General features: G+C 36.7%; 11 protein-coding genes and 4 pseudogenes across 28 annotated transcripts; 12 read left to right on the top strand and 3 right to left on the bottom strand.

The window, feature by feature from the left end:
• LOC147276133 (chloroplast envelope quinone oxidoreductase homolog) overlaps positions 1-2605 on the top strand; it is an 11282-nt pseudogene extending 8677 nt beyond the window's left edge.
• Positions 2606-6296: 3691 nt separating this feature from the next.
• LOC147276132 (chloroplast envelope quinone oxidoreductase homolog) lies at positions 6297-9237 on the top strand. 3 transcript variants are annotated; one of them, XM_086253140.1, is made up of 4 exons: positions 6297-6425; positions 6951-7092; positions 8076-8167; positions 8310-9237. In XM_086253140.1, exons 1-4 carry the CDS (start codon positions 6351-6353, stop codon positions 8997-8999), a joined length of 999 nt encoding a protein of 332 aa, XP_086109266.1. In that variant the 5' UTR covers positions 6297-6350; the 3' UTR covers positions 9000-9237. The 3 variants fall into 3 exon arrangements, with proteins under 3 accessions (XP_086109266.1, XP_086109265.1, XP_086109264.1); XM_086253139.1 differs by having other exon boundaries at positions 6315-6434; XM_086253138.1 differs by having other exon boundaries at positions 6322-6503.
• A 365-nt stretch (positions 9238-9602) lies between these two features.
• On the top strand, positions 9603-11261 carry LOC147276131 (chloroplast envelope quinone oxidoreductase homolog; annotated as a pseudogene).
• A 907-nt stretch (positions 11262-12168) lies between these two features.
• LOC147276130 (chloroplast envelope quinone oxidoreductase homolog) lies at positions 12169-15119 on the top strand. Of its 2 annotated transcripts, none has more exons than XM_086254292.1 (4): positions 12169-12330; positions 12833-12974; positions 13958-14049; positions 14192-15119. In XM_086254292.1, exons 1-4 carry the CDS (start codon positions 12265-12267, stop codon positions 14879-14881), a joined length of 990 nt encoding a protein of 329 aa, XP_086110418.1. In that variant the 5' UTR covers positions 12169-12264; the 3' UTR covers positions 14882-15119. The 2 variants fall into 2 exon arrangements, with proteins under 2 accessions (XP_086110418.1, XP_086110417.1); XM_086254291.1 differs by having other exon boundaries at positions 12169-12339.
• Positions 15120-15471: 352 nt separating this feature from the next.
• On the top strand, positions 15472-17846 carry LOC147276129 (chloroplast envelope quinone oxidoreductase homolog). Its single transcript, XM_086253241.1, has 4 exons — positions 15472-15618; positions 16068-16209; positions 16541-16632; positions 17000-17846. The coding sequence occupies exons 1-4, from the start codon at positions 15553-15555 to the stop codon at positions 17687-17689; spliced, it is 990 nt and encodes a 329-aa protein (XP_086109367.1). The 5' UTR covers positions 15472-15552; the 3' UTR covers positions 17690-17846.
• A 575-nt stretch (positions 17847-18421) lies between these two features.
• LOC147276128 (Pentatricopeptide repeat (PPR) superfamily protein) lies at positions 18422-21713 on the top strand. The gene has a single exon (XM_086254754.1). It carries the CDS (start codon positions 18742-18744, stop codon positions 21454-21456), a length of 2715 nt encoding a protein of 904 aa, XP_086110880.1. The 5' UTR covers positions 18422-18741; the 3' UTR covers positions 21457-21713.
• A 577-nt stretch (positions 21714-22290) lies between these two features.
• On the top strand, positions 22291-29624 carry MHK (Protein kinase superfamily protein). 9 transcript variants are annotated; one of them, XM_086253744.1, is made up of 18 exons: positions 22296-22496; positions 23299-23635; positions 23729-23807; positions 24085-24153; positions 24296-24385; positions 24550-24688; positions 24814-24916; positions 25136-25188; positions 25701-25767; positions 26040-26151; positions 26230-26295; positions 26387-26455; positions 26546-26603; positions 26711-26815; positions 27313-27347; positions 27465-27510; positions 27908-27983; positions 29167-29624. In XM_086253744.1, exons 2-18 carry the CDS (start codon positions 23628-23630, stop codon positions 29294-29296), a joined length of 1305 nt encoding a protein of 434 aa, XP_086109870.1. In that variant the 5' UTR covers positions 22296-22496; positions 23299-23627; the 3' UTR covers positions 29297-29624. The 9 variants fall into 9 exon arrangements, 8 of the variants coding, with proteins under 8 accessions (XP_086109871.1, XP_086109865.1, XP_086109866.1 ...); XM_086253745.1 differs by lacking the exon at positions 23299-23635 and having other exon boundaries at positions 22291-22430; XM_086253739.1 differs by having other exon boundaries at positions 22291-22430; positions 26040-26295.
• A 1772-nt stretch (positions 29625-31396) lies between these two features.
• LOC147276126 (uncharacterized) lies at positions 31397-37265 on the top strand. Of its 5 annotated transcripts, XM_086255377.1 has the most exons (6): positions 31397-31548; positions 31910-32178; positions 32265-32797; positions 34478-35891; positions 36233-36864; positions 37026-37265. In XM_086255377.1, exons 3-5 carry the CDS (start codon positions 32720-32722, stop codon positions 36715-36717), a joined length of 1977 nt encoding a protein of 658 aa, XP_086111503.1. In that variant the 5' UTR covers positions 31397-31548; positions 31910-32178; positions 32265-32719; the 3' UTR covers positions 36718-36864; positions 37026-37265. The 5 variants fall into 5 exon arrangements, with proteins under 5 accessions (XP_086111503.1, XP_086111505.1, XP_086111506.1 ...); XM_086255379.1 differs by lacking the exon at positions 31910-32178; XM_086255380.1 differs by having other exon boundaries at positions 31910-32797; positions 34490-35891.
• Positions 37266-38488: 1223 nt separating this feature from the next.
• LOC147276125 (uncharacterized) lies at positions 38489-43093 on the top strand (annotated as a pseudogene). The gene is made up of 9 exons (XR_015123818.1): positions 38489-38625; positions 38764-38824; positions 39118-39339; positions 39750-39931; positions 40047-40221; positions 40361-40572; positions 40719-40844; positions 40938-41029; positions 41449-43093. The product of XR_015123818.1 is annotated as an uncharacterized LOC147276125 (transcript).
• Positions 43094-44935: 1842 nt separating this feature from the next.
• On the top strand, positions 44936-48582 carry LOC147276124 (uncharacterized). Its single transcript, XM_086254113.1, has 9 exons — positions 44936-44975; positions 45119-45179; positions 45424-45642; positions 46176-46357; positions 46471-46645; positions 46791-47005; positions 47312-47437; positions 47545-47636; positions 48451-48582. Exons 1-9 carry the CDS (start codon positions 44936-44938, stop codon positions 48580-48582), a joined length of 1242 nt encoding a protein of 413 aa, XP_086110239.1.
• Positions 48583-49528: 946 nt separating this feature from the next.
• LOC147276123 (uncharacterized) lies at positions 49529-52429 on the top strand (annotated as a pseudogene). Its single transcript, XR_015123851.1, has 7 exons — positions 49529-49562; positions 49659-49726; positions 50476-50630; positions 50751-50761; positions 50877-51088; positions 51231-51550; positions 52028-52429. The product of XR_015123851.1 is annotated as an uncharacterized LOC147276123 (transcript).
• An 883-nt stretch (positions 52430-53312) lies between these two features.
• Positions 53313-56665, bottom strand: LOC147276122 (GTP cyclohydrolase I). The gene is made up of 2 exons (XM_086255320.1): positions 55859-56665; positions 53313-54823 (listed from the first exon to the last, which is right to left on the bottom strand). Exons 1-2 carry the CDS (start codon positions 56070-56072, stop codon positions 53649-53651), a joined length of 1389 nt encoding a protein of 462 aa, XP_086111446.1. The 5' UTR covers positions 56073-56665; the 3' UTR covers positions 53313-53648.
• Positions 56666-58283: 1618 nt separating this feature from the next.
• LOC147276121 (uncharacterized) lies at positions 58284-59078 on the top strand. The gene is made up of 3 exons (XM_086253504.1): positions 58284-58595; positions 58733-58854; positions 58940-59078. Exons 1-3 carry the CDS (start codon positions 58300-58302, stop codon positions 58978-58980), a joined length of 459 nt encoding a protein of 152 aa, XP_086109630.1. The 5' UTR covers positions 58284-58299; the 3' UTR covers positions 58981-59078.
• Positions 59079-59134: 56 nt separating this feature from the next.
• Positions 59135-63266, bottom strand: LOC147276120 (cyclin-C1-2-like). The gene is made up of 9 exons (XM_086253503.1): positions 63138-63266; positions 62930-63036; positions 62438-62477; positions 62294-62338; positions 61561-61679; positions 61319-61445; positions 60855-60905; positions 60195-60342; positions 59135-59483 (listed from the first exon to the last, which is right to left on the bottom strand). Exons 1-9 carry the CDS (start codon positions 63167-63169, stop codon positions 59379-59381), a joined length of 774 nt encoding a protein of 257 aa, XP_086109629.1. The 5' UTR covers positions 63170-63266; the 3' UTR covers positions 59135-59378.
• Positions 63267-63846: 580 nt separating this feature from the next.
• Positions 63847-66339, bottom strand: LOC147276119 (dimethylnonatriene synthase-like). The gene is made up of 2 exons (XM_086255343.1): positions 65301-66339; positions 63847-64707 (listed from the first exon to the last, which is right to left on the bottom strand). The coding sequence occupies exons 1-2, from the start codon at positions 66273-66275 to the stop codon at positions 64078-64080; spliced, it is 1605 nt and encodes a 534-aa protein (XP_086111469.1). The 5' UTR covers positions 66276-66339; the 3' UTR covers positions 63847-64077.
• Between the last annotated feature and the right edge of the window lie 281 nt (positions 66340-66620).

Below are 66620 nucleotides of genomic sequence, written 5' to 3'. Positions count from 1 at the left end.
ATAACATGTGTCTTTACGTCACCCAATATAATTAATCCACATGTGTGTTTGGCTCAATCAGGTCACATAAATCCAAAACCATTGGATTGACTCAGTTTATTATTATAATTAGTTATAATCAGTCATTAAAAAAGCTTCATTGTTGGAGACTCATGAGTTTCCTAGAAGATGATGAGACAACAACTGCTCCTTATAAAACTACATGGTAGACAAATTAAATTAATGGCTTCAATGGTTTTATTATATAAACTAATCCCTACATCAATTTAACATTACGTACAGGGCTCTGTTCAAGGTTCAGTCACACATATTGCTCTTCTCTCCCTCTCAAAGACTCAAACCCAACCACCAAAAATGGTTGTGTTCCTTCTCAAAGTCATCTTCTTCACAATGACTTTCATATCGAACATGGTGTCACGCTTGATCTTCTCAGCCACAGCCCACCTTCTGGTGCTACTGATCCATGGATTCAGTGTACCATGTCAAGCCTTCCATGGAGCATTGCAACAAGTTGCAGAGGTCATCAAGTCATGTTCAGAGTATTTCATGGACCTTGTAATGGAAGCAGTAATTGTTCTGATCTCTGCTTTCTTTGATTTTCTAAAAGGTGGTGTGACAGGGTCTGCTTCAGTTACAACCTTAGCAATTGGGGGTCTCATTGAGAAGACAAAGACTTCTTTTGATGGGCTGCTCACAGATTTCCCAGAGGTTTTTGAGGGGTTCTCTGAGATGGTTGCTACCATGGTGATGGATTTGTGGAACAATTATAAGGATGCTTTTGGATATGTTACAGAGAATGCTTGATTTTGGGTATGTGTCATGTTTTTGTAGAACAATTACAAGTATGCTTTAGGATGGTAACAAAAGTATAGTCAGTGATTTACTCTCTTTCTGCTGTATTGGGCCACACTGTATTTTACCAAGTTTTTAGAGTTTTTTAACACAACTTAAGCGTTCTATAATTTAGAAATGTGTCTTTTGCAAAGTACATGCAGTACAATACAATCTAGTACAAACAAGCCTAGCTTGTAAGAGACTTGTACTAGTTTGCAGCTAGGGGTTTTGGTTGCATTGTTTGGGTGCATGTGCATGTGCATGTGCATCTTTGCTTGACCAAGCCAAGCCCTACAGATATAGATGAACAAATTCAGGAGATCATATGATCACTTGAAGATGTTACAGACAAAGCCTGAGAAATGGAATTTTTTGTTTGGTCAATTGAAATGGCAGTTGAATATTGCTTTATTCTACGTGTGTTCTGGTTTCATATGTGCCTCAGAATACAATTTTCATAGACTTATTGTACTGGAAAATAGTTCAATTTTAAATTAAGAGGTATCATTATTAAAAGACTTTCTCAAAATACAACAATTATGATTCGTCATGGTTGACTGACTTCTCTCACCCGAACCAACTTTACCAGCAATTGACAAACAATACTATATAAATTTTAGGGTGGTCTTATATGTAGGAATTTTTATGTGTTGGATGCATATTGCGTTTCTTTCTTTCAGATGAATTAGATGCCATTGCGTTTGACCCCCACACATGCATGAGAGACTCACCATGTTACAACATGATTCATGTGGAAGAAGTATTAATTTGCACCAATGTTTTTTTAAAACTATGCCATGATGTGGAAGAAGACTCACCATGTCATATGAACTAATGCCGCGTAAATTAAGAAATAAAAGTTGGTATAAACTAGTTAGGACATTAAGCATTTCTCAATTTATGTTGTTCACATCTACGCCATGATGTGTGCTAGTGATTGCAAAAATTAATTTATTATGGGTATTTTTCTCGTCAACATCCTTAAGAGCACTAATAAATTGAGTAATTCTTTGTCCCACTAAATAAAGGACCTATCTATATCTCTATATCAAAGGATCTCTAATAGGAGAAAATTGGTAAACTAATCTAGTTTTGTTTTCATTAAAGACTTTTAATCATTTTTAAAAAAATTTAGAATTTTAACCATCATGTAATATTCGAGCTCCTCTTAAGAAGTGTATGAGCATTATTCAAAGGTTAAATTTCTAAATTTTTTTAAAGAAAATTAAAAGTCTTTAATTTAAATTTGGATTAATTTCAAGTTTTTCCTCTAATACATACACAATGACATGGATGGTAACTTGAATTCGAAATATAATAAAATGTAGTTAATGACCATTTAACATTTAATTTAGCGGTAACGCTCTCTTTATTTAGTGTGTGAAATTTTCATATCTCTTTATTTCCTGATGGGGCAGCTCTGAAGAGCCCCTCTGGTCGGAAATATGATTTCGTGATCCAAAGCGCAAATGGCATTCCTTGGTCCACTTTGGAGCCTAATTTAAGTGCAAAGGGGAAGGTTATAGATGTTACTCCCGCTCCAAGTTCCTTCACTACCTTTGTTCTGAAGACACTCACCTTCTCCAAGAAGCACCTGGTGCCACTGCTTATGCATCCCAAGGTTGATAACCTGGATTATCTTGTTAAGTTGGTGAAGGAAGGAAAGCTGAAGACAGTAATTGACTCAAAACATCCTCTGAGCAAGGCTGAAGATGCTTGGGGTAAGAGTATAGATGGCCATGCTACTGGGAAGATCATTGTGGAGCCTTAGCCAAAATATATTGGGATTGTAAGCTTCATGTACTTATTGGAGGATTGTAAATTTTCTGTACTTATTTTGCGGGAGGAAATTACAGATTTGGTCCACTTATTTTATATCTAGTTCAATTTTGGTCCATGATCTTTTTTAAGTTCTGTTTTAGTTCACTAATTGTTTCATTTATTCAATAAAGGTCCAGATTTGTAACTTTAAATCCTTTAGGTTGTGTTTTTCTTCAATTATAATTGAAGTATAAGTTATATTTCATCATTTCTTAGTCATAAAAACAAATTTGGAATATTATAATCTAAGAGAATTGAGATTGAGTGAAATTTGAAAAATTGGCAGTTTCGGTACTTTACTTTGGGGTCAATTATCTTGAGTTTTAGAACTCCAATTTGAATGATCTTTATATAGTTGTAAAGAAGAAATGCATAGCTTTAAAATAAGTATATGTTTACTGAATTTGGGTGAGATTTGATAGGGTAAAAGACATGCCAAATTTGAGAAAACAAATCTGGACATTTATTGAACAAGTGGAACAATTAGTGGACCAAAACATAATTTAAAAAAGATTGTAGACCAAAATTAAACTAGGTATAAAATAACTGGACTAAATCTGTAATTTCCTCTATTTTACTGTTGTAAACTTCATTTGCAATAGAACAAGGTGTTCAATAATGTGTGGTTTTAATCTCCTTTTTTGTGTTAGTTATATGATGTGTATTGCATTATGGCAACAAGAGGAACGCCATAAAATAATGGTTTATACATTCTCTATGGTTTTGGGGAAAAAAAGGAGTGTGGATGACATTTTCTTTAAAAAACAAAAAAGTGAAAATTTATTTGATTTTAGTAAGAAATGCCTTTTTTTCTTTTTAAAAGTGTAGTGTTAATATGTTATTGATACTACTACTTGTAATTTTCAAGTATGACGGTGGGAGAGAAAACTTTTATGAGATGTAAAAGATAAAAATTTTCATGGTGGTATACGTCCAATGCGTCCATATTTTAATATGTAACAAGTGAGAGCAGATTCTTTACTCAGCTTGGTAATTGTTTCATTGAAAGCCTTTCTTGTACCCTTTCTTTCTCTCTCTACTACTCTCCCAATGGCTTTGATTAAAAGTCTAGTATCAAAACGGGTACCAAGCTGGGTAGAGAACCTGCTATCATGACAAGTCACGTGATAAGAGAAAGACACATAAATAGATAGGCCGATTATGATTATTCTCAATCATGACATTGTCAGGTATTATTACTAGGAGTCCATTAATTATAAAGTACTAACAAAGCAAAATGTTAACCAAAACCACTCAATCTATTTTTATTAACTTGCGAACACTATCTACCAGCCCAAAATATAACATGCGTATACCTTCCAAAAGAAACGCATCACAACCAAATCAACTACACAAACAGCCCAAAACTGATCTTCATCTTTTCTTTGCCAAATCGATCTCTTTCTTCAACTTTACCAAATTGACAATTGTTCATCTTCACTCACAAGCATCGTTCTGCAACTGCAAGTCTGCAACTCCAAATAAACTGCAGGACTGCAGTTTCAGTTCCCTTTGCAGTTTCAGAAACTGCAGTTTCACTTGCAGTTAGTAACTGCAACTGCAACTGCAAGCCTGCAGCTCCAATAAACTGTAGTTTCACGTACAGTTAGTAACTGCAACTACAAGCTTGCAACTCAAAAAAACTGCAGTTTCAGAAACTGCAGTTTCACTTGCAGTTAGTAATTGCAACTGCAAGTCTGCAACTTCAATAAACTGCAGTTTCAGTTCACTAGGAATGTTCCAGAAATTGCAGTTTCAGAAACTGAGCTTAAAAAAAAATCAAGAACTTTCTATTGATAATAAATCAAAGTAGGAGTCTACATACCACGAGCTGTGATCATGCCCAATCGAGGAGAAGCCGGAGTGGTCAGAGTAGATCTAGAAGGCTTCGATCAAGCTTGGAGCATATCCATTGCTTTTTGGTTGACGCTGAGATTTTCAAGGCCGTTGACAGCAGCGCTGCTCGTGGTGGCCGAGAACTTCGAATGGGGGTTTTTCAATCCTGGAACAATTGAAAACTCACACGATTTATGAAGAGCAAATAGATAAAGAGAGATCTGAAGGTCGTCTTTCATGAACTCACACGATTTTTGGAGAGAGAGAGAGAGAGAGAGAGAGAGAGAGAGAGAGAGAGAGAGAGAGAGAGAAAGAAAGATCTGGAGTTTGTGAGATTTGGAAACATAGAGACTCTAAAAACAGAGCCAAACAACAAACTATACTGGAAAATAAAAAGAAAAATATTAAAAGGTCCATTGACTTTAGGTACCAAATTCTAATGTTTTTTCATTTTAACTACCAAAACATTTATGTCATTTCACTTTAGGTACTAAATTTTAGTTTAAGTACCAACTTTAAAAAACATGGTTATATCGAGCTGTGACTGTCTAACAGTCATAACTTTTTTATTAATTTGTTATTTTTTCAATATTTGCAAGGCTTAAACTTTAATGTTTAGTCTTTGGGTTATATGACTTCATCCCCAAACGGCCAAACCTAAATCAAAAGTATGAAACCCTTAAAAATTTTGATTTTTTATAAATTTTAAACAGTCACAACTGTGACTATTCGACAATTACAACTGTAACTGTTCGACAGTCACAACTGTATAACAAACTGATTTGTGACCTAATCCAAAATGTCTTACTCTAAGTTAGTACCTAAACTAAAAAAATTAGTGTCTTGCTGCTTTATTGAAAAACTATTGATATTTGGTATTTAATCCTAATTTTTTATATATTAAATACTCTATAAAAAAAATAAAAGAATGGAAAAATGGTTATTTAATGTGGGTTAGTAAAAGACAGCTGGCCCCCAAAATATGAAAAGTACCTTATTGTTAAGTTTAAACAATATGTATAGTTGAAGGTAAATATAAAAATTGTCATGTAGTATGTAGTAGGAGATAATTAATTCTATTACTAATTCACATAATATGTATATAAATAATAATACTATATCTTAAAACATAGGTAGTTAGTAACACTATAATTACGGTTTTACCATCATATCCAAAATTACCCATACTCCCCCACTTTTAAAATCCTAGCTCACAGTGGCCAAAACAAAAAATTCCCAGCTCACAAGCGATTGCGATACCAATCGGTCCACTGTTATATTGTAATCACGGGTTATTTGCGTCATTTTATTAACTTTTACGGTGCTACTTCCACAGTTCCACGTCTCTTTACTCTTTACCATAAAGAGTGCCCTTCTAATAAGGGATTCCTCATTTAGTGTTAAATGAGGGATCACCTTGTGGGGCCCACACGGGTCGTTTTGTATTAATCCGAACCGTCCATTTTTTACATCTCTATTAATAGATCATCCCTACAAAAAATCAGCCAAATCGGAAATCGTTTACCCATTCGGTTTAGCGGTCAAAGTTTAAAATAAATAAATGAATAACAAATTCCTCTATAAACACATAATTTTGACCGCTTAATTGAACGGGTAAACGATTTCCGATTTGGCTGATTTTTTGCAGGGATGATCTATCAATGAAGATATAAAAAATGGACGGTTCAGATTAATACAAAACGACCCGTGTGGGCCCCACAAGGTAATCCCTCATTTAACACTAAATGAGGAATCCCTTATTAGAAGGGCCCTCTTACCATAAAAATAGAAACCCATTCCACAAATCTAGAACTCTGCTTCTCTCTCTCTCTCTCTCTCTGTATCTGCCGACTCTGCGAATGGCAGCCATGGCGGCAAAGCTTATGCATGCGGTTCAGTACGACAGCTATGGTGGAGGAGCCGCTGGCTTGAAGGTTCTTTATGTATCTGCTACATTTCTTCTTAGCTTTCTACCAATGCTATTATGTGGATTTCTATCATCTCACTTCCTGGTTTGATTTTGCTTCTGATATTTTACGAAGTCCTTAATATTCAATGATTTCAAAAAAAGACTATCAAATTGAAAGGGAAAAGAGAGAATGAACAAGTAACTTCCACAGATGGGAAAGTTCAGCCTGTTAAGGCTTAAAATTGTGTGCATCAATCAATAATATGTTTGACACTGAAATCCTAAAGGGAAAAGAGAGAGAGAGAGAGAGAGAGAGAGAGAGAGAGAGAGAGAGAGAGAGAGAGAGAGAGAGAGAGAAAATGAAAAACCAGTGAGAAAATGATTCAAGGTTGAGTTGAAGAGATTTTGAAAAGAGTTTCTGATGATGTGAATATGTACTTGGCTTGTGCTGCTTGCTTTTAAAGAAGGGATCATAAAGCCCTTGGACACTAATACATCTGGAGCCACGCCACCTTATTAGATTGTTATATATGTTTTATCTTTGTTGCAGCATGTTGAAGTTCCAGCCCCAAGTCCCAAGAAAGGTGAAATTTTGCTGAAATTGGAAGCAGCTACTCTAAACCCAGTTGATTGGAAAATTCAGAAAGGCGTGCTGCGGCCTCTTTTGCCACGCAAATTCCCTTATATTCCCGGTAATTCTGTTTTCCCTGCAGTTTTTAGTTATAGTTTCTTTTGGGGCAGGTACTGTCTTTTATCTATGGTAAGTATTTCAGATGTTTCAGTCCTTGGCATTGTAAATAGGAATTATGCCCCAACACCAAATTCTCTTTTCTTATTTGCCATGTTGAACTTTCCCGGTGGTTTGTGCTTGTGAGTTACTGAGTTTAAGGGAATAAGTTTTCGATTGTCCGTAAACATGGTAGCAAACCAGCATCTGCTTAAACCCCACTCAATAGTAACTAGAAAAATGAACAAATTTTAAAAGCTCTGTTGGTGACTATTTGAGCAATAACAAAGTTACATGCACTTGTTTTTGGAGTCTTACAATTACAAGTTGATGTTAATAGGAACTATGGTTTTACAATGATAAGAATTCAAGACTTGAGCTTTTTTACCCCTTTCTTTTCAGATCTGTTGTTCACACCCACTTTGCAGTGCTTGTTTTTACAAAAATCTTTATCACTGTTGGTAGTGTTTGGTGATGTGAAGTTTTCTCACTTTTGTGTACCTTGATAACATTCAATTGGTGTCATAAGCTGTAACATGTCATGCAAGGTACTGATAGATAGAGTTTCCTGATTCTGATTAATTACTACATCATTGGAAACATAAAGATTGTCCTTTTTGAAGAAGCGGATATTTTGGAGCATAGTGGTTGCAGATTGATATGATGTTTTAGATATGATCTCTCATTTGCATTTGATATAACATATTTTGGAGCATAGTGGTTGCAGATTGATATGATGTTTTAGATATGATCTGTCATTTGCATTTGATATAACGGAAGTATTTGGAGAGTTGTGAGGTAGATTGTGAAATAAATTTTGCATTGACTTTTAAAATAGCATTTTTCTGTTGAAAATGAGTTGTTTTGTGATTTATACATTTGGTGTCTTTGAGTCTTAGGCTGGTAGGTTGGTTTGTTAACTTTGACTGATGACATTGTCGATAACAGCTACTGATGTGGCTGGAGAGGTTGTAGAGGTTGGACAAGGAGTCCAAAAGTTCAAAGCGGGGGACAAAGTCGTGGCATTTCTCACCCATGCTGTAAGTGCTCATTTTATTGAATTGGTTAAGCTCTCCCTTTCTCGAAGAATTACTTGTTTATGAAAAGTAATTTCACATTTAAAATTCATGTGTTTTATCTATGCCTCATCTTATGGCTGTTGTCGTATTACATATTTGATAGAATGGAGGTGGACTGGCTGAGTTTGCTGCAGCTAGTGAGACACTGACAGTTGCTAGGCCTCCTGAAGTTTCGGCAGCTGAAGGTGCAGGCTTACCTGTTGCTGGTCTCACAGCTCACCAGGCCCTCACCCAAGCTGCAGGGGTCAAGCTTGACGGAAGTGGCCAGCAGAAGAACATATTGATTACTGCTGCCTCAGGTGGTGTGGGTCAGTATGCAGTCCAACTAGCAAAGCTTGGAAACACTCATGTTACAGCCACTTGTGGAGCACGTAACATTGAACTTGTGAAGAGTTTAGGGGCAGATGAGGTTCTTGACTACAAGACCCCTGAAGGGGCAGCTCTGAATAGCCCATCTGGTCGGAAATATGATGCTGTGATCCACTGTGCAACAGGCATTCCTTGGTCGACTTTTGAGCCTAATTTGAGTGCAAATGGGAAGGTTATAGACATTACTCCTGGTCCAAGTGCCTTGGTTACTTTCGCTCTAAAGAAACTCACCTTCTCCAAGAAGCAGCTGGTGCCACTGCTCATGAGTGCCAAGGCTGAGAACCTGGATTATCTTGTTAAGTTTGTGAAGGAAGGAAAGCTGAAGACAGTGATTGATTCAAAGCATCCACTGAGCAAGGCTGAAGATGCGTGGGCTAAGAGTATCAATGGCCATGCTACTGGGAAGATCATTGTGGAGCCTTAGGTAGACAAAATATACTGGGAATGTAAACTTCATGTACTTATTAGATGGTTGTCTAAAGGGTCATGTTTGGCATGTGATACGGATGGTTATATGCTATAGAACAAGGCATTTGGTAATATTGTGTGTTTTTTTTATTTGTTGGTAATCATGGTTGGCTATTGTAAATTATAAGGTTTGGATTTGATGTTCATTTCCATTTTAATTATACTTGACAGTAACTCGGATGGTTTTCTGCAAAGCTTCATCATGTAGTATAGGAAAAAGAAAGATACAGGAAACAATGTTTCACACACGTGGTTTTGGAAAAAAGGAAAAAATGGTTCACTCGTGTATGGAACCAGTAAATATATATATATATACATCAACAAATTCAAGTTATAAATTGCTTTATTCTATGTGTTCTTGTTTTATATGAGAATTGAAATACCACTTTAATGGAATTATTGTTTTTCGATCGGGTTCAATTTTAAAATATGAGATAATCATTAATCAAACACAAATGCTCAAATACAACTATTATTCATCATGGTTGACTTCTCAGGCGCACAAAGTTTTGCAACAATTGATAATCTCAGCACGTCACAGTGTAAAATTTGGCACATGATGGTGCATTGGTATAATGTATGTGGTTCACATGATAGTGCAATATTGGCAATGTTCAGTGAATATGTACTTGTTTCTTTATAACTTTGTTCTAGCCTTTCTTAGTTTTTCTGGTTTTGTTTGTCTCTCTCTTGCTTTTTGTGTCTCTTCTATACGTTGAGGCTATATATCTTATTAACTTATATGTATTTTATGTTTGTTGCAGCATGTTGAGGTTCCAATCTCCAATCCCCAATCCGAAAAAAGATGAGGTTTTGCTGAAATTGGAAGCAGCTAGTCTAAATTCAGGTGACTGCAAAATTCAGAAACGCATGGCACAACCTTTTTTACGACGAAAACTGCATCACATACCTGGTAATTTTGTTTTGCCTGTGGCCTGTACTTACAGTTTTTTTTTTTGGTAGCCTATTTGACATTTGGAAATTGAAACCATGACACAACACCAAATACTCTTTCTTATTATCATGTTGAACTTTCTAAAGAGATTGGGAACCTAAAGCATACTCTCTATGACCCAAAGGGATTTGCCCCTATTTGAAGAAGTGACTTTTGAAAAGAGAGAATAATGGTTACCTATATGAAAGTATTGGGAGTTGAATATATTTCAAAATGGATTTACAGTCTCTCCTATGTTGAATGAATGAAGACTTGTTTTTTATTTATGCATTCACTGGCTAGTAGGTTGATTTGTTAACTTTGGGTGATGACATTATGGGGAACAGTTACTGATGTGGCTGGAGAGGTTGTAAAGGTTGGACAAGAAGTCCAAAAGTTCAAACCGGGTGACAAAGTTGTGGCACTACTCAGCTATGGAGTAAGTGCTCATTTTATTCCTTTCTTGAAGAATCACTTATGTATGGTCAGAAGTTTCACATTGAAAATTCATGTGTTTGTCACTGATATCATCTACCAATGAGTTTGTTGTCATATTACATATTTGATAGAATGGAGGTGGACTTGGCGAGTTTGTTGCAGCTAATGTGAAATTGGTAGTTGCTAGGCCACCTGAAGTTTCAGCAGCTGAAGGTGCAAGCTTACCTGTTGCTGGTCTCACAGCTCACCAGGCTCTCACTGAAGCTGCAAGGATCAAGCTTGATGGAACAGGCCATTTGAAATACATACTTATTACCGGTGCTTATGATGCGTTGGTCTTTATGCAGGCCAACTAGCAAAGCTCGGAAACACACATGTTACAGCCACTTGTGGAGCACGTAACCTTGAACTTGTCAAGAGCTTAGGGGCAGATGAGGTTCTTGACTACAAGACCCCTGAAGGGGCAGCCCTGCAGAGCTCATCTGGTTCGTGATCCACTGTGCAAGTTCAAGCATTGCTTGGTCAATTTTTAAGAGGAATTTGACTGCAAAAGGGAAGGTTATAGACCTTACCCCTGGTCCAAGTTCCTTGTTTAGTTTTGTTCCAAAGAAAATCAGCTTCTCCAAGAAGAGGCTGGTGCCCCTGATCATGAATGCCAAGGCTGAGAACCTGAGTTATCTTGTTAAGTTGGTGCAGAAAGGAAAGCTCAAGACAGTGATTGACTCATGTTATCCTTTGTGCAAGGCTCAGGATGCTTGGGCTAAGAGAACCGATGGCCATGCTACTGGGAAGATCATTGTGAAGCCCCCTCTTGGGATTGTAGACTTCATGTACTTGGAATTGTAAGCTTCATGTGCAACATAATATGGTGTTAAATTATTAACAATTGATGTGCTTGGGTTTTAATTATGATTTGATATTTATGAGAAGGTTTGTGTTGTTTTGGTCAGAAAGGTTTGTGTTTGTTTTTCATTTTCTTGTGTTAGTTATATCTGACAATTTTTCAACAATATGTGCTTCACGTCAATATAATTCACCTATATTTGGCTCAATTTGGTCAAATGTGAAGGGTTGTGTTTAGAATAATAGTGACACAGGGCTTGCATTACAATAACTACCTTCAGAAGTGGAAACATTCAGAAAATGAAGCAATACATAATTTTTGAAACCATTTGATTGACTAAATTTGTTATTATTATTATTAGTTAAGTTGGTGAAGGAAGGAAAGCTGAAGACAGTAATTGAAAACCTTTCTTGTACCTTTTCTTTCTCTCCCTACTACTCTCCCAATGACTTTGATTACTACTCTCCCAATGACTTTGATTAAAAGTCTGGTATTAAAACGGGTACCAAGCTGGGTAGGAACCTTGTCTCATGACAAGTCACGTGATAAAAAAGAGAAACACGTAAATAGATAGGCCGATTATGATTATTCTCAATCATGACACTGTCAGGTATTATTACTAATCCACATAATATGTATATAAATAATAAGACTATATCTTAAAATATAGGTTGATTAGTAACACTATAATTACGGTTTTACCATCATATCCAAAATTACCCATACTCCCCCACTTTTAAAATCCCAGCTCCCGGTGGCCAAAACAAAAAATTCCCAGCTCACAAGCGATTGCGATACCAATCGGTCCAATGTTATACTGTACTCACGGGTTATTTGCGTCATTTTATTAACTTTCACGGTGCTACTTAGTACTTCCACGTCTCTTTACTCTCTACCATAAAAATAGAAACCCATTCCACAAATCTAGAAACTCTGCTTCTCTCTCTCTCTCTCTCTCTCTCTCTCTCTCTGTATCTGTATCTGCCGACTCTGCGAACGGCAGCCATGGCGGCAAAGCTTATGCATGCGGTTCAGTACGACAGCTATGGTGGAGGAGCCGCTGGCTTGAAGGTTCTTTATGTATCTGCTACATTTCTTCTTAGCTTTCTACCAATGCTATTATGTAGATTTCTATCATCTCACTTCCTGCTTTGATTTTGCTTCTGATATTTTACGAAGTCCTTAATATTCAATGATTTAAAAAAAAGACTATCAAATTGAAAGGGAAAAGAGAGAATGAATAAATAACTTCCACAGATGGGAAAGTTCAGCCTGTTAAGGCTTAAAATTGTGTGCATCAATCAATAATATGTTTTGACACTGAAATCCTAAAGGGAAGAGAGAGAGAGAGAGAGAGAGAGAGAGAGAGAGAGAGAGAGAGAATGAAAAACCAGTGAGAAAATGATTCAAGGTTGAGTTGAAGAGATTTTGAAAAGAGTTTCTGATGATATGAATATGTACTTGGCTTGTGCTGCTTGCTTTTAAAGAAGGGATCATAAAGCCCTTGGACACTAATACATCTGGAGCCACGCCACCTTATTAGATTGTTATATATGTTTTATCTTTGTTGCAGCATGTTGAAGTTCCGGTCCCAAGTCCCAAGAAAGGTGAAATTTTGCTGAAATTGGAAGCAGCTACTCTAAACCCATTTGATCGGAGAATTCAGAAAGGCGTGCTGCGGCCTCTTTTGCCACGCAAATTCCCTTATATTCCCGGTAATTCTGTTTTCCCTGCAGTTTTTAGTTATAGTTTCTTTTGGGGCAGGTACTGTCTTTTATCTATGGTAAGTATTTCAGATGTTTCAGTCCTTGGCATTGTAAATAGGAATTATGCCCCAACACCAAATTCTCTTTTCTTATTTGCCATGTTGAACTTTCCCGGTGGTTTGTGCTTGTGAGTTACTGAGTTTAAGGGAATAAGTTTTCGATTGTCCGTAAACATGGTAGCAAACCAGCATCTGCTTAAACCCCACTCAATAGTAACTAGAAAAATGAACAAATTTTAAAAGCTCTGTTGGTGACTATTTGAGCAATAACAAAGTTACATGCACTTGTTTTTGGAGTCTTACAATTACAAGTTGATGTTAATAGGAACTATGGTTTTACAATGATAAGAATTCAAGACTTGAGCTTTTTTACCCCTTTCTTTTCAGATCTGTTGTTCACACCCACTTTGCAGTGCTTGTTTTTACAAAAATCTTTATCACTGTTGGTAGTGTTTGGTGATGTGAAGTTTTCTCACTTTTGTGTACCTTGATAACATTCAATTGGTGTCATAAGCTGTAACATGTCATGCAAGGTACTGATAGATAGAGTTTCCTGATTCTGATTAATTTCTACATCATTGGAAACATAAAGATTGTCCTTTTTGAAGAAGCGGATATTTTGGAGCATAGTGGTTGCAGATTGATATGATGTTTTAGATATGATCTCTCATTTGCATTTGATATAACATATTTTGGAGCATAGTGGTTGCAGATTGATATGATGTTTTAGATATGATCTGTCATTTGCATTTGATATAACGGAAGTATTTGGAGAGTTGTGAGGTAGATTGTGAAATAAATTTTGCATTGACTTTTAAAATATCATTTTTCTGTTGAAAATGAGTTGTTTTGTGATTTATACATTTGGTGTCTTTGAGTCTTAGGCTGGTAGGTTGGTTTGTTAACTTTGACTGATGACATTGTCGATAACAGCTACTGATGTGGCTGGAGAGGTTGTAGAGGTTGGACAAGGAGTCCAAAAGTTCAAAGCGGGGGACAAAGTCGTGGCATTTCTCACCCAAGCTGTAAGTGCTCATTTTATTGAATTGGTTAAGCTCTCCCTTTCTCGAAGAATTACTTGTGTATGAAAAGTAATTTCACATATAAAATTCATGTGTTTTATCTATGCCTCATCTTATGGCTGTTGTCGTATTACATATTTGATAGAATGGAGGTGGACTGGCTGAGTTTGCTGCAGCTAGTGAGACACTGACAGTTGCTAGGCCTCCTGAAGTTTCGGCAGCTGAAGGTGCAGGCTTACCTGTTGCTGGTCTCACAGCTCACCAGGTCCTCACCCAAGCTGCAGGGGTCAAGCTTGACGGAAGTGGCCAGCAGAAGAACATATTGATTACCGCTGCCTCAGGTGGTGTGGGTCAGTATGCAGTCCAACTAGCAAAGCTTGGAAACACTCATGTTACAGCCACTTGTGGAGCTCGTAACATTGAACTTGTGAAGAGTTTAGGGGCAGATGAGGTTCTTGACTACAAGACCCCTGAAGGGGCAGCTCTGAATAGCCCATCTGGTCGGAAATATGATGCTGTGATCCACTGTGCAACAGGCATTCCTTGGTCGACTTTTGAGCCTAATTTGAGTGCAAATGGGAAGGTTATAGACATTACTCCTGGTCCAAGTGCCTTGGTTACTTTCGCTCTAAAGAAACTCACCTTCTCCAAGAAGCAGCTGGTGCCACTGTTCATGAGTGCCAAGGCTGAGAACCTGGATTATCTTGTTAAGTTGGTGAAGGAAGGAAAGCTGAAGACAGTGATTGATTCAAAGCATCCACTGAGCAAGGCTGAAGATGCGTGGGCTAAGAGTATCAATGGCCATGCTACTGGGAAGATCATTGTGGAGCCTTAGGTAGACAAAATATACTGGGAATGTAAACTTCATGTACTTATTAGATGGTTGTCTAAAGGGTCATGTTTGGCATGTGATACGGATGGTTATATGCTATAGAACAAGGCATTTGGTAATATTGTGTGTTTTTTTTATTTGTTGGTAATCATGGTTGGCTATTGTAAATTATAAGGTTTGGATTTGATGTTCATTTCCATTTTAATTATACTTGACAGTAACTCGGATGGTTTTCTGCAAAGCTTCATCATGTAGTATAGGAAAAAGAAAGATACAGGAAACAATGTTTCACACACGTGGTTTTGGAAAAAAGGAAAAAATGGTTCACTCGTGTATGGAACCAGTAAATATGTTATATGGGTTTAGACTTTATGAAGCATGATGAAATAAATATAAAAAGGAAAATAGAAACAGAAGCATGATGAATCATGAAGTGAATTCGACATTGCGTGGTTCATACTTCATTCAATGTGTGTATGAACCCGTTCCACGACAGACGTGGGGCTAATTTAGTCAATTCACATGACTGACGGTGGTGTACTGTGCCTACCCACCTAGTAGGTCTGTAAGTTAATAATGCACGAATGGTTCTAACAACATAAGCCACTCATAAAATCTGGGACGAGCTTCAAGTTCTGCGGGCTATTCAAAACGTCTCTGGTTTAACTGAGGCCATGGCCAAAAAACTCATGCATGCGGTTCAGTATAATGGCTATGGTGGAGGACCTTCTGGTTTAAAGGTTAGTCAATTTGCATGTTCTTCACATTCTAGTTCTAACTTTCTATCAATTTTCACTGTTTCTATTCTTTTTTATGTGCCTGGCGGTCCACTAGAACAAAATTAAATGAATCCCATTTTCACAAGGTGCCTAAACATTGCAATAATGGGCCTTTCTTAAGTACTTGTTTGAGTCACTGAAAGTCTGAAACCTTGGAATAATGGGCGGGATCTTCTCCTTTCCCTTTTGTTTATCTTGTTGGGGTAGGGTTTTGGTTGTGGTTGAGAATGATCAAGACTAGCTTTTGTACTTGGGGAACAGACCAGTTGTTTATGCTGATTTGAAATGTTAAATCAAGTCGTTGGTCATAACAGTGAATATAATTCTTGATTTGAAGAACATATTATCGTTCATCATTGACACATTGGCCTTACTTAGACTGTTATAAAGTAATTTGGTGCTTTTTGCAGCATGTCGAAGTTCCAGTTCCCAATCCAACTAAAGATGAGGTGTTGCTGAAATTGGAGGCAGCTAGTCTGAACCCATTTGATTGGAAAGTTCAGAAAGGCATGCTGCGGCCTTTGTTGCCTCGCAAGTTTCCACACATACCTGGTAATTTTGCATTGCTACATTGAGACACTATGTTATATAGGCGTTAGTCCTAATATGATATTGAAATTTCAACCGGCTTCTTCTTGAAAAGATAGGATCAATGTTCTGCAAATGCTTAAACATGCTGATAATTTGCATTTGAATAATTTTTTAGTGTTATAACCTTTTTTCTTATTCTTTTGGCCTAAGAACTTCTGAAGTGGCCTTTGTGTGTGCTTTTGGGAGGATGAGTTTGCATTTTCTTTTAGATAAGATGTTATGTATGGAAGTTTTCAAGAGACCATCTTTCTGGAATTGTTTTGTTGACTGAAGATATCACTTTTTGGAACAGGCACTGATGTAGCAGGAGAGGTTGTGCAGGTTGGACCAGGAGTCAAAAATTTCAAAGCTGGTGACAAAGTTGTAGCTATGGTTAACCCTCGAGTAAGTCCCCATATATATATATATATATATATGTAATGGTTCATTTTCTCCATTTCACTTGAAAATGTTAGAATTTAGTCTTCACCATTGGGGAAGTATGTCCTGTGTTGGCAATTAGAATGAAGTGATAGCTTAATTCAGAAAAGGGAATTAAACTTCCATCATGGTTTGGATATAATATGTTTTAGGTTCCAGAAAATTAATCTTCCATGAAATATTCTACCTATCTGTGTATTATTATCCTTAATGTGCTGAATTTTAAAACTAGGTGATAGGATGTTGTCACCTATAATGTGATTTATGCATCATTTATTGATACGTGGTATGTCCATTTTGTCTGTTGCTGTTCTTGGATAATGAATGATAGACTGGAGGTGGACTAGCTGAGCTTGCTGTGACTAAGGAGAGCTTGACTGTTGCAAGGCCACCTGAAGTTTCAGCAGCCACTGCCGTAGGATTACCTGTTGCTGGTCTCACAGCTCACCAGGCCCTTATCCAATCTGCTGGGGTCAGGCTTGATGGAAGCGGTCAGCAAGCAAACATTCTGGTCACAGCTGCCTCAGGCGGCGTAGGTCACTATGCCGTTCAGTTGGCAAAGCTCGGAAACACTCATGTGACTGCCACCTGTGGTGCCCGGAACATTGACTTTGTCAAGAGCTTAGGGGCAGATGAGGTTCTTGACTACAAGACCCCAGAAGGAGCGGCTCTGAAGAGTCCATCTGGCCGGAAATATGATGCTGTGATTCATTGTGCAACGGGGATTCCTTGGTCAACTTTTGAGCCTAATTTGAGTGAAAATGGTAAGGTAATAGATATTACTCCTGGCCTCGGTACCATAATGAGTTTTGCTTTGAAAAAACTTACCTTTTCCAAGAAGCAACTGGTGCCACTGCTCTTGGCTCCCAAGGCTGAGAACCTGGATTATCTTGTTAAGTTGGTGAAAGAAAAGAAGCTTAAGACAGTAATTGACTCAAAGTATCCCCTGGCCAAGGCTGAAGAAGCTTGGGCTAGGAGCATTGATGGCCATGCTACTGGGAAGATAATTGTGGAACCTTAGGTTGATAGTATGCTTAGAATTGCCCAATTTTATGTAGCTAAATGAGAAGGTTGTGTATGGGCCATGGGAATGTGCAGTAGAATGCCTTTGATGATGTATGGTTTTACCTTTCTAATTTCTTACTGCCAATTGATTTATGCTTTGAGATTCCTTTTCATTTTGCATTGTGGTTACAAATCTATTAACCAGACTGGAGAGCCTTTGCTTCGAAAAGAAAAGTGCTAAAATAAGATATAGCGAGCAAATTGTAATATTTAAGAACTATTTATCAACCTTAACCCTAAATGGAGATAATAGCAAAATAGAAAGTTCATATTGGTACGATAACATTGTTGCGAGTATCGTTCATCTAGAGTTGGAAGTATTGTCTTAGAATATATAATGTCTTGAGATTTTTCATTCATTGCCATTCAATTTTGAGTTAGAAAAAAATAATCAATGTGCTCTTTACAGTACATGAACAAATGATATATGTGTTAGGCACTTAGGCCAAAGGGGTCATATGTGTTCCCAAACCAAACCGCCAAATATAAGTTGTGCAGGTGTTATTATCGTCTACTGCTTGGACGCTCCTTGTGTAGTGTGTATACATCCATCATGTGTTGTTTGAACCATACTTGTGCCCCAACCTCAACATGTATTGCTCTTTGTCTGGTGGTATTTTACGTTATTTTTGTTGGAAGATGTTCTAAATTCGAATTCTTTCTTTATGATATCAAAAATTAAAAAATATTAAAAACTTATTTTTGATTCTTTTCTAAATTTTTAAAAATATAAAATTATTTTATAGTGCTGGAACCCATTGAGTGGACTCGAAACTCCAACTTTGGTCGAACTCGAACCCCTCTGTTAAGTGTGCGAACCTACTATTTTCAATAACTCCCCCCCAAGCTTCTGCTGTAAGCCTGTAAGCATGTAAGGACTTGACCAACTCCCAAATTTGCAGCAAAACCGGCAAACCAGTCCCTGTCAACACAAAACCCTATAAACCAGTCCCTACTTTCAGCTCTCAAACAGTTGATGCTCATCTCAGTTCTCACTTCTCTCTCTGCATGCTGGTTCGCACAACTAAGTTCCTAAGCCTTCCCTTGAGAGTTCTTCATTTCTATGAGCCTCCTCCCTCGCTTTCCTCTGTCTCATATCAATCTTCACTTAGCCAAAAAATCCCAGAAAGCGTAGAATATGACACAACCTCCCGTGTATCGGCTTTGATTAAGCAACCCAATTGGGAAAGCAACAATCTCCTCAAGTTACTGGTCTCTCACATGGCCCCACATGCAGCTACCAAGGTTATACAGCTTCACGGCAACGACATCGAACTCGGGGTTCGGTTTTTCAAATGGGTTTGCAAGCATTCCACTTATTGTTATGATTTAGATAGCAGAATCCTTCTATTGAATTTGATGGTATCTTATTCCAGTTTGTATGGGGTTGCACAAAAAGCCATTGTTGTGTTGGTCAAGGAGTGTAGTAATAGTGAACCTGAGATTCTGAGGCTGATGGAGGTGTTTGATAATATGCGCAAGGTTGGATTTTGGTTGAGTTATCCATGTTATAGTGCTCTTTTGATGTCTTTGGCTAGTTTGGATTTGGGTTTTCTGTCATTTTTGGTGTATGAAAGAATGGTAAACGATGGGTTTGTTCTTGGTGTTATTGACTACAGGACAATAGTTAATGCTCTATGCAAGAATGGGTTTGTGCAATCTGCTGAAATGTTTGTGTGCAGAATTTTGAAACTTGGATTTCGATTGGACACTCATATTTGTACTTCTTTGGTGTTGGGTTGTTGTAGAGAAAGTGATCTCAAGGAGGCCTTCCGGGTGTTTGATACAATGTCTAAAAGTGATGGCTGTGGACCTAATTCGGTGACGTACTCTATATTGATTCATGGCTTTTGTCAAATGGGCAAACTTGATGAAGCTTTTCATCTGAAAGAAGAGATGAGTGAGAAGGGCTGCCAGCCTAGTGCCCGTACGTACACTGTGCTCATCAAGGCTTTGTGTGACATTGGATCGACTGATAAGGCTCTGGGTTTGCTTGATGAGATGGTTGCAAAGGGTTGTAAACCGAATGTTCACACTTATACCATATTGGTTGATAGATTATGCAGGGAAGGAAAGATTGAGGAGGCCAATGGAATGTTTAGAAAGATGCTTAAAGATGGGCTTTTTCCTGGCACAGTAACTTACAATGCACTGATAAATGGATACTGCAAAGAAGGGCGCATAGTTTCAGCTTTTGAGCTACTTGGTGTGATGGAGAAAAGACACTGTAAGCCTAACATTCGTACATACAATGAGCTCATGGAAGGGTTATGCAGGGTTAATAACTCTTACAAAGCCATGTTTCTTTTAAAAAGAGTAGTTGATAACGGTTTATTGCCTAATAGAGTAACCTACAATATTTTAATTGATGGGTTTTGCAAAGAAGGTCAACTTGGATTGGCTTTTGAAACATTTAAGTCAATGAACTCATTTGGTCTTGAACCTGATTGTTTTTCTTTCACTGCCTTAATTGATGGGCTATGTAAACAAGGGAGACCAGGGCATGCAAACGGTATTTTAGGTTCAATGGTAAAGAAGGGAATTTCCCCTGATGAAGTAACAATTACAGCTCTTATTGATGGGTATTGCAAGATTGGTGAAATTGGAAATGCATCAATGCTTTTTGAGAAGATGGTCGAGAAGAGGACTTTGACAACAGCTCACACATTCAATTCTTTTCTTGATGTTCTCAGCAAAGATGATAAGGTGCATGCAGGGCAGGCAATGTTGGGGAAGATGCTAAAGTACGGATTAGATCCGTCTGTAGTGACTTATACAATATTAGTCAACGGGCTTTGCCAAGCAGGTGAGATTACATGTGCACTGAAAATGTTGGATTTGATGAGGCAGACAAGCTGCCCCCCAAATGTCTTTACCTACACTGTTGTGATCAATGGTCTCTGCCAGAATGGAAGGGTGGAGGAAGCAGAAATGCTTCTCCTTACTATGTCTGATTTCGGGATACCTCCAAACCACATTACCTATACTGTATTAGTTAAAGCTCTTGTTAATGCTGGTAGATTGGATCATGCCTTTGAAATTTTGAGTGTTATGGTTGAAAAAGGTTGTCAGTCGAACACTCGAATATATTCTGCCCTCCTTACAGGTTTTGTTCTGTCAAACAAGGCTAACGAAGAAGCCAGATCGGCTACTTCTACCAACTCCGTAGATTCTAGATCATCACCTTCAAGGGACATTGATGATGATTGCATTTCCAGTTATGTTTTCAGAAATATGGATACTGAACATGCTTTCAATCTTGAAGAAAAGATCAAAAGATGTGGTGGGTCTGCAACAGATTTGTACAACTTTGTTGTTATGGGTTTATGCAAGGAGGCAAGAGTTGCTGAGGCAGATCATATTACCAAAGATGTAGTAAAACGTGGTCTGTTTCCTGACAAGGCTGTTTGTTCTCTCATCAAAAGCTACTGCAAGGAGGGCCAATATGATTACTGCCTTGATTTCATGAAAACAATCCTGAATCATGGTTTTGTTCCATCTGTTTCATCATACTGTTCAGTGATCCAGGGTCTTTTTGGTGAAGGGAGGGCTGAACAAGGTCAAGAACTGTTCTCTGACCTATTAAAACACAGTGATATCAAGGAAAACACAGCACTCTTGTCATTCTTGGAGATCCTAGTGACGAAGGAGGAACCTGAGCGTTGCCTTGAAATTCTCAAACTAATTGAGCAAATGGGTTGCAGAGAGAGGCCATTTATCTAGCATTCTAGCTCAGTTTTAGCTATGGCAGTGCTTGGTTCGGTTGGTCTTATGCAGAAACCAAATTGTCAATTGTTCTCTACAATGGTGCTCATCAGCTATGGATGAGAAATATAAAATTTCCTTCTTTCTATTACTAAAGAAAAAAAATTCAGTGCTAACTTTGTAGGGTCTCTAACCATTGTAAGTAGACTTCCTGAAGTCGAGTTTTGTAATTTATCAAACACAATTTATTTTTCATTATGAATTATAAATTTCGACATGGAAATGGTGGTAGACTTTCACTGGGTCACTTGAAGACTTCCAAGTTTTGTAGGAATTTGTTCAACATTATTCCCAAAAGCATCTAGAATATACGATTTTCAAAAGTTTCAGTAAAATGTGGTTTTTCTTAATGAGCTTTTAAGTCCTTAATCTAACTTCGTATTTCCCTTTAACAGAATTGAATATCAAATTGGTATACGGGTAAAAATGTAGATACCGGAAGTGAAAAAAAAAAAAAAAAAAACTTTTTAAAATTTAGATGAATAAAAATATATTGACCTTATAACATTATAAAAAAATAAAATAAAAGATTTAACCAACTTTGGGCCTTTTGGGGCAATTCACTGAATAACTCATTTAGCCAATCAAAAAGAAAACTGATTAAGCCCAAATATATTGGTAAACTAAGCCCCAAATATTAAAATAAGCGACGGGACCACCTTCCCTTCTCCTGTTCCCCACCACAACCAAGCATTTTCTGTTTTTAATTTTTAATAATATAACAAAACGATAAAATCATTAGAAATAAATATTTTTATATTATAATAATCTGATTGGTTTCTTCTTCTTTGCTTCTTATGCGGAATTCTTCTCCTTCCTCTCATGGCTTCACTAGCAATCCAAATTTTCTCCCTTTGTAAAACTTCCTATCCTCCAGAAGGAATATTCTCTCTCTAAAATTCCCTCTCTTGGGTTCTCTCCAAGAAAACTGTGTATGCATTGTTGATCTGTATCTTGCTCCTGATTGTTTCTTTGATTGTCTAAATTCAGCATCAATTGTGAGTTCAGCCTCTTTCAATATGCTTTATTTATTTTTGTATAATTTTCTGAATTTTAGGCTTTCAGTTTGATTCTTTTTCAGCTGTTAGCAGATTGAAATACACTTCAGGTTGACATTTTAGGCTCTGTTTGGTTCTTAAGAAATTAAGGGGGGAAAAGAGAAAGAAAATGAGACAAAATAGTATTCTGGGTCCTAGTCTTTGTTGCTCTGGCACCAAGTATATAGTTGAACCGGGCTTAAATGAGTGGAGTTGGTTGTTGGGTCTTAAAGAACTATAAACTGATATTCTAAATTTTGATTCTTTTTAGTGTATTTGAATTTATTTTTTCTAGTTTAGTACATATATCCATGTTTAGGACTTGAAGTGATGGGAAACGATATAGCTATGTTTATAGATTAGCGGATTTGTTCTTTTCAATGGTTTGTTTGATCTCTGAACAAGGTAGGACGGGGAAGAGCATCAAAATTCTGATCTGCAGAGTTTATTATACGATTGAAATAACAAAAAGTTAAAAACTTTAATTTTGCGAGCTTAAGGAAATTAAATATTATGGTCAGGTGAGATTTTCGGGAAACCAAGTTGGAAGGCATTTGATTGGGGGTTTCATTTCCTTTCTTCTGCTTCCTTAGTGGTGACCAAACAGTGGTTTTTTTATTTTTTATAGTAACCAAACAGTGGTTAGTTGTAGCTAATAAACATGATCTTTGTTTGATGCTGAACAGTAGAGTTTGTTAAGGGTTGTATTAATTTTTATTTTTTTTTTATTTCTATTATTTTTATTTTTTATCATCTACTGCAGCTCAATTGCCCCAGTTTTTTATATGAGGCTATAGGTGAAGTATATGTATATAAAAGGATTAATATTCTTCAGCATTAAGTTTAATGCTTGGTCTCTGGAATTCACGTGGAGGGTTGCAAAATGTTGATAAATTTATTGCTGACTCTGAATCACTCCTACAATAACAAGTGGATTCTTGATGATGCCAAATGCTTGATGCTAGACTGTAGCACTATACCATGCCTACAAGCTAAGGACCAAAACTGTGTTGACAGCGTAGACACCTCTATGTGGAGGCTGTTTAAGTTCCACTGAAGGATTGTTGTCTATAATCTGTTGCAATTTAAAAAATGGAAAGGTTTGCTTTCTAATGCATTGAATTATGTAAAATCATCAGGTTTTCATTTTTGTGATCCTTATAGTTTGTTTTTTATTTGAATTATTTTTCCAGATATAAGATTTTGGAAGAGCTTGGTGATGGCACTTGTGGTAGTGTGTATAGGGCTCGTGATTGGAGAACAAATGAGATTGTAAGCTTCTGCTCACCAAAAAATCTAAGATGATTATTTATTCTTGCCTATCAATGTATATATTTTTGCATTGAATCCTTGTGAAGTTTTGGGTTAGATGATTATCAATATTTTGGGGAGTTGAGCATTTTAAACATGTATTAAGGCAGAAGACAGAATTAAGATAAATTTTTATTTCTAATAATGTCATAAGAGTGAATTCATTAGGGGTTTAGAGTAGGCATTTATAAAATAATATATCCTTCTTGGTTTTATTTTATTTTTTTTCTGACCTCAGGTCGCTGTCAAGAAGATGAAGAGGAAGTTCTTTTTCTGGGAAGAATACTGGAGATTAAGAGAGATTAGGGTATGTCCTATGGTAGCCTTGAATGGTTGAACATTGTTGTGCTACATGCACCAGTATGAGATTTCACAATTTGCAGATTGGTAGATCAAGTAGATATACCCTTCATTGTTTTCACTGACTCAAGTAAAAATTCTTTGCCCAGGTCCTCCGTAAATTAAATCATCCCAATATCATAAAGTTGAAGGAGGTTGTCAGGGAAAACGATGAGGTGTTCCTCATTTTTGAGTACATGGTGAGGGACCTTTTGCCTTCCCATTGGTCTGTGATTTATTTTGTTTATGTTTTATCTCATATAAAATGGTATCATGCTCTTAATTTAAAAGTTGGATGAACCCCAAATGATCAAATTAATCTCATTATGCAATATGTGTTTGATTCCAAAGTTCATATTTCCAGAACTATAATCTGTACCAAATAATGAAAGAACAAAGAAGACCATTTACAGAGAATGAGATTCGGAGCTTTATGTCTCAACTGCTGCATGGACTTAATCACATCCATAGAAGTGGATATTTTCACCGAGATCTAAAACCTGGTAAATAAATATTATCGATGTTGTGTTTCCATGCAGCTGTATATAGTTTGAAAGATCTCTTTGTATTCCCAAGGTTAGATTTTATTTAAAGAAATTAATAGTAAGACAATTTGTCCCCCTTGCAGAGAATTTGCTGGTGACAAACGACGTTCTTAAGATTGCCGATTTTGGATTGGCTAGAGAAGTGTCATCAATGCCTCCTTATACTGAATATGTTTCCACACGGTGGTGAGTCGGTGTCATATTCAATCATGTTATCTTATTTTGTGCATCTGTGTGTGTGGTTGTTGGGGGAAGGGGCATTCATATTAAATCGTGTTGATGTGTGTGGGTGCATGTGCATGCACACGTGTCTCCACGTGTTCGCATCTGTGCCTGTGTTTGCACATGTGCAGGGTTATGCACACTGATTATCTTTTACATTTATGGTGTTTGTGGACATCATAGGTATCGAGCACCAGAAGTCCTGTTGCAGTCCAAATCATATACTCCTGCTGTTGGTAAGCACGTTCTTTATGTCCCCTTCATTGAAGAAACCTCTTTTCTTTCATTTCAAAATTTTTACTATTCTTTTTATTTGAATTATCAGCATGTCAACTTATAAGCTAATTGTAACCAACATGGTCATCTCTGTTTGTTTGCTTGGTAAATTAGGCACACCTACTAGCTATTGAGCTTGGGATGTGTCCTCCACCCCTGTACTTCAAACTTTAAAACTTTAAGAGTGGGCCATTAGGGCCAATGGTGATTGGCCTAAGCGTAATGAACAGCTCCTGATGAAAGGAAAAGGAAAATTTGCACTCCTGTTCATTATGATTGGCAATAGGATGTTATGAAAAACTCCTCACCGAAAGTTCTATAATTCTGTGTTGGAAAAGTTTAAAGAATGTTTGAGGTTTTTGTGGTGTTGCATATGATTAGGCTGCAGGAGATTTCCTATATCAAGCCTGAGATTTATTATCTCTACTTCTGTTTTTCTTCAAGTGATGATTAACAAATGAAAACAATACAGACATGTGGGCAGCTGGCGCAATCCTAGCCGAGCTTTTCACTTTGTCCCCTATTTTCCCTGGTGAAAGGTGATTATATCATCCCATGTTTATTGTTCTTGGTCTTGGTGAGAATTGATTTTTTTTACTTACCTATTGAAACTTATACTCGTCCATGTCTTTTGGTTGATCACCTAAAGTTTGTGGCTTGGTGACTGCATGTGATGCATTAACCATTTGTACCAATTGTCAAGTTCTATTGCCGCTAGATGCATGTATCTTAAGTTTTGCTTCTTACATAAGAAAAAACCTTGGACAACTTCTCATTTACTTCTTACAAAACTAGTGTCTTAAATGGACAGTGAAATAGATCAATTGTTCAAGATATGCTGTGTGCTTGGTACACCAGACTTGACTATCTTCCCTGAAGGGACAAATGCCTCTCGATTATTTAGTATTATCAATTATGAAAAGGTAAGCTTTTGTATGGACCTGTTTACTAGTGTTTTCATATTGCTCGTCTTTAACTCATTGTATCATTCTTTTGGACAGATGTCGCCTTCAAACCTCTCTGATATCATTCCAAATGCAAGCCCAGACGCTATTGATTTGATCATGGTGGGATTTGTTTCTACAATTTTCTTCCATTAGTAATTCCCATGATGATTTATGTAATGCTTTAGTATCTTGCTCCCTTGACTGTCTGTAGAGACTATGTTCATGGGACCCATCAAGGAGGCTAGCTGCAGATGAATCATTACAACATCCTTTTTTTAATGTAATATGTGTTCTCAAGTCTTCCTTTTCTCGTTCTTTTTTTCTTTGCCATCTTATAAATTTGGTCAATTTACTAACATAAGATAGATAGGCGGATTGGGTTCCTCATTCACTCCGTGATCCACTTGACCTGAAGCTAAGTAACATAGGTACGAATTCCTCCTCCCCCTTTATTTCTACCACTTCTTTCATAATTATTATTATTATTATTTTTTTGGGTTTAAATATATCATTTTTCACCTGCATTATTTCACAGGGGCAAAGCCAACACTAGAGTTGAAATTATCGGACTTTGGTGCTGAACCTGAGGACTGCTTTCTTGGCTTGACGTTGGCTGTCAAGCCCAGTGTTCCAGACTTCGGTAAATATCGTTGTCCCTCTGGTGTTCGTAGGTCAGTGAATTGGTACCTTATTTTAGGCATGGACAGGATGACAATGGTAAAACTAAAACAAATCATTACATGAAAGTTTAATTTAATTGCAATGTGTCGCATTTCTACATATTTTCTTCTGTCTTAGCTTATTCTCTTCCAGTTAGGTTCAGATTAGGCCTTCATTTTTTCTCTCAGCAGATTACCTCTTGAAATGAAATAATGGATTTCTTTTATGAGGCTGTTTTTGCATTTATTATCTGTTTTAATGTATACCGTCTACACTTTAAGGATAAAATTCTGTCTGATTACTGCTTCTTTCTTTAGGGAAAAACTTTCCTTTATTCGCAGAATGGTGGTCATTCTTTGGAAAATTGGAACTCTTCCCCTTTTTTTTGTAGATTCTTTCTATTTTTGGTTTTCTCTCACATTTTTATCTTGTTTTTGGAGGGCTATATCCATCTCACTATGTAATTGTTCCGTGCAGATGTGGTTCATGATGTATCTCAGCATACAGAAGAGGTGAGTGCATGGGCTTCTTTTCCAGCAATGCTTTTGTGACATATTGTACTCATAGCATTAGATCCTGAATGCTAGATAATTTACTGCAGTTTGAATTATGTTAATTTCATTATGCAGGATGCATTGTTTTGCTCTGGTTTGGAAGATCATTCAGGACGATCTGGTAATTCTGTGTTTTTTTCTAAAATGATCCCTTTCAGAACAGTGGGCCTGCCTTAATTAGGGAGAAAAATGTCTTAATGGTTGCTTGTACATTTAAAATTTAAAATTATTTCTCGAAAGTTGTTTCTGAAGAAAACGTATTTTTTCCCCCTTTTTAAGGCTCCAATTATTTGGATGGTTTTGCTCTAATGCTGAGGAAAATTCAGATTTCAGAATGTCTCTTCAATTGGTTATCTGAATATATTTTTTTTACTGCAAATGAATGTAGCCTTAAGATGCAGGTGGTTCTTGGATTTAGCTCAACTTTTTTTTGTAAAGATGGAAGAAAAAAATATATTCCTTTTTCTTTTTAACTTCCTCTCTTTCGCAATTGATGTGTCGTCATTATTGTGTTCCAGTTTTTTGGTCTCTGATTTCTCCTGATCGAGGTGGAATTTGTGCCCCAGTGGAGCCTTCCTTTTCTTTATCATTCAGGTCAGTTCATGTGCCCATAGACTATAGTTTATCCTGCTCATGGTATAAGTGATGTATATGGTGACAATGGATAGAATTTCGGTTTCCCCTCTAAGAGCATGTACAATGGCTTTTTGCTATATGCTATGCTATATGCTATATTTAGCATGACTTTTAGCATTTAGCAATAGCTTTTGTGCTTTTTGCTCCGATGGCACAAAAGCTGTAGCTATATGTTAATATGTTTATATTTTTAATATATTCATATATATCCTTATAAATTAAATTTAATATATTAAATTATTTTAATAATTATGTCATTGTAAATATTTTAATGAGATCTTTAATATGAGCCTAATATTAAATATATTTAAATATTATTATTTTAATACCCAAATTAATATTTTAGTATTTTTCATGTCAAAGTCAAATTTAAGAATTGTAAAATTTGAACACATGGCTAATCAACCCATGACAGCTGCTAATCCTCATGCCTCTTGCTGCAACCTTTTTCATTCATGTGAATATCCTTTCCTCTCTTTCTCCTCGTGGGACCCAGCACTTTTTCAACCAATCACTTTCTTTCACTTGGTTTTTATTCTTTCTTTACTCATACTTTTCAAATAGTAAATCCACTTTTTTCTTGAGTTCCTTAATAGCAATTGCTAAATTTAGCTATGTCATTGTAGTGAGCTTTTTTATCAATTCTGCTATATTTAGCATATAGCATAGCGTTTAGCCATGCCATTGTACATGCTCATGGCTGTAATGACCTTATCTCTGTTATGGGTCCTGATGGTCTTCACTCTTCCCGCAGAATCAATGTAATTCAGTGTAGTGGATATTAAACTCAAGTAGAGCCTTCTCAATGATAGGCAATATAGAGCAATTACTGTCAATCTACATTTGAGCTATCTTTTATATTTTCAAATTTCCAACTGTTTTACTTTTTGGGGACCAAATTGCACTTCCCCTTATAAACAAGGGTGGAGGGTGAGTTCCGGGGCTCAATCCTCCGGAACGTGCATGTGTAATTTACCTAGGGAAGGAAAAAAAAGAATAGAAAAATATGACAGACCAAGAAGATATAGATGATATATATAATAGTTGTCTTGCAGTTGAAATCCTTTTATGTGCAACTAGTTTCATTCATAGGAACATTGATTAACATAATAACTGTTCTTCCCCACCCCCTTTGTGGCAGTTCAATTCAACATCCATCAGTGAGGCTTCCACAATCAGCTGGGTTCTCCATCCCATCCTTGCAGCCTAACATCTTAGATGGTCCATTGTTGGCCGTGTCTTCTCCCTTCCCGCAAAGTCATTGCCTCTGAGGGAATTGAGTTAATGAACTGGTGTATGGCCTTATAAACTAATAATGTGGGCTGTAATTTATTTCATTTGTTAATTCAAAGCTTTATTGAGCACTGTCATAGTCTGTCACTGTATCATGAACATGTAGAGTTTAATTAGAATATATTTAGATTCTAGTTCTTCAATATTAAAGAAGTAATATTTTGTACCCAATGCCTATCTCTAGGCGCTCAGGTGAGCACTATTATTTCCAACACATGTATTCCCTTTACCCTTGTGTTTGTTTGTCTGGTTTATTTTATTCTATTTGAATGATAATTTTCGAAACCGGTGCTCAGGATTCTTTGAGGCTTTTACTGGCAGAAACAGAGTGTATGGGTTTAGAATGTTCAGTTGTTGAAGCAACTGCTATGCTTCAACATCTGCAAATATGGCTGCACATAATTTGGCTTGGAATGCTTTGCTTTCTGCTGGTTCTCTATGAAGATGCTGCTTGCCTCTTATAAGGCCCAACTAAACATTCAATGTCCAATCCAAGAAACTGATTATAAACATGGGAAATTCTAACTAGACTTCATTGTTTGCTTTCTAAACCCCACATGTCACTACTGTTTGTTGCTTAAATTTTCTCATGTTGGGTTTAGAAAGCAAATAATGGGGTCCTTTTAGAATTTCCCTATATACATTGAACGGTTCTACGCCTGGTCCAGACTTTGTGTTATTAATCTTGAGATAGTGGCCTTGCCCAAAAGTAATCATGATTGTTGGCAGATTATCATACCCAAATGCCACCCAATCCAATGTGCAGCCATACTCCACCTGCTTCTCTTTCACTCTCAGTTCTCTGCTTCCAACCTTGCATGAAAGTTCACTATTATAATTATCTTCAACAGCAACCTTTATTTAGCAATAGAAGTCACCCCTCTTAACCCATTTCTCATGATATAGTAAGTGCATAATTGAACTTTAAAAATACAAATTTAACAGGAAAAATGGAAAAAAAATCAACGCTTCTTATACAAGAGGAAAAGATATTGTCTGTACACGCGGTGGTTCATGCTCACAAGAATATGGCATCCATAATTAGTAGCCCATTTTCATACTTATGTGTTGCCGGACGTACACAAGAAATTTTTTTTCCTATACAAGGTTTAGTATTTATTGGGCTCTCGTAATAATATGAGGGACCCACTTTTTATGGCGAATCTTACATTTTGTGTTACACTACGTGAGTACAAGTAAAATTCGAACATAATTTTTAAGAGAAAATAAAAGACATTGTACCAAATATATATGATTTGACAAAACTTTGTGCATAATTGACGCTCAAACAATAATTACAAATAAAATTTTCAACAATTAGCGGGATATCATACCCCATTTAATGGATTTAACATTGGGGTACGCACTAATAATTCTAGTGCAATTTAGTCTTGCCTTACTTGGCCATGCATGCTCATGTAGAAAGAGTGAGAGCTTCTTCTTCAGCTTTCAATCATTTTGTATGATTGCCATGTTTAGGTTAGGCACTTTTAGAAAGCCGTAGGTGATAGGCCAATGGAGAGATGTCAGATTAAGATAAATATCAAATGATAAAGCAACACAACAAGGCAAGTGAGGCTGCCGAATTGCTTGGTGTAGAGACTGCAAAATGGGAGGCAAGCACACGTGGTTTTGTTGTGGAGGTGAATGCATGACACAAAACCCATAGAGGCCAAACCCAACACTTCATTAGCAGCATAATAATCTAACTGTCTCACATTTTTTTTCTTATATTTGTATTTTATTTGATGTATCATTACTTCATTGGAAGAGTATTTTTTTTTTTTTAGATTTTATTTTTTAATTTTTAATATCCAATATATAAATATCATGTAAGATAGTATGAAATTATGATATAAAAATATGATAATTGTAGCATTACTGTTAACAGCAACACGGTAACTATCAATTTTTTACCATTTCTACCATCTCTCTCTCTCTCTCTCTCTCTCTCTCATATTCAACTCAGAATCATTTGTGATATTTGTGGACTGACTCTGGATTCTTCTTTAACACATTCCCCTTTATAAATACCCCATTGCCCTCTTCCTTAATTTTCTCTTCCCTTTTTAGGGGATTTGAGGACTGAATACACCAAAACATTCAGAGAGAGAGAGAGAGAGAACCCTCTTCTTCAACATAACCCCACATCAACAATTTGAAGATCTGGAATTTTACTCACATACACAAAACCCATTTATACAAAATTCACACTGATACAAAGATAGAGGTAGACATACATACATGTACATAAAGAGAGAGACTGATAAATCCCTCTTTTGTTTTTCTGTCTATCTCTTTTTGGAATGAATGAGATCTTCGTATTCTTCTTGTACAATGTCTACTTTGCAAAACCCAAAAGTTTTTCTCTTTGTTTGGTTCTCCCCTTCCGTGAAAATTTTCTGTTTTCCCGGAATCATCAAAATCAAAACTCTCAATCCCATGTCTGGAACTTTATTGATTTCATTGGGTTCTTTTAATTTAATAAAAAAAAGGTTTTTCGTGTATATTGAGATCGAAATTTTCTAAATTTGTCTTTATTTGCAACTGGGTTTTGTGCCTGACATATTTTTTTCTGTTTATTTTGTTAGGGTTTGGCCAAATCGTCACTGGGAGAAACCCTAATTGTGATTTTTATAGTATTAGGGTTATATTATTAGAAGATTCACAGTTGTATATAGAAACTGAGGCTTGGATTATATAGCTTCTATTTGAAATTTTTCATTCAAGTGGAGGATTATGTGTTTTCAGTAGCTCTAATTCTGAGTCTGCGCGTTGAATCTGCGAGTTTGATATTGGGAAGTGTATTGAGATTTATGCGGGATGATGATGAGACACTAAGGATTTCTTCATTTTCAAGGTTGTGGTCTGTGTTGCATTTGTTGTGTGAGTTTTTGGCCTTATAGTCAGGACATGCTCCTGATGTTGGTTTTTACTGATGAGCAGGTGATCATTCTCTATTGGCCTAGTAAGAAAGACAGAGGACCAGATTGCTTCGGAACTTCTAAATTTGTCGACAAACCGAACTGATCGCGTGGACATAGCTTGATTGAATGTTTTGTTATCTGGGTAGATAGAGGTGAACAAATCCAGAGTTTGGTATAGGGAAATAGTGCACTTGAGCCTTGTGGAAGGTTTTTGTTTTTGTCTCAGCTTAACAGAAAGACTAAAATTGTGATAAAGAGGAGATCTTGCATACTGGGTATCATCAGTTTTCGCTTTGGGTTGATTTAGAACATCATGGCGTGATTTTTAAGCTGGAAATGAGTTTGGGGACATGGTGCATGGACAGGAGCATTGTTTCTTCTCTGTTCCTGTGTTGGAACAACAGTACTGGAAACTAGGAGAAGCTTTTCCGTTGGTGGAAGGATCCCACTTTTCCATTTCAAGGATCACGTGCAATGTCTCGCTGCTTTCCATTTCCTCCTCCTGGATATGAAAGGAAAGTTAGAATCGATGATATAGACTTACTTGCAAAGGTTTAAATGTTTTCTTTAATTCTTTTTTATCTTTGCAAGGTTGATTTACATTTATTTCTCATTGGTTCTTGCGTGTTTAGCCCTGCCTTTGTAAATGTATGTGTTGGATTTTCATCAGTTGCTTATCATTGTAACTCTGGGAGGACTATGGGGTCATGAAATTAATCTCTATGTGGGTTTTAACTGATGAAGTCGTGGGGAACTGTTAGGAACAATGGAAGTTTTGTTGGAGCTAGGAGGAAGAGTATTAGGGGTAAGCATGTTAAATTTGAAACTGTCATGAATAACAAGAATATGGGAGCAGATTAATTTTGGCAGCATTAAAATGCCCTGCATGAGACATATTCAATCCACCCCATTACTTTATTAGTCTATGGTTCTCATTCTATGTAGGTTAAGCAACCGACTAAAAAAATATACTTTTCCATAAGAAAGTCCTTGGATGTCAGGATTCATGTCATAATGGGCTTAGATATCTCATGAAATATGTGAAACAAGTGATAGAAATTGGTAGCTATCTGACTTCCAAAACATGATTATTTAGTGGGAGTAATTTTGATATCATGCACCTCTCACTTGGGGTGGCCCAACTCTATTGAACTTCCCTCCTAAGACTAACCATTTTTGTAAGTAATATGTCTATCACCTTTTGTTGGGTCATATGTTATGTGTAAAGTTTATGTGTTGAGCGTGACATGATATGGGTAAGGGATAAGTGTTTGGCACATTTTGTGTACACAAGCACCCATTGGTGTGCATGATAATGGAACATGTGTTGCTTTATAATAAGTTTGATGGGATGTTTTCTTAATCTGTTCTTGCATAAAAATGATTTGATTACGTTGGTTGAACACATCATAATAGCCTAGACCCTAGGGTTTATAAAGAATTACTAACATCTGGACAGTGCATGGAAGGTGGAGTGCATCCTGGATGAACATTCATTACTGGTTTAGCACAACTGTCTCTTATCTTTTGATTTGTTTAAGTCCTATCGACAGTGAGAACTGTCAAAATTTTAGCTGTTACACAGCATCATAATTATTATGTTAATATTGTAAATTGGCATATTGTCTCTGCTGTCTTAAATTAATATGTTTACACTTCATCTTCATTTGTTGTATTTCACTATGCAGGAAGCAAAATAATAGGAACCAGGGGAAAAATAAAGAGTTTTTTCTTATTGTGTGTAGAATATTGTCTCTGTTCTTAGTTTTTGTTAAATTTTAAATATACACTTCACCACCATCCTGTGTTAAGGATGCAGGAAGCAAAATAAGTGGAACTGGAAAAAAGAAAAGAAAAAAGAGGATATTGTTTCGCAGCTGGCACACTCCTTTCTGATATTAAAAACTTCGAGAGTAATTAAGTCAACAAAGACAATTCATTTTAATATCTACTACAGAAATTACAGTTTGCATGTTGTCTGCCCAAAAAAAAAAGTAGGCTATAGCATTGTGTGAGAGTGTAGTGACTTGAACTTGAGCATTGAGTGCAATTCTTATACCAGCACACCACACTTAGCGGTGGTTTGCATCTTGTGTCTGTCAATCTTTGTGTTTTAGGAGAATTTTTCTAACTGCTTACTTGTATTTTTTTTTTTTCCTGTTTAGTTTCTGTCATATTTTTTTTCTCATTTTTTACTATATACATGTTCGCTAATTGGGATATTGTTTTTAGGAGAAACACAAGGAGAAAAAGCATAAAAAGGATAAGAAAGACAAAGAGAAAAGAGACAAGAAGGACAAAGACAGAAGTAAAGAAAGGAAAGATCAAAAGGAAAAGCACAAAGACAAGAAGGAAAGGGATGGGGCTAATGGAAGTACTCGGACATCAGAGGAGAAGAGAATTGAAGGGAAGCCAGAGTCTTATAATGGACAGAAGCATGGTCCAAACAGCTTGCATAATGTTGACATCAAGGATTTTAAGTATGTGCAGGAATTGGACAGGAGATGTAGGAATGATGATGGAGCAACTGGAAGTCAGGCGGTTCAGAAGATTATGGCTACTGATCAAAGACCTTTATTGTCGAATCATTCCAGAGAAAAAGGGAGAACTAAGGATAAGAAAGAAGATGATAGGACTTTCAATGCTCAAAGAAACCTTGTTGAGGGAAAATGTTCATCAGATGCATTTGTTCAAAACTCCCCTAGCATTGACCAAAGAAGACTTGAAGGAAGTGCTAAGTCAATTGAGAAGGATGGTGAGAAGCAGATTAAGGGAAGAGATCAGAAAGAAAACACATATTATGACAGTAAAGGTCATAAACCCAAGGATAGAGAGAAAGAGAAGAAAGTCAAATCAAAAGATAAAGACAGGGATAAGAAGAAGGAAAAGAATGAGAAAATGAAGGAGATAAGCAAACCATATGAGCATCCTAAACTAAAAGGAAGTGGCAAGGACTCCCTTGATGCTTGCAGCAATAAAGCATTAGATCCTTTACAGATGAATAGCAAGAACTTTGCTGCTGGGGGAAATCTTGGCAAACTTAAGGAGCTTGAGATAAATGGATTTTTACACGGTGAGAAGGAGAAAGTGAAGGAGATAAGCAAACCATTTGAGCAGCCTAAACTAAAAGGAAGTGGCAAGGACTCCCTTGATGCTTGCAGCAATAAAGCATTAGACCCTTTACAGATGAATAGCAAGAACTTTGGTGCTGGGGGAAGTCTTGGCAAACGTAAGGAGCTTGAGATGAATGGATTTTTACACGGTGAGAAGGAGAAAGTGAAGGAGATAAGCAAAACATCCAATGAGCAGCCTAAACTAAAAGGAAGTGGCAAGGACTCCCTTGATGCTGGCAGTAATAAAGCATTAGGCCCTTTACAGATGAATAGCAAGAACTTTGCTGATGGGGGGAATCTTGGTAAACGTAAGGAGCTTGAGATGAATGGATATTTACATGGTGAGAAGGAGAAAGTGAAGGAGATTAGTAAACCATCCAACGAGCAGCCTAAACAAAAAGCAAGTGGCAAGGACTCCCTTGATGCTTGCAGTAATAAAGCATTAGACTTTCCACAGATGAATAGCAAGAACTCTGCTGCTGGGGTAAATCTTGGCAAACGCAAGGAGCTTGAGATGAATGGATATTTACATGGTGAGTCGTTTCCTATTTTGTAAAAACAAGGGCTTATATTTTCCATTTGGTTGTGGAAACACATTTTAAATGTGTTTGTCTTCCTGGATGGTGTTTTACTTAGATGTTCCAGCTCCTAAACAGTCATTCTGATATAGGTTGCATGTTTATTTAATCACAAAATATTTTTCTGCCAAAACTTGGCCTACTGATTGAATAACAGTTGTGTGTTGATTAAACATTTTATATGCATGCTTACCCAAAAACAAAGATTATATACATCTGTTTTAGTTGGGGCTGGGGGATACAATTGTTGGTTTAACTGATCTTATCTGTACCTTATTCTTTAAACTTTTCCACAGAAAATGGATTTCTGCCTCATAAGTTGCCAAGACCTGTCTCCTCCCACCCAGTCATGGAAAATGGAAGGAAATCGGAACCATGCCAAACTGTTCTCCAGTTTGTATCTGAGGGGCAGGGGGCAGCCAGCAATTGTAAAGCAGAGATCAAGGAACTCAGAATTAATGGTTTGAAAGGGTCTGAACAACCCAATGGATGCTCAACAAGGCCATCATCTTCTACTGTTAAAGTTAATGAGAATGGTGAAGCATCTGCAAAACCACCACATCCTGATTCCAAGTATCTGAGTGAGATACTTTCCATACCCGAGATGGGGGATGGGTCTGATTTTGATGATCAGGAATGGCTGTTTAGCAGCGATGGTTTAGGGTCAAAGAAGCCCAAAGCGGGTGCACCTGGGGTTGAAACACCCCCCCAAGTGTGGGCAGAAGCTATGCATATAGAGTCTGTTGATGTTTTTGCCCTGCCGTATGTCATTCCATATTGATATTGAGTGGATATGGCTCCCTTCTATCATCCCCTAAATGTCTGCCACCCCAAAGTAGCATTTAAGGGGGTGTAAACCAGCATCTGGGTTTTGAGGCTGAGTTTGTTTCTGCCTCTTGTTTTGATTATTCTTCCATAGATTATTAAGGTATAGTTGACACTGTTCCTTGTTCTCTCTATCTGTCTTGCAGCAAATATATGGTGTCTAATTTTCTTATATTATTTCCTAGAACTGATTTATTTGGGATCAGATCATATTATTTTATGTACACTAATCATTGTGTTACTTGTGGTGCATCTATTTTTCAGGGCTCTGTTATGTTAGCAAGGGGTTTTTTAACTGCTCCTTGGGCCTTATCAGGATTCAGAAGATACATCCCCATGTCAAATGGAGAGGGAGGGATATGTTACTTGAATAATTTTTTATCAATAGGTATATTTTTTGTTAGTTTAGAGACTTGGGAGACTTAGAGCCTTAGAGCTTAAACATATACACGAGAATGAGAATCGCATAGTCACTGTGGCATTTGTCCACAAAATTTTTTCTTACATTTTTACTTAGACACGATGATGAGAAGTAGGGATGATTCACATAAATTGTATGTTAATTTTGTTTGCTTATCAATTTGTCCCCTTTGAACTTGTTAGTACAAATGGCATTTGGGTATATCATAAGAAAGATTTTACTTGTCATGATTCCATAAGCAATGCATGCTACTTAGTCCTCCATTAGTATTGACCATTGACGGATCACCCAACAAGGTATTGATGCCCCTGGCATAAATTTGGAATATGCTATTTGAAATTTTGAACACAGTTTTACAAAAGAAAATGGAAAATATTAGAGACTTTTCTTTGTACTATTTAGTGTATCATCTTTTTACCCACATTTATTAGAAAGATGATACAGTGCTATCTGAATAAAATAATTGTATATTTTTATTTTCTTACTTTTCCTTTATTTTGAACTAAAAACAAGTAAAAAAATAGTCAGCAGAAGCATTATAAAACAAAACACTAATAATGTTGTGTCAAAAAAATATAATTATATTTCTTGGTATAGAAGAAAATATAATTTTGATTTATTAATTAATGTATTTAGGCCATTTTTATTCTTTTGATAAACATCAAGGAAAGTAAATGGAATCGATATCCAAAAAGAAAAAGAAAGTTAATGGAATGGAGAAGTTGTACTTAGCTTATGTCTTACGACATCCAATTGCATGGCGACAAGTGGTTAGCATCAAATCACTTGGGACTTAAGAGCGTGCGTCTTTCCATGTGCAGCGCCGTTTTTGTCCCCCTCAATTTGGAGGGTATTAGAAATTTTAAATTTATATCCTAATTTTGAACTCTAAATTATGTATTAATTCTTTATTGATTTATGGTTTATTCAAATAATTATTAATTTTATAACAAGTAAAATATTGACATCTCCACACGTGTATTTGGAATCTAAATTTAAAATTTCTAATATTATTGTATAGTATGAGAACATCACTTCATATGTTATAATATTAATAAACGAATTCTTACTTTTATAGTTTTATGGAATAGTAAACTAATATTTACTACATTACTTTTATAGTATAATAAACTAATATTCACTTATATTGTGAATTAATTGCACAACTTAGCCAGTTAGCCGTGCTAAGCTTCACAATGTTTCTCAAAAAAAAAAAGCTATATACAATAATTTCTTCTGACGTACAAGTTAAGTAAAATAGATCCTTTATCAGACCCAAGAAAAAAAAAAATCCTTTAAATACATGGGTGTAATTGTGTAAAGAGCAGTTGTTGGCGATGATGAATACAAAATTGGATTGAAGTAGCCTCGTTCTCTCTCATTCAGAAGACTGCAACTGTCAGCTCGACATGGGTGGCGATACAATCCCTCCTTCTGGTAGCGGTAACTCTCTCCCTACGTTTTCTCTTTAGTTTTTTCGTGTTCCCAACTGCCAAACATGGCCTTTTTGGCATGTGGGTGAGTCGGTCATTGACTCAGTAAGTGACTATCTCTCTAATACGGGTATTACCAAACATGTAGATACAGGGGAAGACTCCTCAGTGGACCAACAGTCTTTCCAATTCTCATCTCCACTCCTCAGGTACTGATGGGTTGTCTTTCAGTTTTTCTTTTCTCCTTTTCTTTCGTTTCTAACTTTCTGTTTGGTTGCTGAGAAAAGATAATGGAAGGACGATCAAATTTAGTTCTGAATTACATGTCTTTTGTTAAGATTGGTAGGCCATATGTTTCTTTTTTCTTATTTGTAGCATTATACTCACAAAATCGCAAGAGGGGTTTATTGAAAATTTTTATGCTGTTTGTAACTAATAAAAAATGGAAAATTTTTATGATGTTTGTGGAAGTTGAAAGTGGTTCTGCTTTTCAATGGAGCAGTGATGATGATTTGAGCATGAAGGTTGAGGATGGTGCAGTGGATACACAACATGGATTGGTGTTTGGAGAACTCCACAGTGTGGGTGGTCGATCTTCCTCGGCTTCTTTGGATTTTGAAACCAATCAGAGGAGGCAAAATGCTTATAGTAAAATTTTGCAGAGTAACGAGGAATCTTGGATGCGAAGCAAAGATTTGGAAGAGGCCAAGAGTAAAATCTTGAGGTATTGTATTAATATTTTTTAGTACGATCGTCCAATTTAAGATTGCTTTGAAAGATTGAAGAATTTCCATATTCACATATCAGACTGATCCTAGTAATATGCTATATCAAAACCTCTTATTTGCTCCTTGGGCTATATATGCATCTTATGTGAAATCACACTTTCAAAGATGTTCTGTTTTTTTATGCTACAAGCCTACAGGCTACAGCCATAGTTTGCCACTTGTAACTATGGTTGGCAATTTGATGTCATTTGGAGGTGATTCAAGTTTCCAGAAATCGAGACCTTACTTTGACATTATTTCAGGACTTAACCAGAAAAGTTATCTCCTGTCTAAGGACTTTGTTGTTTATGATGTATAGACTGTTATTATGGTTGCTTGAAGTGATGTGGCCTCTTGAATTTAACAGCTACACCCCTGGTGCATGGATTGGAAGTGTAGGTGCCAAGAAATTGAGGGACTATGATGTGCCAAAGGCGACATCTCTCTTATTGGTTGGTCCAAAGGGATCTGGAAAAAGTAGTCTTATAAACAGAATATCAAAGATGTTTGAAGATGACAAGTTTGCATCGGAAAGAGCCCAAGTATCGTGTAAGGTTTCAGTTGTGGATCATGCAAGATGCTATGAAGTTAGTTATTATTATTTATTTTTTTATTTTTTTATTTTTTTTACAAAAGCTTCACCTGTATTGTTTTCATGTTCCAGATAATTCATCTATTGGAGAAGGAACTCTTTTCCTCCAGGAATATATGATACCGAGAGGTTCAACTTCTTTTTGCCTCTATGATACCCGCAGTTTGTCTGATGATTCATCTGAAAACAAAAAAATGCTGAAGCGTTGGATGAAAAAAGGTGTTCATCATGGGAAGCTTGTTACCAGGTCTGAATTCATGCGTAGCCCTCTCTTCCATTATTGAATTTCCTTTACTTGATCAAGCAACCCAAATTTCAGTTGTTTCATTAACGGTTTTGGAATTTGTCTACTTCCACATTCATCTCAATTTATCTCAATTGATCAGGCGTTCGGACGGTCGAAGTTTGAGGATCGCAATGAATTGCAAAGCTCGTGATAATGGTTGTGTGTCTAGTGAGATCAGGAAGGTTAATTTTGTCATATTTGTTGTTAATGGCCCTTCAGTTCTGAAATCATTGGAAAGTGATGAAGATGCAGAGACACGATATACCCAAACGATTGCTTCAGCTTTCAATTGCCCATACCTAGCATTTAAAGGTATTAGGATGTCATTAACCTTTTATTGCTCGTTTTTTTCCCTTTAGTGCTTTGTTAATTAGATTTTATAGGGTAAAAGGGAAGGGAAGTGGTGGAAACTTATGTTTTAGGTGATTATAGTCTCTCCATCTCCATTTTCTTTCCAGATGATAAACCCCTTGTTGTTGTCACACATGGTGATCTACTTTCACATGCTGAACGGGCTCGTGTTCTTGTTCATTTGGGAGAACTACTGGGTATTCCACCTGCAACACAAATTTTTGACATCCCAGGTGACCCTTGAAGTTAACACCCTCTCCTGTGTGGTTTTCATATTAATTTATTTTACAAAATCAAACATAACCGATAGCTCTTTGTGCTAGCAGAATGCAATGATCCGGTATCTGAGTTGACAATAGTTGACATGTTACGCTATTCGCTTGAGCATGCTGACAAAAATCTTCCTCACAAAAGAAAGGTATGCTCTTTTTGCGAACACTGATATACACTCCTTTACTTTTTCCCCTCCTAAACTTTTTATACTAAATGGTGGTACATATTGAGTGGCATGAATTTCATCTACTTAAACATTCTCCCTTTAATTTACTACGCTGGAAGTTCATTTTTTCACAATCAGTGGTAGAGCTTCCTTACTAATATGCAGCAGTTAGCTTTTTGGTGCCAAAATATCTAATATCCACACCCACTAAATATGCTCATATCTTATTAATGTCCTAAATGAACCTTCAAAACTCATGCAATTACAGCAGTTGTTTTTTTAATTATATTAATTAATGTAGTTCGTTCATTTTATCCAGCATTCTTGTATGTGTTCTATATTTTTCAAATCTTTTTAGTGGTTTCATAAGTCTGTTGATTGTGACAAATTACTTGCAGGATCATACTATGTCACTGTTACCATATATGCTCTTGTTCATCCTTCTGGGAATTGCCATCATTATACAGCCCTTTGCCATCATGAATCAAGGACATGATCACCGTGCCCCTTGGCCCCAAGCGCATGATCACCATGTCCCTTCACCACAAGCGCATGATCACCATGTCCCTTCACCTGAAGGGCATGATCACCATGTCCCTTCTCCCGAAGCGCTTGATCACCATGGCCCTCCTCCCGAAGCGCATGATCACCACGGCCCTCCTCCCGAAGCGCATGATCACCACGGCCCTCCTCCCGAAGAGCATGATCACCACGGCCCTCCTCCCGAAGCGCTTGATCACCACGGCCCTCCTCCCGAAGCGCATGATCACCACGGCCCTCCTCCCGAAGCGCATGATCACCACGGCCCTCCTCCCGAAGTGCTTGATCACCACGGCCCTCCTCCCGAAGCGCATGATCACCACGGCCCTCCTCCCGAAGCGCATGATCACCACGGCCCTCCTCCCGAAGAGCATGATCACCACGGCCCTTTGCCCCAAGCTCATGATCACCACGGTCCTTCTCCCCAAGCGCATGATCACCATTGCCCTTTGCCCCAAGCGCATGATCACCATTGCCCTTTGCCCCAAGCGCATGATCACCATTGCCCTTTGCTCCAAGCGCATGATCACCATGTTCCTTCACCACAAGCGCATGATCACCATGTCCCTTCACCACAAGCGCATGATCACCATGTCCCTTCTCCCGAAGCGCTTGATCACCATGGCCCTCCTCCCGAAGCGCATGATCACCACGGCCCTCCTCCCGAAGTGCTTGATCACCACGGCCCTCCTCCCGAAGCGCATGATCACCACGGCCCTCCTCCCGAAGAGCATGATCACCACGGCCCTTTGCCCCAAGCTCATGATCACCACGGCCCTTCTCCCCAAGCTCATGATCACCACGGCCCTTCTCCCCAAGCGCATGATCACCATTGCCTTTTGCCCCAAGCGCATGATCACCATTGCCCTTTGCCCCAAGCGCATGATCACCATTGCCCTTTGCTCCAAGCGCATGATCACCATGGCCCTTTGCCAGAACCTGATTCAGTTACATATTGGAGTAAAATGCGACACTGGCTAGACACAAAACCTGATTGGGTGACAGATTGGAGTAAAATTCGACACTTGCTAGACACAAAACCTGATTGGCTGACAGATTGGAGTAAAGTTCGACACTTGCTAGACACAAAACCTGATTGGGTGACAGGTTGGAGTAAAATTCGACACTTGTGGTCTTGACACAAAACCTGATTGGGTGATAGATTGGAGTAAAATTCGACACTTGTGGCTAGACGACTAAGTTTGTCTGCTTCTTGTGCCTTATCAGGATTCAGAAGATACATCCCCATGTCAACTGGCGAGGGAGGGATATGTTACTATAGTATTTTGAGATGAATAGGTATGTTTTTCGTTAGTTTAAAGACTTGGAGGCTTAGAGACTTGGAGCCTAAAGCATACACAAGAATGAGAATCTTATAGCCAATGTGGCCTGTGCACAAAATTTTTCTTACATTTTACTTAGACATATATGATGAGAAGCAAGGGGTGATTCACATATAAATATTCTGTTAATTTTGTTTGCTTATCAATTTGTCCCCTTCAAACTTGATGGTACGAATGCCATTTGGGTATTGGCATTCGGGTATATAATACGAAAGATTTTACTTGTCATGACTCATAAGCAATGCAGCTTAGTCCTCCACTAGCGTTGACAGTGGAAAGGATCATGTACAATTGGCATAAATCGAAGTTTTGAAAAATATAAGAACAGAGTTCTACCAAAAAAGAGAAATTATTTCACACATTGCATTTCATACTCGAATCCAGATGATCTGATGAGTTTTTTTCTTCTTGTATTTGCTTAACTTTTCAATCATTGTGATATAAAAGAGATTCATGAGATAAATCTAATGTAATAAAGTTCTATAATTTTAACATTACTCTAGATATTAACTCACATAATTTTCATATCAGTTTAATGTTTATAATCTTTTATATCAGTTCAGTTTGTATGATCTGGTCACAAGTCAGAATGCAAAATCTCCCAATCTCTCTCTCTCTCTCCTCACTCTCAACGCAAATAGACTTTGATCACCCGGAGAATTCGTCTCTCTATCTCTTGCTACCAGTAGTAGACTCTGTTTTAAATCATGTGGCATAAAAGTTCATTGTACAAGCTTCAGACAAGCAAGTTGTTTGAAATCATTATAGTATGAAAATCAGCTAGAAGCCAACCAATTTTACTTGCTTCTGACCAATTCTTGGAAGGGGGCATCCTCCCTCTCACAATGAGACATAAATTTCATCTAATCTAGTGAATAGAAACCAGGAGAAATTTTTCAAAAAGCAGATGGGACAAATAAATGGCTAATTTTGTATAAATAAATTACACTAGCATATTTTAACAAACAAAAACAAAACTCTAACATAAATCATACTACATTACAATCCTTGATACAACAAGTTTGATGATAGGAATTGGTGTGTGCTAGTGTACAATGATGGATTGGAGTAGGCAAAATTAATGGATTTGTGAAACAGAAAAATAATCTTCAATTTTTTTTTTTACTACCAACGCTAATCCTATCCCAATGAAAGTAATTATTTGGACGAAATAAAGGCCTACAATATCCTGAAACAAGAATACAAAATATTATAAAGATAGAGAAGAAAAAAAAAAAAAAAAACCTATAAGATAAGAATATGGAGAAAAGGTTCAGAGTTCAAGGTCTCGGAGATATATAGTTTAAAATCGGTAGAAATCTTCAATTTTGGTATGAGTAACGATTTTAAATTTTGTAACAAATTATTGTATATGGTCGTAACATATATACACCACGTAGCATACTAATGTGGTGTTATCAATTTACTTAAATTATAATATGTACATCTCAAATTTGGTATTAGACTATTAGTGTTCTACATGTTTGAGAAGCAAATTTGGGATCCTAACAATACTCTTTTAAACTTTAAACTCTAAAATCCCTCGAACCACAAAATTCGTATGAACTTTTTTTAAATTAAATACCATATAAACTTTTATTCTATAAATTGACTCTTTATTATATAATTTATATGTTTGTTGACTCTTTATTTTTTTATTATTTTCTTTTTCCTAACAAAAAACAATTAAGAAATAAAAAGAAAACATATTATAAAGCAAAAATAATAATAATATTCTCAATAAAAATATAATATATATTCTCTCCCTCCCTATTAACGCAAATAGAGTTTGATCACCTCGATAATTCTCAGTACGTAGTAGACTTTGTTTGAGAAACATTTACTTGTAGTTAATTATCACATGTAAAGTAGAAACCTTGTACGCAATGGAGAATTAGTGTCGACCTGTATTTAAGCAACACATATCATTCAACAAAATCACCGACTTATGCTCTCTCTCTCTCTCCCTCCCTCAGAAGACTGCAACTGCGAGCGAGCTGACATGGGTGGCGGTAAAAGCACTCCTTCTCCTCCTGGTAGCGGTAACTCTCTTCTTCCCACATTATCTCTTTAGTTTTTTTGGGTGCCCAACTGCCAAAAATGGCGTTTTTGGCATGTTGGTCAGTGACCCATCAGTAAGTTACTGAAGGTTAGTAATGGACTGACTCTAATGTCAAACATGCAGATACTTGGGAAGACTCCTCTCTGGACCAAGATTCTTCCCAATCCTCATCTCCACTTCTCAGGTACTGTTGGCTTGATCCTTATTTTTCTGTTTGGTTTGCGAGAAAATATAAGAAGGATATATGATCAAATTTAGCTCTAAATTATGGCTTATATATGTTACCATTGGTAGACCCCATGTTTCTTTTTCTTATTTCTAGCATTGTACTCACAAAAACGCAAATGGGGTTTATTGAAAATTTGTAATTTAATTTGTTGATGTTTGTGAAAGTTGAAAGTGGTTCTGCTTAATTTTCAATGGAGCAGCAATGGTTTGAACGTGAAGGTTGAGGATGGTGCAGTGGATAAACAAAATGGGTTGGTGTTTGGAGAATTTGACAGTGTGGTTCTAGATTCCTCAGCTTCTTTCGATTTTGAAGCCAATCAGAGGAGAAAGCAAAGTGTTTATAGGAAAATTTTGCAGATTAATGATGAATTGCGTATTCGAAGTAAAGGTTTGGAAGAGGCCAAGAGCAAAATATTGAGGTATTTTAATATTCAATTAGTACATCGTTCCATTTAAGATTTCTTTGAAAGATGTTAGATCAAAAGTTCAAAACTCCTTAATTATTTAATTATCTTTGTCCTTGGGCTATATATATATATATAGAGTTCGATTCAGGTGCGGACCTGCCACCCATTGTTCGGCACAAACGATGGGTCTCACGTGCACTTGAAAATTTTCATATATATATGCATGTTATATGGAATCACAATGCTACAGCCATAGTTTGTCACTTGTAACTTTTCAAAAACACATTATTAAAATTAAAAAAAAAAAAAACAGAGAGAAAAAAGAAAATTTTTGCCATTTACGGTTGGTATAGGGGAATAACTTGTTGGAATTTATTCAAAAAAAGAAATTGAGACCTAGCTTTGACATCATTTAAGGACTTAACCAAATTAAAAGGGATCTCTCCTGCTGTTTGATCATTACTTTGTTGTTGTTTATGATGTCTAGACTGTTACATATATATATTATGGTTGCTTGAAGTGACGTGGCCTCTTGAATTTTACAGCTACACCCCTGGTGCATGGATTGAGAGTGTAGGTGGCCTGAGATCGCATAACTATTATGTGCCAAAGACGATGACTCTCTTATTGGTTGGTCCAAAGGGATCTGGAAAAAGTAGTCTTGTAAATAGAATATCAAAGTTGTTTGAAAATGACAAGTTTGCATCACAAAAAGCCCAAGTATCATGTATGGTTTCAGTTTTGAATCTTGAAAGATGCTAGGGCTTTCTGCATATATTATGGGATGAACTTAATTAGTACGTAGCCTGACAAACCTGTATTTTTTTTTTCTTGTGCCAGATAATTCATCTGTTGGAGGTGGAACCCTTTTTCTCCAGGAGTATATGATACCTAGAGGTTCAACTTCTTTTTGCCTCTATGATACTCGCAGTTTGTCTGATTATCCATCTGAAAACATGAAAATGCTCAAGCATTGGGTGAAAAATGGTGTTCGTCATGGGAAGCTTGTTTTCAGGTTTGACTTCATGCATATATGCATAGCCCTCTTGTCCATTATTGGATTTTCTTTACTTGATCGAACGACCCAAAGTTCAGTTGTTTCGATCATTTTGGGTTTTGGGATTAATTTGTCTATACTTTCATTCATCTCAATTGATCAGGGGCTCGGACAGTCTAAGTTTGAGGACCACAATGAATTGCAAAGTTCGTGATCCGAATGGTTGTGTGAAAAGTAAGATCAGGGAGGTTAATTTTGTCATATTTGTTGTGAATGGCCTTTCAGTTCTGAAATCATTGGTAAGTGAAGAAGAAGCTGAGAAACGATATACCCGAACAATTGCTTCAGCTTTCAACTGCCCATACCTGACCTTTAAAGGTACTAGCCTCTTGTCACGCGCTGTGTCAATTGGTCTTTTTGTCGTTATTTTGTTCTTATTATTTTATTACTTTTCATCGATCACTCTTTTCATGTATTTTAGACAAATTCATTTTTAGTGAAGGCTATAACACTAAATTCTTCGATATTAGGATGTCATATATGGATTATTTATTGCTCATTTTCCCCCTTTAATACTTTGTTAATTAGATTGATTAGGGATAGGAGAAGGAAGAGAAGTAGTGGGAATTAACTCGATATGTCATGCTTAAGTTTATTATAGTCACATCTCCATTTCCTTTCCAGATGATAAACCCGTGGTTGTTGTCACGCATGGTGATCTACTATCACAAGCCGAACGTGCTCGTGTTCGTATCCATTTGGGAGAAGTACTGGGTATTCCACCTACAACCCAAATTTTTGACATCCCAGGTTAATTAATTAGACCCTTGAAGTTATCATATATCCTCTCCAGCATTGGTTTCAAATTAATTGATTATTATAAAAAACCAAATATATCTCTTTGTGCTTGGTAGCAGAGAGCAGTGATCCAGTAACCGAGTTGACAATACTTGACATGTTACGCTATTCGCTTGAGCATGCTGACAAAAATCTAACTCGTAAAACAAAGGTATGCTCAGTGCTCTTTTTGCAAACACAGATATACGTACATTCCTTGCATGCATGCATGTTTACTTATACAGTTATACTAAATTAATGTATTAGGTTGAAATTTTATTTACTTTTGGGTAAAATACATTTTTAATTGGTCCCTGTGTTTTGAGCCAAAAGCACATTTGGTCCTCGTGATTTTAATTTTGTCAATTTGGTCTTTCTGTTTTATATTTTTTGCAATTTTGATACATTATACACCTAACATTAAAAAAAATTCAAATAAAAACTAATAACTTGTTTAAACTACCAAGTTTTACTCAAGAATTGCTCAAAATTATGTATATAATTAACCTTGAAATTTTTATTTTCAAACAAGAATTTAAAGAAATCACAAATTTAAAGTTTAAACCCTAAACATTTTTTGAGCTTCAATTTCTTTAGCAAATAAACATGAAAATAAAAATTGAAAGTAGTTTTAGAAAGTCCATTAGATGATCTTTCAATCCCCCAACAAAACGTTTCTTGAAAACAAGTGGATATTTTTTTCCCCAAATTGAAGATTTGATTTTTGTTAAACTTGCAAACTTCATAAAACACAGGGACCAAATTGGTAAAATTAAAACCATGAGGACCGAATGTACTTTCAGCTCAAAACATAGAGACAAAAAATGTATTTTACCCTTTTTTTTTATAATCACTGGTAGAGGCAGAACTTGATTATTAATATATATGCAACAGTCAGTCAGTCCTTGTCTGTTATCTATGAGTTTTTGCTGATCTTCTTAATGGCTTTGCAAGTCTACTGATCGATTGTGATAAATTACATGCAGATTGATGCTGTGGTAGTAATTTCTTGTCTGGGAATGATCGTAATGGTCCTCCTAATTATTATACTTGCAATTGCTATTTCCAATAATGCTTCTTCGCCACAAGCTCGCAGATTACAAGATGGATTGGAGTAAAATCAGACACTTGTGGTTTTGATTCTTTGAATATGGCAGTGATATGAAAATCGTGCATGTGGCATAAAAATCCATTATACAAGCATCAGACAAGCAATTTACTTTTAGAGTGTGAAAGTCAGCTTATATGCCAACAATTTTTACTTGCTTCTACATCTCTTGTCAAAACAGTGCATAATGTGCATTGACTATTAATTAGGTGAAATAGGTACTTAAATGCATGTGGTTCAAACTATTATTGCAGATCCCTTGTGCTGTTGTGCATGCCCTCAACTTCTGAATAAGCCATAAATTTCATCTTATTAATCTGGTGCATAAAAATCAGATGGAACAAATTAATAAATGACTAATTTTGTTTTTCGCTTTCCCTTTTTTTTTTTTAAATTAAAGAGGGAGGGGAAAATAATGAAGAAAAGAGCAAGGACATGAGAGATATATAGAAGAGATGAAATTAAAATCAGGATTAGTTTTTAACTTTTATTTTATAAATCACCCTTACTTTTTTTTCTTTTTGCTTTTCATTTTTGACAAACATACTATAAAACAAAGGAATTATATTTACCCAAATATTTTTTTTCAACTATTCTTTCTCAACAAAGTAATGAAAATACACCCATACGAGGGAATCAAAAAAGAAAAAATACAAAAATTAGGAAATACACTCAATATCTTAGGCCACCATATAGGTCATATTTCTATTAAAAAATGTTACACCACATTATTAGTTAAGATGGTCTAAATAACAGCCTAAACTCACAAAATCTTATGGAAAATAGACTTGATTATCTTGAAATTCTGATCCCTGACTCTAGCTTGCTAATTATCTCGGAGTTAATCACGTGTAAAGTAGAATTAAACCTTGTAGCAATAGGAGAAAAGTTAATTCAACCTGTATTTAAGCGACACATGTCATTCAACTGCGACTCAGAATACTTAGTGAGCTGACATGGGTGGCAATACAACCACAGTCCTTGTTAGCGGTAACTGTCTCCCCACATTTTCTCCTTAGTTGTTTTTTTGAGTGCCCAACTGCCAAAGATGGTCTTTTTTGACTCTCTCTAATGCTAAACATGCAGATACTACAGGGGAACACTCCTCGCTAGACCAAGATTCTTCCCATTTCTCATCTCCACTTCGCATGCAGGTACTGATGGGTTGTTGTCATTTCAGTTTTTCATTACTAATTTTCTGATGTTTTTAGCTTTCTGTTTGGTTGGAGAGAAAATATAATGGAAGGAGGATCAAATTTAGTTCTGAATTATATGTCTTATGTTAACCTTGGTAAACCCCATCTTTCTTTTTCTTATTTGTAGCATTATACCCACAAAAACGAAATGGGGTTTATTGGTTAAATTTGGATGCTGTTTGTAACTAAACAAATGTGGTTCTGCTTTTCAATGGAGCAGAAACGGCCGGTTTGAACAAGAAGGTTGAGGATGGTGCAGTGGGTCTCCAAAAGTGGGTCGTCGATTTTCCTCAGCTTCTTTGGATTTGGTAAAACAGAGGAGGGAAAATGCTTGCAGGAAAATTTCGAAGAGTAATGATGAATTGCGGATTCGAAGCAAAGGTTTGGAAGAGGCCAAGTGCAAAATATTAATTGAGGTATTAATATTTGTTTAGTACGATCGTTTAATTTAAGATCTATGTGAAATATTAGAAGAATTTCCATATTCACATATCAGATTGATTCTAGTAACATGCTACAGCCATAGTTTGTCACTTGTAAAGTTGTGGTTGGTATAGTGTAATAACTTGTTGAGGTTGATCCAAATTTTCAGAAATTGAGACCTTACAGGACTTTGTTGTTGTTTATGATGGCTAGACTGTTATTATATATCGCTGTTTGAAGTGATGTGGCCTCTTGAATTTTACAGCTACACCCCTGGTGCATAGATTGAGAGTGTAGGTGGCATACGATTGCGTGACTATTATGTGCCAAAGACGATGACTCTCTTTTGGTTGGTCCAAAGGGATCTGGAAAAAGTAGTCTTGTAAATAGAATATCAAAGATGTTTGAAGATGACAAGTTTGCATCAGAAAGAGCCCAAGTATCATGTATGCTTTCAGTTTTGAATCATGAAAGATGCTATGTTTGCTGTATATTGGGATGAACTTAGTTATGTTTTGTTTTTTACTATAGCTTCACCTGTATTGTTTTCTTGTGCCAGATAGTTCATCTGTTGGAGATGGAACCCTTTTCCTTTACTTGATTGAACAACCCAAAATTCATTTATTCCATTTAGGGTCTTGGAATTGTCTACTTTTATTCATTTCAATTTATCTCATTTGATCAGGGATTCGGATAGTCAAAGTTTGAGGACCAGAATGAAGAGGAAAGCTTGTGAGAATAGTTACGTGTCCAGTAAGATCAGGAAGGTTAATTTTTTCATATTTGTTGTTAATGGCCTTTCACTTCTGAAATCATTGGAGAGTGACGAAGTTGCAGACGTGCGATATATCCAAAAAATTGTTTCAGCTTTCAACTCCCCATATATGTCATTTAAAGGTATTAGGGTGTTATTGACTGCTATTGCTCATTGTTTCCCTTTAATACCACTGATTAGATTTTATAGTTTACAAGAGAAGGGAAGTGGTGGAAACTTGAGTTTAAAGTGATTATAGTTTCTACATTTCCATTTTCTTTCCAGATGATAAACCCCTTGTTGTTGTCACGCATGGTGATCTACTTTCAAATGCTGAGCGTGCTCGTGTTCGTGTCCAATTGGGAGAAGTATTGGGTATTCCACCCACAACCCAAATTTTTGACATCCCAGGTGAGAGACACTTGAAGTTAATTATCACCCTGTCCAGTATGGTTTTGAAATGAATTCATTATACAAAAAATCAAATATTTCTCTTTGTGCTACCAGAAAGCAGTGATCCTGCAGAAACTGAGTTGACAATCGTTGACATGCTATGCTGTTCGCTTGAGCAGGCTGAGAAAAATCTTCCACATAAAAGAAAGAGGGTATGCTCAATGTTCTTTTTGCAAATTACGCTGCTATACATTCCTTCTTCTTTACTTATACTAAATGGTATTTATATTGAGTGGCATGAATTTCACCTAATTTAACATCTCCCCTTAAATGTACTACATAGAAATTTCATTTGTTTCACAAGTGGTAGAGCTGGAATTTCCTTATTAATAAGCAACAGCCAGTGCTTATGGAGCCTAAATATGTTTCTAATATCCACACCCACCAAATATGCTTATATCTTAGTAATGTCCTTAATGAACCTACAAACTCGTGCAGTAACAGTAGTTAATTACTTTGCTGGTAATTTTATTAATTATTGTAGCGCCAAATTAATCCTGCAGCATCTATTATTCTGAAATAATAAATTTGTTCAATGGAATTTCCCTGGCCTCGTCTGTTTTCCATGATAGTTTTCTGATCTTTTTACTGGCTTCGTAAGTCTACTGATTGTGATAAATTACATGCAGGATGTTACTAAGTTACTATTACAAGTTATGCTCGTGGTTGGACTTCTTGCATTTCTGGTAATTGTCCAAGGAGTTTTAGCAATTTTGGCAATTGTCCTCAGATTTTTAACAATGTTGTTAAATGTTGTAAGTGCATGTGTTCCCCATGATACTTTGCCCCAAGGGCCCGAGCTCCCAGATTATAAGATGGATTGGAGTAGAATCGGACGGTGGTGGTCAGAGGACTAAGTTATGAGTTTATAAGAGTCTAAAATCACTTTGTTGTTCATGCATATATGTGGCTCAGTGGCTGTGTTCCCTTATGTTTTTCTGGTTTTGTAGATGTATGTACAGTCTGTTTCACCTCAGCCAAACTCCTTCGCTTATAAATAAAGATATTTGTTTTCATTGTGTGGTATGCAATCAGTGCAAAGTTGTTTTGATTCTTTGAATATGGCAGTAATATGAAATTCATGTGGCATAAAAATCCATTATACAAGTATCAGACAAGCAAAAATTGTTTGAAATCGTTAAGAGTATTAGAATCCAACAATATTTACTTGTTTCTGCATCTCCTATCAAAACAGTGCATTAACAAGTATGGCGTTTTATGTTGTTAAAACATGGATTTAGACATTTGATTAGGTGAAACGGTACTTAAATGTAATTTAGACTCACAGCCTAACAACATATCACACTAAACATTTGACAAGAGAACATAATCCATAAATTCATCTAATATTGCAGCTCCAAAGTGCCATGACTATGTAATTCGCAGTCCAAGAAAGGCTAGATGATAAAACAAACTTGTTTTTAAAATACTTCAAGTCTAGCAACAAAAATTTTCCAATAAGTTTTTAAAATTTTTTACCACCAATTTGGCTAGAGAGACCACAAGTTCTTGAGAAAGATCCGACCAGATGAAATTGGATGGGAGTTAAAAAGAGAAATAACAGAGCAATACATGAAGAAGAGGCTATAGAATAGACACAAGTTAGGGTCATGCCTGTCAATTCCAAGTTTCCAAGGTTCCAACTGTGTCCAACGAAATGGGCTGAAACAACCCATAGGCCATAGCCATCCCTCTCAACTTCAAAATACTTGGATTACAACTTGTTTTAAGTCAGTTTTGTACAGAATAACTTTTTAAGAGAATTTTTCAGCTGAATATATTCTTGTATGTATTACAGATCCCTTATGCATCAAATCTAGTGAATAAACGCCAGACAATGTAAATAAACTGGTGCAAATATGCAGCAAGTTTGATAAATGAGTGTAACTAAGGAAATTTGATAACTATATAAAATGAATGTAACAAAATAATGTTTTATTGGTAATGCAATATCCTTGGTATGCCAGACAAGGGAAAAGGTAGCACCGAGAAAATAATCTGTGAAACAAAGACACGCCTCAGAATCTTGCAAGGCTTTATGCTACAGTCTACAGACAATAAAAGACAACTTTGAGATCTTCCGTTTGCACCTTTAGTCAAAACTTACACACCACCGACACAAAAATGGGGCAATACCCAGATTGCCTGCAGGTCATCCTTGACAAGATCATCAACTTATCGCCATCAGACAAAAACCACCAAGGCAAAGAAATGACTTGAAAAAATAGATAGTTAATAGACAAAATGGGTTCACTGTCCTGAAATGGCAGTGTTTGGAATGCTCTGCAAGAACTTGGCCCTTGCAGCTGGGTCTGTTGTAAATCGACCCAATACAGCCATTGTAGCTGTACTACTTCCAATCTTCTCAATCCCTCTAGAGATCATACAGGTGTGGTCAGCCTCCGCAACCACAATCACATCTCCACCTAACAGTGATGATACAGTCTCCGCTATCTGCCGGGTAAGTCTTTCTTGTACTTGGAGCTTGAACCCATAAAAATGTACAATTGATTGCAAAAGAGATCTTCCAATGGGATTGGATCCTTCTGTGCACAAAAATCCTACGTGCACAACACCATAGAAGGGAAGTAAATGATGCTCACACTGAGACCAGAATGACAAGTTCAGCTCAGAGTGGATTTGCTTTTCTCTGCAGCTATCTCCATCCACCCTATCAGAAACAAAGCCATTCAGCTTCATATCGAAATTACTATTTTGGAAGTTCATCAACCACTTCACAAAACGAGCAGGCGTTCCTACAAGCTCCTTCCTTAATGGGTCTTCACCCAATGACCTAAGAATTGAAGCTACTGCAGTGACCATTCCCTGATTGACTGAATCAAACTTGGAGGCAGCATTAGCACCTGCTAAAGATCGGGATGGACACCAACATTGATCGCTTGTGTCTCTCCTGCAAGTTTTTTCCACATTTATGCCTCTGAATTTCAGAAGACTCAAAAAATCATCCCAAATATCGGCCTTTTCATCTTCAAAAACTCCTGAACCAGAACTAACGGGTAACTTTACCCATCCTTGGTGGTTTGAGTCAAGAAAAACTGATTCTAAATTTGGGAAATGGATGTGTAAACATTGGAGTACAACAGCAACACCTGCTGGCTTGATGCCATGATGCAAAGCTGAACACACTTCATCTGCTAGACGCTGAGGCTCTTGGAGACGTTTTGCAAACACATCAGCTACTCGAGAGAGCTTGCTTAAGCCTACAACCCGTTGACAAGAAGGGACATAACCCACATGACATTTAACCTGGAATGGTAGCATACAAGACTCACAATATGAGAAGAGGTCAAGATCTCGAACAACCACAAGTCCACCAGCTCCTCCAGCGTGGCCAAGTGCATTGTCCAGACCAGCTTCAGGGAATAAAGCACCTTGCACAATGTCCTTAACTTTTTGTCTGTAACCTGGAGAAAAAAAAAAAATTAAGGGTTCAAAATCAATACTTGGCATAGCTTTATTTCCAGGTGAATAATATAAAAGAAATCAACATCAACATCATCCATGCCAAAAAAAAATATTTGAATGAATCAGGAAACATGCTCTGTGCTGCATAAAGAATCAATTTCAAAAGGGGAGTTGAAAACAGCTTGTAAACTTGGTGATAATATAGATGCACATATATGCCGACAAAGGGCATAGGCTCAATCCTATCAGGCGATAAACATAAGCCATTCGAGATGCTTTCGGTAGGCCTGATGAACAAACACATAGATTTACAGGTATACAAACTAAAGGAATGGGTAAGAGAGGTGGGGGAAGTTCAGGGTGCATCCAGGATCTCCATCTAGCTACAGATAAATCATGCATGGTTAGCAAAGAATTGAGAGACTGATCTTCCCTTCTTATCAGACTGAACTATTGTTCCTTCACTACACATTTGAAGCTACAATTTTACAATATAGATTGATAATGACCCAGAAAATTATGTATATATTTTATTTCCTGCATCTGAAAGGTCAGAGCTTTTGTATGAGGGTAGTACGTTGTGGGGGCAGGTTGGGGAGAGGGAAGCATTTTGTATCATTTCTAAAGTTCATATTGTGCAAGAAGGGTAATCCAACAATTTCATCCACGGGCTATACTGTGCTATCTAGCCTAAAAGGGAAGAATGAAACACAGTTAGTTTGGGGCCAATATGATATTGTTAAACAAAGAGTATTCTAGTGTTGACAAACTTGAATACAGTAATACCAGCTAACCAACTACCCAAGTCTCAACAATGTGTAGCTATTACAATAACTAATGAAAAGGTGTCCAAATAAAACAAACAACGACAAATGAATGAAAATAAGAATCATGCCCCACAGGTTCACTATATGTAATAACACAACAAAGTCAGCATATCCAAGAGGAAAAAAACACAAACTCTCTGAACTTAAATAACTAGTATCCAATTACTAAACAAGGCTAAGAAAAAAGTTAGCTAACAAAATAGTTACCCCTTGTTCCTTCTCGAAGGGCCTTGGCAACGCGAAGAGGTGTCTTTTTCAAACCTTCTCTGTTAACATCCTCCCCCAGACCATGCATGAGAACTTTGACAGCATCCTCAATAGCAATGGTCTCAGGTTCATCCTCAAAACTCAGCTCAATGCAACCCAGCTTTACTCCATTCTCAAGTTCCGCACAGAAATGGCCCTCATCCAAAGCTCCCATTGACAGACAACCACAAAAGCCAAAAACAGCACCGACCCAGATCCCAAAATCAAACCACGAATCTCAACAACCAAAGACACAGCGTTCAAATCAGGAAACTAATGAAGACCCAAGGTGCCAACTTGAAGAACAAGAGCAAAAGAGAGATGGGTCACAGAGAATAAAAACCAAATCTTCCAAGGAATCAACAAGAATACTCAAAACCAGAGCTGCCCAGAACACCAAAATAGCAAAAGCAATAATCCCAGGTACCGAGATTAAAATTTAACACATAACAAAACGCTCAAGCGACAGAAACAGAGAGGAGTAGCTTAGCTATGGAGAAGAGAAAAAGAATGGAAAGGCTAAAAAGAGAGGAGGAGGCTAAGGGGATGTGAGAAAGGAAACGTAGGGTTGCCTTTGATCTTGGAATGTGTGGATCTTCCCTTCTAAGGATTTAGGAATCTCTCATCGGAATGTGGGACCCAATTGCCCACATGAGAAGGGGCTGTGAGATTGGGATGGGGCTGTTTTTGTACGGGACCGGAGGACCTGGGTTGGTAACCACACCACACGGTACTCTCTCTATTTCGTTATCCCTGTTGTGTGCTCTGTTCTCTTCTGTCATATCATATTATATAGACGAGTGATTAGAAAAGAAAGTACATTTGACGCTTCGAAGTCAGACCACCAAAGGATGGGAGTTGGCCCAGTTGGGGATATGGCGTTCGTATGGAGTGGTACCTTTCACCAACCGGGTCTAAATCCGGATCCGATTCCCGGTTGGTTGTATTGAGGTTGTGTTTATGTCTAAAAAAATTTTTTTTTTTTTTTTTGTAATTATTTGTCTAATATGAATTGTTATTACCAAACTTTGAATCCAAAATATTACACTTTTGAAATTACATCGTTTTGAATAGAAATGAAAGATTGGTACCAAAAGATTAGTGAGGTTCTTATTCCTCAACAACCCACTACCCAACGAAGAAATTGGCACTCCCACCAACCGCATATCCTGGATCTCTACTTTGGTTCTACTCCTTTTATGGTCAATGTGGTCCTTGTATGTTATAAAGTTTATTGATATTCTAGTGGTCGTCAAAGGTTAAGGGAAACCATTGTATATTTGTATTTGTACATAGATTATATTCCAAAGGATCTAAGAGAGTTTTTTTTTTTTTTTTTTTTTTTTAAGACTCAAGGATTATATAAACAATAATGCTAGTTGTCTTACATTTTTTTTTTCACATTTGTTTCACACTTGATGTGTTATTACTTGACTAGAAGGGTATTTACTTTTTCTTTTTTAAGTTTTATTTTTTAATTTTTAGTGTCCAATGTATGAATGTTATGTAAGATGGTATAACATGCAATTACCTATGTTGTTTTGGCCAATCAATTGATGGGATCCAATATTATTTATGACTTAGATTTTAGGTTTTTAATTCTCAAATCAATGTTTTGAGTCTAAAATCAGAAATTAAAACCTAAAAGTCTTTAGTGGCAATTTTATATCTCAAATTAATCAACTGTCGAAAATTTAAATAAAAAAAATTTTATGGGAAAAATAAAAAACTTGAAAAGAATTTCCCGAGTATGAAAAAAAAAAATTGGAAAATATTATGATTGCTATATATTTTAAAAGAATTCTCAAAGAGTGCCTATACCATGAAGAGTGGAATCTTGGATGACCGATATTTTACATCTTATAAACTCATTTTAAGAGATTTTTTTTTTTTTTTTTGGTATACTTACCAAGAAGCTAATTCGACGGCAAATATGATTGCTAAATTGGGAACGAACAATTGTACCAAGATTTGGGAACTAAACTTTACTTCAGATATTATGGCAAGATGTCAAATACTAGTTGTCCTACATTTTTTTTTTCACATTTGTATCACATCTGATGTGTCATTATTTTACTGGGAGGGTATTTCTTTTTTCTTTTTTAGGTTTTATTTTTTAATTTGTAGTGTCCAATGTATGAATGTCATGTAAAATGGTATGAAATTGTGATATAAATATGTGGTAAGTGTAAAATTACTAAAAAGATATTATGAGATTAGGGTGTATTAAAGGTTGTCAATGTTAGTTTTTCTCTTTGGTTAGTCAAAAAAAAAAATGGAAAATATTAAGTTGGGCCAAATTGGCCCCAGCCCATTGCCCAACCCATATCTAGTTCGGATCTTGGGATCTTAAAAAACTTGATTTCACATCTATAATTGCCCATCAATCTCCAAACAAACCCATGGATCCTCCGCTTGGATGCAGGCCATTGAGGCCATGCTTACTCCACCATCCCCATCACCATTTCCACCACCACCACCACCAACATCACCACCCCTTTTTCCTCTGCCCTCGCCGCCACCACCACCACCACCACCATCACCACTACATCCCCTTCAACCGCCACCACCATCAACCCCACAATTTTGCTTCCTTTCCTCAAAACCTAGAACCTGCTGCTGCGGTTCCTTTGCCAACCGGTTCGAATTCGGAGACTTCTGGGTACAAAGAATCGTACGATCCCACCCCAACTCCCCAGTAAGTGTAGCTTCAACTTCCTCGTTATTTGTTCGCTTACTTCATCTTCTTTGCTTCGACATTGTTGTATTTTCTTTTTGCTTTTAGCTTCGTTTTCAACTTCACCATCCAGATTGTTGGTTGGTGCTTGGTAACAGGGTGTTGCAGGAGCAGACACAGGGTGTGTTAGAAGAGGAAGAGGATGATGATGACCCAGTTTTCGTATTAACAGATGAATGGAAGGAATTCTTTGCAAAATCTGAAGCTAAGAGGAAACTAGGTGCCCAATTCACTTCCATTTCTTCCTATCTAAAAAAATGGACTTTTATAATAAATATAATAATTTGCGCATGGTGTAATTACAGAGAAGCAAGCGAGGAAGCAGGCGAAGAAGCAACAAAGCTAAATACGAGAAATTCTTGTATACAACCATTGAGAGACATGAATGATTCTCAAGATCCCAAGTTCTTGGAGGAGTGATATGATACCACATTTGTCTTTATGTTGGCATTTTTATCTGTATTACTCTGGGATGATGATCTGAGTTTTGCCAGTGGATCTGAGATGAGTAATTTTTGTAGAACTATTGTACTAATCATGCCAGAGTAAAACCCCTTGTGACTCAAAATGTTCTTGAAAACATATTAGTAGTACATGTTAACAAAGTATGCCACCTAAAGAGGAAGTTTTCTATGACATCGTTGCTCTCCCAAAAGGGTGACTATGAAACATATACTGATAGTTACATTACTGCAACACAATGACCATTTACTTCATGCATTGATGATTAACCAGCCCAGGCATCTATGATTTGTAGGCCAGCTTGTTGAGAGCAGCACTAAACCTCTCCTCAGAGATCATCCTGTGGCTTTCATAGAAATCTAATATCTCCATTGATATGTTCTTAACCTGTCAAAATATGCAATACGTCATGCACTTGTTACAAGCACAGAACTTTAGGAATTGACTTAATTGTTAATCTAAACCTCATGAATTGCATATGCAACAAGCAGGATGAAGTGATGTGGTTGTCATTCACAAGGTTTAAGTTAGCATTAGAAAATGAAACACAAATACTAGATGCTATTACTGTCTAATTTGCATGTCAAATATCACAAGAAAATTGTGTTCTTTCCCACCAAACCAAACAAAAAGTTCGGGCATTCTCTAGGAAAACCAAACTTCTACTCATTATGGTTTTGTACTTTTGTCTTGTCTTAATTGTAAATCCACGTAAGAACTCTATGAAGGCCAGAAGGTGCTCAAATAAAAATGGAACCTCTAAATGCATTTTCTTAAGATGCTATACATAATTCTACATGTTATATTGCCAATGTATACTGGATTGAAATAGTCTATTTTCTTTCTTCCTCTAAATTTATACAGTAGTTCCCAATACTACATTAATGCTCCAAATATCAAGTGAGGGCCCTGATACTATTACTTAGCCAATACATAGACTGATTTTAAATCAAATCAGCATTTTAATCAAATGTTGTACCAAATTCGCCTTACACAGAGAACATGTCATATGTAAACAGATAAATGTCTTGTTCTCTTTTTATACATAATCATAATGAAAGGATGCAGAAACATCGAATGTAAGATTGGAAGACTCACCACATTCATATCCACACGGAGTTCTTCAAACCATGCGGTGGTATCTTTCTCTCTGAGTACACTAGCAATGTATATGCAAGCTAAAGCAATCAGGTGTGGAGGATGTACCAGTGCAAGGTCCATCTTGTACGTGTCATTCACAATTCCCCTGTGTGTATCAAATGTCAAGGTTATCTTATGTTTTAAGTTTTTTTAAAGAAGGTAAAACTGCTCATATACAAAATTCACCTATCTGAAACACTAAAGCAAATTGTGTTGAGGCCTGAACATACACGGAAAAAAAATATAAAAAAAAAAAAAAATTCCTGTATGTCTATAGCAAGTCTCACATTCAATTGGGAAACATTTTCTTTTAGACAATGCTCCTCAACAAAATGCAGAGCCCTAAAGACTTTGCCTGAAATAACATGGATAGGGCCATGGGCTTTCTGCCTATGCCTCACCCTAACTAAAATTGGCACATTTGCAATAAACATATAACAATCTATTTTATACGGACTGTATGAAATGATTGAACAGCCTGCTTTAGGGAATATGGACAAACCAATAATGATAAATATTATTATCATTATAATAATAGAAATAAAATAGCACTTAGATAAGCAGTAGATATATATTACAAATTTAGAAAATTAACCACTTGATAGATTGGGCTCTTACCAAGTTAATTGAGTCATATTTATATCATTCAAGCCTGCATCCTGAAGCAACCTGGAAAGAATTGGAGCATAACTTTTTATAAGAATCTTATATACAGAAGAGATAAGATAGGTTCCCAGAAGAGCCATGCATAAAGAACATTTATGGCATCACCGGAATCAAACATAACAGTTGAGGTACATATGGATATCTAGGTCTACAATATTACAACTAAGAGTTGGATATCCAGAATATGCTAAAATTATGACACTAAACTGGATTGTGATACATATTTGAAGTCATATGGTGAAACCAAACACTCATGTTCTTCAGGAACTGAAAGATTCAAAAGTAAAACAATGGAGGGAAATAAAAGGAAAAAAAAACTGTAGTTTGAGCTTAAAAAATGTGACAACTAAGCAGAGCAACAAAGATTTATCTCTACAACTATCTGACTCATCAAAATTGTTAGACACAATACTTACTGAGACAATGCACGGTAAGGATGGTATATAACTAGATAATAGTTGATAGCTTCTAAAATCTTCATTTCCATTTCAAGTATGTCTTTGATCTCATATCTAATCTCATATCTATACTTTTCATCAGAATCTATACCAGAAAAGTGGTACATTGTCAGTGCATCACACGATATATAGAATGCCAATAAATAAATCATAATAAAATTTGGAGAAGTAATCTATTATGTTCAGTAACAAGTGATTACATAATTTTTTGATGTAAAATACGAGAAGTTTAGCCTGCACTGTGCTTTCTTCTGCTTTTGATGCCAGGTACAAGCAGGTTGGAGCCACAAGACGTGGATCATACTCGGACATACTCTTCCTGAAGCAAGAAATAGAAGTTATGCTTTGCAAGGGAAGCAACGTCTAGACTTCAAAATCCTACAACAATAGATTACTAACCCATGCACAGAGAGAGGAATGTCAGCAATAGCTGTACAAATTTGGGTTGAGAACCCCATATCAAAACACATGAGAACAATTGAACACCCGTATGTATGCATAAGCATATGTGTCATAGAATTTGTTTGGGGGATAAGAATTGAGAATATGATTGGGAATAAGGAATGTTCAAATACACATCTTAACACCATGTATTAATAAGTGTGCACTATATACACATGAAGACAGAAACAAACAATAGACATGTGTGATCATGATTGGGTCTTGATTTGAGGATATGCCTAGTTTAGTAGTTATTTATTCTGCCAAAATTAAAACGAACTTGAGTGATAAATCAGTAAAGAGGCCCAAAAATGTGGCTAAGCTGAACAAATGTGATAAACATGATACATATGAACTCAAACATGAAATGCAGGTTTTAGGGTTGAACAACTTCAAGACACTAAGAGAAAATACCATAAAATCAATTAAGGAATAAACCACGAGTGTCTGGTGAGCACTTTTCTCCCACCATTGGATAATTAGTTAATATACCTGGTGTAAACACGTCTCATATATGTAACTGCAGTAGCTACAACCCTGAAAAATTAACCAGTAGATAAGAGATCAGCTATATAGGCAGAAGTGAATTAAGAATTTCCCTACTCTTTGTTAAGTAGATTAAGTAATTAGATGAACCTTTGTCTCACTTTCACATGTTGTGCCAATTTTGATATATCTGAAAGAAGGGAAAAGGGAAAAGAACCAAAAGAAACATTAATTTATAATAAAGCAGGCATGCAAAACATAAGTTATACAATATAGCATCGCTATCAACAAAGAAAATCCACACAACAAACTACTTCGTAAGATGGTAAGAAGCCAAAGCTCCATATAACAACTTCTAAAGGAAAATGAATATATAGTAGAGCACCAACACACACAAGCACATGTCATTGATTAAGTCTCATTTGTAGATTTCATTCCTCATTTAGGCAATCTAGATGGTGGAATCCTGTTAACATTTATAATGCTTTCCAATCAAACATGTTCAGCTACCCATAGATTTCACTGAAAGTGAAAAAACAAATAATCAAAGAAAAAACAAGAACACAAATCATAGCAATCAAACTAGAAACATAATATGAAACCAAAACCAAAAAAAGCCCGTGAGAGAGATAAAGAAAATACAGTTGGCCATATGCATCTTTATGAGCTTGAAGTCTTCAAGAGTGATGCCCTTCTCTTTATCAAGTGGCAACACCACATCCACATCTTCCTGGTCCAAAAGCTGTTTGCTGGGTAACACAAACACAACCCCATAATCAAAAACAAGGAAAAACAAACGAACAACAAAAATCAGAAACATGGATTAAAATATTGGGTTTGAAAAACATACAAGTGGGACGAGGTCCAGAAATTGGCAGCCATGTTTTGCTCAGAGATTTCAAGGTGTCTGAGTTCCCCTACCTGTCAATTACTTGATCGTTCCAGATTTTCAGTTTTTAAGGGGAGGTAGAAGTTGGACTCTGAAACGTTTAGATTCAGAGTTCGGCCCATTTTTGTTGAACCGGGTTATCTAATGGGCCTACCAATAAGTAGTTGCTATTTTCACCCAATAATTTTTTTTTTTGTCTGACCTAATTATTTAATCACTGCCCACCCTCTAAAACGATCTCACACTTTTCGATTTAATCCTAGTTTTAATTAGTTTTTTTACATTAATGCTAGAGATCATATTTTCTAGCACTATTTTTTTTTTTGGAGTTGGGAGAGGGGGATTAAACTTGGGTGAATTGTGGGTAATTCAACGGTATTTCCAACTAGACTATCCAACAACTGTATTCTTTCTATCACTATTAGCTATTGATGCGTTAAATAACAGTGCTTATAATATGATAATAATGTAATAAATGCATATTAAGTGTTGTCAGAGCTTGTAATTATAGTGATTAAAAGCATTTATCCTTACACTTGATGTTTGAAGTTTGAATTCTCATCTTCCAAAATTGTTTAATAAAGAAAAACTAAGTGTTAATTGTCGCATCATATCATAATCATATAAGCTAATTGAATAGAAAATATGTTCTTCTTGGCACTGCCGACTATGTTATAAGTGATATATTTGAATAATATGGCGCTCATGTGATTATTTAAGTAAAGTACTATTCCATAACATTTGGAAAGTAGATACATCATACAGCCACCAACCATCATTTCACTACAATCTTGCTGATGGTCACATTATTAATTAATTCTAATTTAATTAGAATCATATTAATGTGAAGGTAATGTCTTCCATAGCAAAAACCTTCAAGTTGTCACAAGCAATAAGTTGTTTAAAGGCATTGATAGAGCTGCAGAGGAAGACGTGGGGCTAGCACAACTTCCAGTGGGCTTGCCTTAGGCAGAGCCAGGCCCAACCCTTCACGCATATCCACTGCCTTATCATTTTCTCTCTTCATATCAAACCCCTGGAGCATCCGAGCCAAAACCAATTGAATCACATGCAGCCCAAGAGTCATACCAGGGCACGACCTTCTTCCCGAACTAAATGGAATGTACTTGAAATTTTGGCCTTTGAAATCCATGTCCTCATGGGTCGTCATGAACCTTTCGGGTTGGAACTCATACGGCTTTGACCAAACATTAGGGTCACGCTGCAACTTCCATATATTGACGAGTAAACGAGTGCCCTTGGGTACGTGGTAGCCACCGAGATGGCAATCTTCTGTGGCCTCACGCAGGCCCGTTATCGGGCCTGGTGGGTATAAGCGTAGGGTTTCTTTGACAATGGCTTGGAGGTATTTGAGGTTGTTGAGGTCCGATTCTTGGACCCATCTGTCTCTTCCTATATTGGTGTCCAGCTCTTGTTGAGCTGCCTTTAGGACTCTTGGGTTGTTGAGGAGTAGGGAGAGGGTCCATGTTAGTGTAACAGATGTGCTTTCCGTACCAGTTAGGATTAGGACCTGCCAAAAGGAAAGAAAACAAATCATGTCTATGAACAAAATTAGAGATACAACTTGCATTATTCGTTGATTACAATCAAACATTTACCACATTCACTCACACTATTCCATCACATCTCTTCACATCTCTAATAAAGATAAAACTCCACTTACATATACCAATTTCATGTGAGTCATGTAAACCACTGGCAAACATTTTTATTTTTTTTTTCTTTTTATAGAGGCAGAAAAATACAACTCTGCTTCCAACTTTAGCTTTATTGAGGCATTTCATCGAATATTTTTCTTCATCTTAAGAAAAATACCAAGAGGTAGGCAAATTAGTAGAAGATATTTTGTTATGTGGGGCCAATAAATCCCACAGACTCCACATAAATTTGCAAATGTAAGAGGTGTGATTAGTAATATCTAATAGAAGTAAGACTCATTTATATAATTGTTAGTAAGATTGTCTAAGAGCTAATAGATGTATGTATACATTTATGATGTGGTCCACAAATTAATGTGAACCATGTAGCATTACTTGGTTAGTAAATATAGTAGGAATACTTAAACTCAAAATAATTAATAGATATTACACCAAATTAACTTACCAGTGCTGTTGCTTTGATGACATTATCACGGCTATGCCCACAAATTACATCGTCCTCTTCAAACTTGGATACCATTACATCCATCAAGTCACTCTCAACCCCAACATTTTTGCCCTCGAATCTTCTTCCACGATGTTCTTCAAGCCAGTTCGCAAGCACAGAGTCAAGCTCCTTAAAACACCTTTTCATGGAACTCACGTGCCCAAACACGTGATCCAGCCACTCAAGGCAGGGCAACGCATCCGACCACACAAAAACCCCACACAGATGCAATGCCTCTTTTATCGCAGTTTCAAAACGGCAAGCCTCGCTCTTCTTCTCCTTATATTGACCGCTTGAAAATCTCTTCCCAGAAATCAGCCTCACGTTAATATTGAACGTCAACTGCTCTAACAACTCACTCACATGCACTGAAATGGGACCCATATTCTTCTTGGTGCAGAGGGAGAACAAAATTTTGACAAACGAGTCCACTTCTGAGACTCGAACGTGGCTGAACATCTCGACCCGGTGGGTCGAGAGAAGCTCTAGAGTGGCCAACTTCCGGACCTCGCGCCAGTACTGTCCGTAAGGCGCGAGGGCGAATACGGCGTTGTTGTAGCCCAAGTACTTTCCGGCTGCTATGCTCGGTCGTGTGGCGAAAACTCTGTCGTTTTGAGTGAAGCATTCTTTTACGAGCTCGCAAGAACTCAGGACTATAATTTGGTGGCGGCCGAGTTTGAGGGAGTAGATTGGTCCGTGTTTGTCGGCAATGGCTCCGAGGATTAGGGCAATTGGGTCTTGAGTAGTACCCCCTAGAAGAGGGAGGTGCCCTATGAAAGGCCATGACCCTAAGGGTTGAGGGACTGGTAATTTGGTGCTCTTTGTGTTGTTGGTGATGGTCTTCTTAGCGTAGGCTGTGATTCTCAGGGCAGCGTAGAGAACCAACAAAGCTAAGATTGTGTCAAGGATTTGGAATGGATAAATTGGATTCATGGTGGTGTCTGGTGTGGGAGAGTTAATTGGGTGGCGATAATGTGCTTGTATGCAAGATTGGTTAAATGCATGCGTATTTAAGGGAATAATAAAAACGTACTAAATAAAGGGAATCTGAATTTTAAACTCTCTTTTTTGGTTACATTTAAGGAATTAAATCTTATACCTACCCGGCCTAATCTGAACTTTAAATTATTTTTAATAAGTACAAAATAATTATTAAATTAATAACTAGTTACTTATATTATATCATTTCAGAGATTTCAAATAGTCGAATTGAAATAGAGAGACCAATGAAAGGACAATTATTGTCTGTGACCGTGTGGTATGATGACATGGTGTTAC

Source organism: Dryas octopetala, chromosome 8 (assembly GCF_963921425.1).
Source record: "Dryas octopetala chromosome 8, drDryOcto1.1, whole genome shotgun sequence".
Taxonomy (NCBI): Eukaryota; Viridiplantae; Streptophyta; class Magnoliopsida; order Rosales; family Rosaceae; genus Dryas; species Dryas octopetala.
This window is presented reverse-complemented; position numbering and strand designations above follow the sequence as displayed.

Excerpts from the sequence above, each read along its gene's own strand:
- LOC147276132 (XM_086253138.1), top strand. The coding sequence starts at position 6,351 with ATGGCAGCCATGGCGGCAAAGCTTATGCATGCGGTTCAGTACGACAGC. Across the intron at positions 7,093-8,075 it reads CAAATTCCCTTATATTCCCG|CTACTGATGTGGCTGGAGAG; the intron begins GTAATTCTGTTT and ends TGTCGATAACAG. Across the intron at positions 8,168-8,309 it reads TGGCATTTCTCACCCATGCT|AATGGAGGTGGACTGGCTGA; the intron begins GTAAGTGCTCAT and ends CATATTTGATAG.
- LOC147276130 (XM_086254291.1), top strand. The coding sequence starts at position 12,265 with ATGGCGGCAAAGCTTATGCATGCGGTTCAGTACGACAGCTATGGTGGA. Across the intron at positions 12,340-12,832 it reads CTGGCTTGAAGGTTCTTTAT|CATGTTGAAGTTCCGGTCCC; the intron begins GTATCTGCTACA and ends TCTTTGTTGCAG. Across the intron at positions 12,975-13,957 it reads CAAATTCCCTTATATTCCCG|CTACTGATGTGGCTGGAGAG; the intron begins GTAATTCTGTTT and ends TGTCGATAACAG.
- LOC147276129 (XM_086253241.1), top strand. The coding sequence starts at position 15,553 with ATGGCCAAAAAACTCATGCATGCGGTTCAGTATAATGGCTATGGTGGA. Across the intron at positions 15,619-16,067 it reads GAGGACCTTCTGGTTTAAAG|CATGTCGAAGTTCCAGTTCC; the intron begins GTTAGTCAATTT and ends TGCTTTTTGCAG. Across the intron at positions 16,633-16,999 it reads TAGCTATGGTTAACCCTCGA|ACTGGAGGTGGACTAGCTGA; the intron begins GTAAGTCCCCAT and ends AATGAATGATAG.
- LOC147276128 (XM_086254754.1), top strand. The coding sequence starts at position 18,742 with ATGCTGGTTCGCACAACTAAGTTCCTAAGCCTTCCCTTGAGAGTTCTT.
- MHK (XM_086253739.1), top strand. Across the intron at positions 24,154-24,295 it reads GGAGATTAAGAGAGATTAGG|GTCCTCCGTAAATTAAATCA; the intron begins GTATGTCCTATG and ends TTCTTTGCCCAG. Across the intron at positions 25,768-26,039 it reads CCTATTTTCCCTGGTGAAAG|TGAAATAGATCAATTGTTCA; the intron begins GTGATTATATCA and ends TTAAATGGACAG.
- LOC147276126 (XM_086255379.1), top strand. The coding sequence starts at position 32,720 with ATGTCTCGCTGCTTTCCATTTCCTCCTCCTGGATATGAAAGGAAAGTT. Across the intron at positions 32,798-34,477 it reads ATATAGACTTACTTGCAAAG|GAGAAACACAAGGAGAAAAA; the intron begins GTTTAAATGTTT and ends TATTGTTTTTAG. Across the intron at positions 35,892-36,232 it reads GATGAATGGATATTTACATG|AAAATGGATTTCTGCCTCAT; the intron begins GTGAGTCGTTTC and ends ACTTTTCCACAG.
- LOC147276124 (XM_086254113.1), top strand. The coding sequence starts at position 44,936 with ATGGGTGGCGGTAAAAGCACTCCTTCTCCTCCTGGTAGCG. Across the intron at positions 46,358-46,470 it reads ACAAAAAGCCCAAGTATCAT|ATAATTCATCTGTTGGAGGT; the intron begins GTATGGTTTCAG and ends TTCTTGTGCCAG. Across the intron at positions 47,637-48,450 it reads ATCTAACTCGTAAAACAAAG|ATTGATGCTGTGGTAGTAAT; the intron begins GTATGCTCAGTG and ends AATTACATGCAG.
- LOC147276122 (XM_086255320.1), bottom strand. The coding sequence starts at position 56,072 with ATGGGAGCTTTGGATGAGGGCCATTTCTGTGCGGAACTTGAGAATGGA. Across the intron at positions 54,824-55,858 it reads CCTTCGAGAAGGAACAAGGG|GTTACAGACAAAAAGTTAAG; the intron begins GTAACTATTTTG and ends TTTTTTCTCCAG.
- LOC147276121 (XM_086253504.1), top strand. The coding sequence starts at position 58,300 with ATGGATCCTCCGCTTGGATGCAGGCCATTGAGGCCATGCTTACTCCAC. Across the intron at positions 58,596-58,732 it reads GATCCCACCCCAACTCCCCA|GGTGTTGCAGGAGCAGACAC; the intron begins GTAAGTGTAGCT and ends GCTTGGTAACAG. Across the intron at positions 58,855-58,939 it reads TGAAGCTAAGAGGAAACTAG|AGAAGCAAGCGAGGAAGCAG; the intron begins GTGCCCAATTCA and ends GTGTAATTACAG.
- LOC147276120 (XM_086253503.1), bottom strand. The coding sequence starts at position 63,169 with ATGGCTGCCAATTTCTGGACCTCGTCCCACTT. Across the intron at positions 63,037-63,137 it reads TTCTGGACCTCGTCCCACTT|CAAACAGCTTTTGGACCAGG; the intron begins GTATGTTTTTCA and ends TGTGTTACCCAG. Across the intron at positions 62,478-62,929 it reads AAAGATGCATATGGCCAACT|ATATATCAAAATTGGCACAA; the intron begins GTATTTTCTTTA and ends CCCTTCTTTCAG.
- LOC147276119 (XM_086255343.1), bottom strand. The coding sequence starts at position 66,275 with ATGAATCCAATTTATCCATTCCAAATCCTTGACACAATCTTAGCTTTG. Across the intron at positions 64,708-65,300 it reads TCATCAAAGCAACAGCACTG|GTCCTAATCCTAACTGGTAC; the intron begins GTAAGTTAATTT and ends TCCTTTTGGCAG.